This window comes from Euphorbia lathyris, chromosome 3 (genome assembly GCF_963576675.1).
Source record: "Euphorbia lathyris chromosome 3, ddEupLath1.1, whole genome shotgun sequence".
NCBI classification, from domain to species: Eukaryota; Viridiplantae; Streptophyta; class Magnoliopsida; order Malpighiales; family Euphorbiaceae; genus Euphorbia; species Euphorbia lathyris.
The window spans coordinates 34,076,957-34,149,045 of record NC_088912.1 but is presented as its reverse complement, the minus strand read 5'-3'; the positions used below and the strand labels follow the sequence as shown (position 1 = coordinate 34,149,045).

Sequence of the window (72,089 nt, the reverse complement as noted above, 5' to 3'; positions counted from 1 at the left end):
ATGGAAGTCTAAGAAGTGCATATCAACAAATTGGCGGTCGGCTTGTGAAAAATGTTTGAAACGAGCGGCTTCCTCCTCCGAATAGATGTCAAAATAAGCTTCGCATTGAACCCGAAGGCGATTAGCTTCCGTAACAGCGGGCTTGTTACCAACACGCTTAGTCCGAACCATGGTGATGGTGTTTTGAGTGTTTAGGGTGTGAGAAGAAGAAGAAATTGAGAGAGAAAGCAAAGCTTGAAGATGAGTTTGGGGGTTTGGAATATGGGATTGATTGAATAGAAAAGAGGATAGAAATTGGAGTGAATAAATTGGGAAGAGTAAAAGTAGATTTTTGGGGAAGAGTTTAGAGTAAGGGATTGGGTAAAAATAGAGGTGATGTGAGGTTTGTGTAAGAGGTAGGTTTATATAGTGTTGTATAGGTAGGTGAATAGGTAGAATAGGAATAGGAATAGGCAAAATTTAGAGTTAAAATTGGATTGAAAAGGGCAAAAGATACGCGTGTCGCGACCGCGAATGGCAAAGCCGCGGCCGCGGCACGCGAATTTCAGGCAATATTCGCCCTGAAATCTTGCCAAAGTTGCTGCTCATACCGAGAATTAATAAATTCTCGGTAGAGAATTGGTAAAAATGGCCTATTTTGGTGCCTTTTGACATGGTTTGTGCAATTTTGTTGAGGAAATGGTTCCTGAACTTAATATGAAGGGTTCCTGCACTTAAAACTTAAATAAATGTCATTAATTCCAAGGAAAACCAAAGGTTTTACCTTAATAAATTGAATTAAAGTATAATAAATTGATTTATGAGTAATTAATGAAACTTAAATGTTCATTTATGCATATAAGTTAAGAGAACCATATTAAATGCATAACAAGTGCATAGTAATACATATTTAATACATGAATTGAAATGATTAAATGATAACTTAATTTATTAAAAATAAATTGAGTTACAAATTGAATTAAATGTGGATATACGTGTGGAAAAATAGAAAACCATATTTGTTCAAGTGAATCCTTTTTATCTTAATTTGATTATGAAAAATTAGAAAGTACCCATATGAAATATGCTAAGTATAGATAATGGATCAAATGGATAAAAATTAAGAATTGAACTAAATAAGATTTTTATTATTGTAACATATGTACAAATAATGAAAACAAATCAATAATTAAAACAAAATAAAAAAATATATACAAAAACAAAAATGAAAAACAGAAACTATTCTACATATTCATCCCTATCTAACGGGATATTTCTGGCCTTAATACGATCAATTTGAAACTGCACGAAAGTTTCACGTTCCGGTGCAGACAGAAATTGAGGCCCTGCTCGCAAGACACGTTTCACAAGTCCTTCGTGCTCGAGAAATTCATAGTCAATTGTCGGGAAGAATTCATCATCACTCTAGGGAACATCAATAGTACCCTTTGAACCGAGAATTATTCCACAGATTATATTGCCGAACCCAATCTTCTTATCTTTGGGAGGCGGCGACAAGACCCTCCATCAGAATTTTGGAAGAATCCACTGCATTGCCTTAGAATATATCTCCAAGAACATACAAATCTGTGTCACGGACCACACTACTGAATGTGCGCTCGAACAAACTATGACACAGAAATTTGTGTAAATACAGCATGGAGTTGGAGCGAAAAGAGTGATTATAGGCGAGTTTTGAATTGAATCGCCAGAATCTAGTGAGCATTCTCCAAATGTCCGAGGATGTCATGTCTCGTCCAGGATGACGTTTGATTGTATCCCTCTGGGGAAAACCAAACCAAGCATGCAACTCAGGATAGCCGAAAGTGAAGATTTCGCCTTCTCGACGAAAACTGAGACGTACTCGTCGTTTATTAGTAAAATGCACGGTACAGAAGAATTCGAGTATCCAATCGCCTATTATCGGAAATCGCATTTGGGCGAATTTTGTCCACCCTAGGCGCTCCATATAGCGGCTCATGTCATCACTAATTCCAAGTTGGTTGTTAAGGAATTCATCCATATACAACATTCCGATGAAGAATTTGTAACGGTGATTCCAATAATGCCTACCTTCATCGTGGTTGAAGATAGGAAAAGGCGCCCCATATCGCTTGGATAAGTCTGGGCGTTTGTTGATTGAGGCAGCATTGTGTTAAGGTGATTTGCATTTGGTAGGCATGGTGCAAAGTTAGTGTTACTTTAACAAAGAACGGTGTTTGCGAAGAAAATCAGAGTTCTGACAAAGATGAAAAGAATTGGAACAGAACCTGAATCCTCTAAGATTAATTTATAAGAGTTTAAGACGAAAAGAGGTATCGTTTTAATTATGAAAAGGTATAAATTGCACCTTTCGAGAATGAAAAAACTTAATGTTTCAATTGCCAAGAGGTTTGTCGAAAAGGTTAGAGTGTTTCAGACCTGATAGTGCAGGAAACACGCGTGTCGCGACCGCGAATGGCAAAGCTGCGGTCGCGACACGCTGATTTCCTTACAGAAATCAGGCGTCTAAGCTATCTCCCGATTCACGGTAGAGAATTTAAAATTCTCAATATGAACAGAGAAATCCGAACCTGTTTGTGACATTCTTAAATAAAGGGATTCTCGGCAGGGAATTCTAAATTCTCGGCAGAGAATTGCCTGAAACTTCAAATTCATCTTAATTTCCTAAAAATTAAATCTAAAATCATGAAATATAAATATTTTATGCATTTAAATCATAACATAAAGTCATCTAATCATAAAAATGGGATTTTGAAAAAAAATAAAATAAATGAACAAAAATATAAAAATAATAAAACAAAATAAACTGTGTAAAATAAACTGAGTAATTCATATGTCAGATAATCTTATTACGAACTCAATTCCTAGTTGGGAAATATTTTCGTAATAGATCTTACATCGATTACCATTAACTTTGAATCGAACTCCGGTAGGACCTTCCAGTTCTAAAGAACCGTAATCGAATGTTTTTACGACTAAATATGGTCCTAACCATCTGGACTTAAGTTTTCTTGGAAATAAACGAAGTCGTGAATTAAATAACAACACTTTATCCCCAACATTAAAGTGTTTGACTTTAATTTTGGCATCATGCCATTTTTTCACTTTTTCTTTACAAATCTTTGCATTTTCGTAAGATAGATGACGTAACTCATCTAACTCATTCAAATTGAGCAAACGTTTATTACCTGCTTGTCGCAAATCAAAGTTTAGTTCTCTAATAGCCCAATAGGCTTTATGTTCTAATTCGACTGGCAAATGACATGCCTTACCATACACTAAACGGTACGGAGTCATTCCTATTGGCGTTTTAAATGCAGTACGGTATGCCCATAGCGCATTATTGAGTTTAGAAGACCAATCTTTTCTAGAAGATGAAACTGTTTTCTCGAGAATCCATTTGAGTTCTCTATTTGATATCTCCACCTGACCATTTGACTGAGGATGGTACGGCGTTGATACGCGGTGGCGTACTCCATATTTTTTCATAAGCGTTTCAAAACTCTTGTTTATAAAATGAGTACCGCCATCACTAACGATAATTCTTGGACAACCAAATCTACAGAATATATCGTCAAGAAAATTAACGACAACTTTAGAATCGTTCGTCGGGGTTGCAATTGCTTCAACCCACTTTGAAACATAATCAACGGTGACTAATATGTAAGTTTTACCATTGGAAGGGGGAAAAGGTCCCATGAAATCTATTCCCCACATATCGAAGACTTCAACTTCTAATATGGTTGTTAGGGGCATCTCATCTTTCCTTCCTAAATTTCCTGTTCTCTGGCACTTATCACAACGAGTGATAAATGAACGGACGTCCTTAAACATCGTAGGCCAAAAGAAACCGCTTTCAAATATTCTAGCAGCTGTCTTGTTAACTCCATTATGTCCTCCATAAGAACTAGAATGGCATTCCGACATTATGGATTCATATTCATTTTCACCATCGCATCTCCTAATTATCCCGTCACCACAAGTCTTGAACAAAAAGGGATCTTCCCAAAAATATTGTTTAATATCGAAGAAAAATTTCTTCTTTTGTTGGAAATCTAATCCTTCCGGAACAATATTGGCTGCAAGATAATTAGCAATATCTGCATACCAAGGTGACATGGCACTTTTTATTTGATAGAGGTGTTCATCAGGGAAATCATCTCGTATACCGGTAGTTTCACCTATAGGACCGTTTTCATCTTCAAGTCTCGATAGATGATCGGCGACAAGGTTTTCAACTCCCTTTTTGTCTTTAATTTCTATATCAAATTCTTGCAACAATAAAACCCATCTAATTAGACGTAGTTTTGCATCCTTTTTAGCAAATAAATATCTTAATGCTGCATGATCAGTATAAATAATAACTTTTGAACCTAATAAATATGACCTAAACTTATCACATGCAAAAACTACGGCTAACATTTCTTTTTCTGTTGTGGTGTAGTTTAATTGTGCATCAGACAGTGTGTGACTTGCATAATAAATGACATGAAGTTTCTTATCCTTTCTTTGTCCTAAAAAACATCCGACAGCTAAGTCACTTGCATCACACATAATTTCAAATGGTAGATCCCAATCGGGTTTAGCAATAACAGGTGCACTGACTAAAGCTGTTTTCAATATTTCGAATGCTTTAACGCATTCTTCATTAAAATCAAAGGTTGAATCTTTCATGAGTAAATTAGTAAGTGGTTTGGAAATTACAAAAAAAATTTTAATAAATCTTCTGTATAAAGCAGCATGTCCTAAGAATGATCTTACTCCCTTAACAGAAGTTGGAGGGGGTAATTTCTCTATTACTGAGGTTTTTGCTCTATCTACTTCTAATCATTTTTCAGATATTTTGTGACCTAAAACAATTCCTTCGTCAACCATGAAATGACATTTTTCCCAGTTTAATACCAAATTTGTTTCTTCACACCTAAACAGAACTTTATCCAAGTTTTCTAGGCACGAATCAAAAGAATCTCCATAAACTGAAAAATCGTCCATAAAAACTTCCATGATATCTTCAATGAAATCATTAAAAATCGCAGTCATATAACGTTGAAATGTTGCAGGTGCGTTACATAGACCAAAGGGCATTCTTCTATATGCAAATGTTCCGTAAGGACATGTGAAGGTTGTTTTATCTTGGTCATCCGGGTAAATGTATATTTGAAAGAATCCGGAGTAACCATCAAGAAAACAGTAGAAAGCATGACCAGCTATCCTTTCGATCATTTGATCAATGAAAGGAAGAGGAAAATGATCTTTCCCAGTTGCTTTATTTAAATTTCTATAATCTATACAAACCCTCCAACCAGTGGTGGTTCGCGTAGGTATTAATTCACCTTCTTCATTCCTTACAACTGTTATGCCTCCCTTTTTAGGTACACAATGGATTGGACTAACCCATTCACTATCCGAGATAGGGTAGATAATTCCATTGTCCGGAAGTTTAGTAATCTCATTTTTTACTACTTCTTTCATGTTCGGATTTAGGCGTCTTTGCCTATCCGCTTTAGGTGGCTTATCTTCTTCTAAGTGAATTCTGTGCATTACAATGCTCGGATTAATACCTTTTAAATCTGAAATTTGCCAACCCATACTTCCTATCCTATTTCTAACAACTTCTTTCAATTTCTCTTTTTGGACTTGTGTTAATTTGTTAGAGATAATAATAGGTAGAGAATCGCCTTCGCCTAAGAAAGAGTACCTCAAATGACTTGGTAATTCTTTAAGTTCTAATTTAGGTGGAACTACAATTGAAGGCGGAACTGGTCCATCTTCTCGAATCAAAGGTTCTGGGTCCTTATCTTCTAGTTCCTCACTCATTATAGGTTCTATTATTTCTTCTTTTTGAACAATGTCATTTACACATTCTTCAATTAAATCAAGTTTCATACAAGCGAAATCCTCCATAGGATATTTCATCGCTTGATTCATATCAAACTCAATCTTATCATCACCTATTCGTAAAACTACTTTCCCTTCCGACACATCAACTAGAGCACGTCCCGTGTTCATGAACGGTCTACCAAAGATTAGCGGACAATTTACATCATAAGCAAAATCTAAAATAACGAAATCGGTAGGAAAAATAAATTTGTCAACTTTAACTAAAACATCCTCAATTATACCGTATGGTCTTTTAGTGGTTTGATCCGCTAATTGTAAAACCATATTGGTACGTTTGATGTCTTCTTCTAAGCCTAACTTATTAAAAATAGATAATGGCATCAAGTTAATGCTTGCTCCTAAATCACAAAGACAACTTGGGAATTCTATATCTCCCAATTTATACGGAATGGTAAAACATCCGGGATCTTTGAGTTTAGTAGGCAAATTGCTTGACACAATCGAACTGCAATCTTCAGTTAGCGAAATGGATGAAATTCCTTCCCAACTGATTTTCTTTGAAATTAAATCTTTGAGGAATTTTCCATAATTGGGAATTTGCGTAATTGCATCCATAAATGTCAAATTAATATGCAAATTTTTAAGTTTATCTAAAAATGTTAAAAGTTGTTTGTCATAGTCCTTGTTGCGGACTTTGTGTGGAAAAGGTGGTTTGGGTATAAAAGTTTTTGTACTAGAGTCAATTGGTGCATCTTTTTGTTTTAATATATCTTCTTTGGGCTTCGGTAAATCAGTTCCAGGTACAGTCGAATTTCCGGGCATTTTCGGGCCTAAGTAGTTTTTCCCTGAACGAAGAGTGATAGCCTTAACATGCTCTTTCGGATTTTCTTCCGTATGGCTTGGAAGACTTCCCTCTTTGCGGGATGGAATTGATTTGGTGAGTTGTCCAATTTGAATCTCCAAATTATGGATGCTAGATAATTGGTTTTTAATAAGCTGATCGAATTTATTCTCGATCCGTTTAAAACCATCGTCGTGATTACTTATTTTTCCGCTCATCGCATCAATGAATTTGTCGATTTTAGAAGATAAAGCGCTAATCGTATCTCTTGATTTATTTTGATAATTATTAGTACGATTTTGATTAGCATTAACATTATTGTTATTATTATCTCTCCAGTTAAAGTTAGGATGATTTCTCCATCCAGGATTATATGTATTGGAATAAGGGTTATTAGTTTGGTTTTGTCCTTGGACAAAGTTTACCTGTTCAATTTCACTCATACCTTCGTAATCCACATCCGTTTGGATTGGCTTACCATTTGGATCACACGGTGCCATAAACCTATCAATTTTGTGCGTCAAGGCAGAAAATTGGGCTTGCAACATCGCTACTGGATCAAGATTCACTATACCTTTAACTGATGATGTAGTTGAGGATGATGGTTTCGCTGATGGTAGGTGTCCACGTTCCGCGGGCCACATACTGCTGTTGATTGCCATTTCCTCCAAAAGTTCTCTTGCTTGGGCAGATGTTTTCTTCATGAATAACCCTCCAGACATAGCGTCCAATGAATCTCTAGTTATAGGATTTAGTCCATTATAAAATGTTTGCATTAAAAGTTCAGCGGGCAATTGGTGGTGTGGGCATAAACGTTGAAGTTCTTTAAAACGTTCTCAAGACTCATAAAGAGTTTCACTATCATTTTGAGAAAAAGACGTTAACTCTTTAATGACTCTTGCGGTTTTTGCTAAAGGGAAAATTTTTGATAAAAATGCTTGGGCTAATTGCTCCCAAGTCTCAATTGATGCGGCTGGCATAGAAGTTAACCATTCTTTGGCTCGATCCTTCAAAGTAAAAGGAAAAAGGCGAAGATTGATTGCTTCTGCAGTCACATTTGGTATTTTAAAAGTGTCACAAATTTCTAAGAAATTTGTCAAATGGGTATTAGGATTTTCGTTAGGTAACCCGTAAAACGTTACATTATTTTGCAACATATTAAGCAACGCAGGCTTAATTTCAAATTGGTTTGCATTAATTTGGGGTCTAACTATACTGTTTGTTACACCGGCCACTCCTGGCCTAGCGTAATCCATAAGTGTGGCCATAACTTCAGGCTCGGTAATTTTAGTTTTTATTGGGGTTTTGTTTTTCTTTTTCTTTTCTTTCTTGTTCTTTTTAAGGGTTCTTTCAATTTATGGGTCAATAGGATCTGGTGACGTGCCCGAACTTCGAGAACTGCGCATGAACTTGAAAATTCGCACGAACCGAAACTACCTATAAAACAGAATTTGAAAAATAAATATGTTAGTAATTGAAAATAAATAAAATATAAAAGTTTGAATAAGTATGAATAAACCTAGATTCGTAATAAAACACGAAAAATTTCAAATTTTGTCAAAAATTTTGGCATTCTCCGGCAACGGTGCCAAAAACTTGTTGAGCGATTTCCGCAAGTGCACGGTATACGCTTGTAGTAATAAAAGATATCGATCCCACAGGGAACGTTTTTTAACAAAACTTATTTACAATCGGTTAAATTTACTTTTAAGGTTTATAATATGGAAAATCGTTTAATCGGTTTTGGTTTTGAAATTGCTAGAATGAGAATTAGATTAGAATGTGAAGATGTTAGAAAGTATCTGATTAAAAATGAATTTGCAAAACAGGAACGTTTTAGTACTTTAGAAAAGTAAACAAATATTTTTGTTTGCATTAAGCAAAGAAAACAACTTTAAACTTTGTACGAATTATAAAGATGAAATAAATGACGGAACCTCTAATTAATTGGCTTTGAACGCGACAAAACCCTTATCCGGGATAATTGCCCTTAACCAAATTAAAACTCTACCGAGATAATAATATGCCTAAGTGTTCAACAAAGTTTCCTTGTAAAGATTTTGGATTAAATACGTTTTAATGAAAACACCAGCAGTCACTTTAGTGGATTGGTTACCATAAGTGCTGCATAAAAATCTATCGAATAGAACAAACTTTATTAGATGAAATATAAATTGATACAAGTTTACAGAGAACATGGAGCATTGAATTCTTCGACGGCGTGCAAGTGAATGGGTTGATCAATCCTTTCCTTGGGTTTCGTTAGAGTTTGTCAGGCTCAGGGGCGAATCCTCTACTCAATCTTCTCACTGAATCTTCATAATAGAGACTGGGTCGGTCCACTACCAAAATGTAAACTAAACTGGAACAATGTCTAAACACTACTGCTTTTGTTATTATTTTGTAAACAATGTGTGTACATCATATTGCTTTTTACAGAATCAAAATCTAACTTCTGAATCACTTGATTCGGAATTTCTGCATAAATTCTACACTAATCTCTGTCTTCTACACATATATCACACTATATCATTATTATCTTCAACTCTCCATCAACTCTTTATTTATAGATGTTGAAGAGTCTTGATTGAAGTGTCGTGTCCGTTGTGAAGGATCGTGTCCGCTACGAAAGGACGTCTTTATCCACCCGAACGATCGCGTTTCGTCGAAACCGAAAGTGTGTAACTAGGCTTCTAAAATCTCCTGCTCGTACCGAGAATATTAAATTCTCTACCGAGAATGGGGGAGCATCAATTGTACTTCAGACGAAGGGAAAAAAGGCTGAAGGACGTGTGTCGCGACCGTGATTGGGGGGGCCGCGGTCGCGGCACAGAGCTTTTTCGGTTTTTCAGCTCTGTTGGTCCCTTATAAGGTTGCAAATATAGTTCCAAGGGGGGGGGGTTAGGAACTATTTGACCTTTTTAAAGAATTAGGGCAAACTTCTTTTTCTTAAGAAAAGAGTATATGACAGCGGCGCTGAGTAATCAGCAAGACACTGGCTTAGTCAATTGGTGACTAGGTCAGTTACGTTGCTTAAGTCAGGAAATATCACTTAGAGTCTATTCCTGAACTAAGTCGTTTGCAGCGCACAACTCAGCTTGACCTCTTTACTTGGTCAGTTTTTAGTTTATATTAAGCAAGCAATATATTAAGGAGTTAAGGGTTAGAAATACTTCACTCAGTGGAGTTATCCAGGTTCGGCTTCTTTTAAGCCTACGTCTTGTCCCCGGAACACGTTCCGAGCTTTCAAATTCACTACTGAGCTCTTTAAAGGTGGAGACTCAAAAACCCTTTACAAATCAGAAGCTGAGTATAACAAGAGTACCTTCCTCTATACCTCTACTCACTTCTATTCTAATTCACTAAGTACTAAAACCGAGTACTCAGCTTCTCCTTTCTAATTCTAGAAATGATTAAGATTTGTCCTAAACAACAATTGCTAGAACACCTTAGATGATTGAAGATCAATCACTCTAGACTTTTACACAGATATGAAATTGTAGTGTAAGATTTGCTTTGCTTTTGGATGCAGAACTTTTGTATGCTTTTGGTCAGCGTAACGGCTTTTGCTCAAAGTTCTGTATATAATGAGGATTCTGAAAGCTTTATTTATAGAGAGCTGTGAGGGCATCTGGTTATTTCGAATTTCGAAATAACCGTTGGAGGGAAATGGCTTCATGTCGTTTTCACTCAGTCTGTTCAGCAGTTCTCTTAGCCAATCAGATTCCAGCATCTTCTGTTCTTCGGTCAGTGTGGCAGTATGTTCCTCCAATTCAGGTAATGTCAAACAGACAGCTTTCTGTGTCTTCTGTTCTTTACTGAAAGAGGAAATACTTTGTCTGAAAGTTACCTTGTGCTCAGCGGCTGTCTTGTACATTTTGTCGAGACAGCTCAGCAGCTTCTTACCGAAGTTGTCTACGTGGATCTTCTGGATCTTTCTTTGCTCAGCTGCGTTTCAACACTCAACGGCAGCGTTTTGTAATACGCGGGCTGAGTGGTCTTGGCCTTGTTTGACTTGGGCTTTGACTTTTATATAGGGCTTGGGCCTTATAATCTTTATGTCTTATAACAATTATAAACTCAACATTGAACAAACACATTAGTAACAATAAATCAAAGCATTTAGACTTAGTGTGTTACACAATATTTAATTGTACTTAAATAATTTTGTCAAATCAAAATCCTGTGGAAAGGTGTTTCAACAAACTCCCCCATTTTAATGTTGGCAAAACTATTCAGCAAGGAACTCAGCATTGAGCTCCCCCATGACAGTTGACCTATTTGACTAAGTAAACTCCCCCGTCAGGGCTGAGCTACTGACTTAGTTTTATTCTAAACATTTTAAGGTTTAATTGAATAAGTCTAAGGTCAGTTTTCAAGTATAGGTCAGCTTATGGGATATATTCTATTTTACTCAGTCTTTAGCGGAAGATTTGTATAGTAAAAGAGCACTGAGTAATTAATTTGTTCAATTGTTCATTTTAGACAAGTTCAAACATTGTTTTTACGCAGCATACATTTAACAGGTATTCTACTCATTTACTGAGTTTAATTTGTACTTAGAAGATGCATTCATAATACTTAGCATGGAAGGATAAATAACACAAGTTGAGTTAATAATGCAAGTATTGTATTAATAGCATAGAACAGTCAGCATACATAATACATATTACACGAAGAGAGAAATAAGCTAAGTGTAGACTAAGTTTTAATGGCTATCTATTTCTTTTTCTTTTGCTGATTGTTGCCATCAGCTTGAGTTCTTCGCTGATCTTTCTTCTCCCCCGTTTTGCCAACACCGGGTGGAGGCAGCTTGAAGGAGTCCAAAAGAACAGCTCTGGTGAGCTCAGCAGAGAAGGTCTTCAATCGATCAGCACTTTCGTCTAACCCATCGAAAATAGGAGCACCGTTGCTGAGGACATGAGGATGAATACCAATGTCAGCAGCGCTAAGCATACTGAGCACATAGGCTTGGCCTTTTCCCAGCCATGTGATTGTGTCTGTTAGCGCAGCAAAGGAGTTGTGGAAGGTTTTGAGAAGTGAAGTATCATAGTGCTCGCGCTGAAGATTAGTGTGTCTAACATGGTCAAATATCTTCTGGGAATTGGTCAGTATTTGATCCTGTTTGAGCTGGTCGGTGTCCATTTCTTCTTTATGCAGATTGAGTAGACGAACTGCCTCACTGAGTTGCTCCATCGAGCATTGAGATGTGTTTGCGAGCTGTGCATTGGTCTTGTTCTGTTCAGTATGAAGCTGAGCAAACAGCATCTTTAACTCAGAGGAAGTGGCGAGATTTGGGTTCACAGCTGACAGATTCTGGATTTGGGAAGATAGAGAAGTGAGGCACTGTACCGTTGTCAGTTGGATCTCAGCCAGCTTAGCAATTGAATCCTGCCTAGCTTGCTGTGCTTATGAAGATAGTAAAGTACTCAGCAGATCCTTGAGTTCCTTAACTTCATTGAGAAGTTGAGTTACTTGAGAAGGCTGAGTAGTTTCGACGTGTGAGATGGCAGCAGCAGGAGGAGTGGAGTGCTGAATATCTCTAATCAGAGCCTGTATTGAGTCAATGATTCGTTGACTGGACTCAGTGATATTTACAGTGGCCTGAGAGATTGGATGGATAGTAGTTTGACCAGATAGAGAAGAAGTTGCTGGGTCAGTGACTGGAGTTATTATTGTGTTCTACACATGTGTTGATTGTGTGGTTGTTGGGTCAGCAGGTACAGTCTCAGTTGTGCAGTCAGGTTGGATAGGGTCAGATCTGACTAGTACTGAGTTGTCTTCGAGATTTTGCTCGGTTTGGATTGGTGGGTTTGCAGAGATAGTTTTTTCGGCTTGTTCCTGAGTAGAAACAGAGGCTTGTTTTTCTGCTACTGGTGAAGGCTGAGTAGATGGTGCAGAAGGATTTGGCTTTCGGAAGAATGTCATTTTGATCTTTGAAGTATCATTCACTGAGGCGCTGACCGGTTGGTCTAGGATGCTTGCCTTTACCAGTCTTCTTCTTGGCTTCTGTACAAGAGGAGGCTCAGCTTGATTTACATTAGCTTGAGATGGAGAACCTTCTACATTCTGATCAGCAGTGTGCTGGTCAGTTTGCTCTTGTTGTTGTTCAACTCCATCAGCTGACTCAGTGTGAGCTTGGTCAGCTTGATTATCTGCACTAGCTGTCTCTTCAGAGTCAGCTTCTTCCTCTTGCTCTTGTGCATTCCCTTCATCCTCAGTATCGTCGTTCTCAAGCTCTTCCTCGAGCTGAGAGACGAAATGTTCGTCTAGGTCCACTTCATCTTCCCGTTGCTCAGTTTCTTCAGCATGATGCTGAGCATAATGCGAGTCCGTGGTGACAACGAAGTCAAGTGGAAGGACATTGATGGGTGAAAGGGTAGAAGTCTTCTGCTTCTTTTGAGGAGGATCAGTTGTATCCTCAGTTGCAGGCTCATCTTGCCTGCTGCGTTTTTCGGCTGACTGCGTATGGTCTTGATTTGACTCAGCAGCCGATTTGGACTTCTTGGACTTAGGCTCAGCTTCCTTGGATGGGGTACCAGTAGGCTTCCTTTTTCGGATAGCTGGAGCTTTTGTCCTTTTTCCTTTGGCTGGAACAATTACCTCAGCAGGTAGCTCTTCTTCAGCTTGCTCTTCTGACTGCTCAATGAATTTTCCCTTCTTTAAAGGCTGATTGAACTTGAGAGCATGCAGTGATGCTGCTGTGATCTCAGATCCCTTTACACAAGTTTCTCCTTGTAGGTCAACCTTATGGTCAACTAAGATCTTAGTGATCAGTGAGCCTAGCCTAAGATTATTTGTGCTGCACAGGAATCCAGCTACTAGAAACACTGGCATGTTGATCGGCTTGTAGGTCAGCATGTGCCATATGAAGCACATCTCGAAGTGGGACGCTGAGCTGGTGCAGTTGACCTTCTGGTAGATCAGTTGGACCAGCAGGAAGTGGGCCATATTTTGATGCTGACCCATAGACGAGCTGGATACTTCTCCAATGTACCCAGCAGGCTTACAGAAGGTTTCATCATAATAGATGTCCTCCTGGTCACCATTCCTTCTTAACTCAGCACCTTCAGTCTTGAGGCTGAGTAGGGATCCCAAATAAGTTGGGTTGATGAAGATGGTCTTTCCCCTAACTTCAGTGACTAGATAGTCATGGTCTTTTGCATCAGCTTTGAGGTTATGGTAGAATTCCATAACCAAGTCAGGGTAGGTTAGGAACCGTAGGGAGAATAACTTAGTCCAGCCGTTGTTCTTGATCCAATCACAGAATGGTTGTTCTGAGTCGATGAAGGTCTGGGATACCCAGCGAGAAGGTTCCACTTTCCATTCTCGTACATTCTCGAATACTCGAATGTATTGTCTAGGTTTAGCTGGTTTCCCCTGAGCTTGAATGGCTTTTTCTTTGCCATGACCAGTAGCTTTGGAGGGTGAAAGCTGAGTTGAGGGATTGTTGGTTGTTTGTTCATCGGTGGTGGTCTTGGAACGACCGGCACCGGAGATGTTGAAGGAGGCTTTAGTCATTTTGGGAGAGAAGTGTTGTGAATTTAGGACTTACGTTCTTAAGGAATTCTGAAGCTTTTGAGAGTTCAGTACGCGTAAAGAGAAAGTAGTGGGGAAATACCCACTATTTATAGACTTTACAATTAGGGTTTCCGTTTGAATTTAGGTCGGTTTTACCCTTGGGTTGTCCAATCGGTAGAATTCCTGACATTTATGACACTTTATGACATATACGGCGCATGCATTGTACAGGTGTCATTACGCGTGTGTTTGTATTGAATGCTAATGATTACTTTTACTCAGCATTTGTTGTTACAAACGTTCCATATTCTGAGTAGTCAGTTTTGTGCAACGAATAGTGAGAGTAATTAGTTACTCGGTCTGAGATAACTTACTCAGTGTGCATTAGTTACTTGGCATGTGATAATATTTAAACACTCAGCATGTTAACATTCAGCATGCATTATATCACATTTGTACTTAGGAATTTAAGACAGTGGATTAAACATACCAATGGCTTCTCTCAGTATGCTGAATTGCTCTCGTGCTAGAGGCTTTGTAAAGATATCAGCAAGCTGCTCATCTGTTGGCACATAGGTCAGCTTGATTTCTTCCTTGAGTACATGATCTCTGATGAAGTGATGTCTTATGCTGACATGCTTCATCCTGCTGTGCTGGATTGGGTTCTTTGAGAGGTCAATTGCACTTTTGTTGTCGCATTTAACTTCAATTGTCTTTGTTTGAACACCATAATCTTCAAGTAGTTGCTTAATCCATAGGACTTGAGCAACACAGCTTCCAGCAGCAATGTACTCAGCTTCAGTGGTAGACAGGGCTACTGACGCCTGCTTCTTGCTGAACCAAGATACAAGACAGCTTCCTAAGAAATGGCATCCTCCAGAGGTGCTTTTTCTTTCCAGCTTGTCCCGTCCATAGTCAGCGTCAGTGTATCCGATGAGTGTAAAGTCATGAGTATTTGGATACCACAAGCCTGCATTCACTGAGCTTTGCAAATATCTAAGGATCCTTTTTACAGCTATCTAATGGGATTCCTTAGGGTTAGCCTGATATCTAGCACAATAACATACTGAGAACTGAATGTCCGGCCTACTTGCTGTTAAGTAAAGTAAAGAGCCAATCATACCTCGGTACAACTTGCTGTCTATTGACTTACCATTTTCGTCAGCGCAGAGGACAGTGTCAGTGCCCATAGGAGTGGATATTGGCTTGCAGTGTTCTAGTTCATATTTCTTCAATATCTCCTTGGCATATTTGGTTTGACTGATGAAGATGCCATTCTTTCCTTGTTTGATTTGAAGTCCAAGGAAGAAGTTGAGTTCTCCCATCATTGACATTTCGAACTCAGTCTGCATTTGCTTACTAAATTCCTTGCACATAGATTCATTAGTAGCACCAAATATAATGTCATCTACATATATTTGAGCCAGCAGGGTATCTTTACCCTTTCTCTTAATGAATAAGGTTGTATCAGCTTGACCCCTGACATAGTTTCTAGTTAGTAAGAAGTTGGTCAGCCTCTCATACCAAGCACGTGGTGCTTGCTTGAGGCCATACAGAGCCTTTTTGAGTTTATAAACGTGGTTTGGGAACTTAGGATCCTAAAACCCTGGAGGCTGATTGACATAGACTTCCTCGTTTATCACTCCATTAAGAAATGCACTCTTAACATCCATTTGAAACAGTTTAAAATTCATATAAGATGCATATGCACATAAAATCCTAATTGCTTCTAGCCTTGCCACTGGGGCAAAGGTATCACCGTAGTCAATACCTTCTTGCTGACTGTAGCCCTGAGCTACAAGTCTTGCTTTGTTTCTGACCACGTTTCCCTGTTCATCCAGCTTGTTCCTGAAGACCCATCTTGTTCCAATGGTCTTTTGGCTCCTTGGATGTGGCACTAGCTCCCATACATTATTCCTCCTGAATTGGTCGAGTTCCTCTTGCATGGCATTCATCCAGAATTCATCATGCTCAGCTTTAGCAAAGTTCTTCGGCTCCTGAACTAAGACGAAGGCTACATTACCGAGATACTTCCTGAGTTGATTCCTTGTCATCAGGGTATTTCCAGCTGAGTCAAGAATTGCATTTTCTGAATGCCCTCTTGGGACTCTTATCTCCTTGGGTAGATTCGTGTCTTGTTCTATTCGTGTTTCAACATTCTCTGCAGAAGTAGATTGGTCAGTGAAAACAATTTTAGGTTCACTCTTACTATTGGTCAGCCGTTTTGTGAAGGACTCAGTAGCTGGTTCTTGATCAGCAGGTGCTGAGTTTGGTTCATCTTCTATCAGCGGCTGGTATCTTCCTGCAGGGTCAGTTTCATCGAATTACACATGTATAGACTCTTCTAATACTTGGGTTCTCTTATTAAAAACTCTGTATGCTTTGCTGTTTGTTGAGTAGCCTAGAAAGATAGCCTCATCAGCTTTTGAATCAAATTTGGCTAAGCTATCTTTGGTATTTAAAATGAAACATCTACAGCCAAAGGCACGAAAGTATCCAATATTGGGTTTCGTCCTTTCCAAAGTTCATAAGGGGTTTTCTTAAGTATAGGTCTAACTAGAGCCCTATTGAGAATATAGCATGCTGTGTTAATAGCTTCTCCCCAAAAATACTTTGGAAGCCTATGCTCATCCAGCATTGTCCTGGCTATTTCAACCAGAGTTCTGTTCTTCCTTTCTATAACCCCATTTTGCTGAGGTGTTCTAGGAGCAGAAAAATTGTGGTCAATGCCGCTGGCTTCACAGAATTCAACAAACTTTTGGTTTTTGAATTCTCCATCGTTATCACTACGGATATGAGCTAATTTTAGGTCTTTTTCATTTTCAATTTTTCTAACCAAATTTGAAAATGTCTCAAAGGTCTCATCCTTGCTGGTCAGCAAGATAACCCACGTATACCGAGAGAAGTCATCTACAATGACCAGGGAAAATCTTCTTCCACCCAGACTCAGCGGCTGGACTGGACCAAAGAGATCCAAGTGTAGTAACTCTAACGGACGTTTAGTTGAGACAATGTTTTTACTATGAAAAGATTGTTTGGTTTGTTTTCCAGCTTGGCAAGCGTGGCATAGTTGATCTTTTTGAAATTTAAGTTCAGGCAGTCCCTTAACCAATTGCTTTCTTGCTAATTTGGCCAGGAGGTCCATGCTTACATGACCAAGTCTCCTGTGCCATAGCCAGGAATTTTCTTCCTTTGTGACTAAGCATACAGTTTTTGAAAATTTCTTTTCTAGGTTCAGCATAAAGACGTTATCTATCCGAGGGGCAGTTAAAATCAACTCATTTGTTTTTCCCTCATATATTTTACATCCAGTATCATCAAATATAACTTTTCTCCCATTGTCACATAGCTGAGCTACGCTGAGTAAGTTATATTTGAGTCCGCTGACTATGGAGACAGATTCAATAGTGGGATTACCTCCAACGGTGCCTGATCCTACTATCTTACCCTTTTTGTTGTCTCCAAAACTTACGCTTCCTCCTCGTTTACGTTCAAATGTGATGAACTGAGTTTCATCACCCGTCATATGCCTTGAGCATGCGCTGTCAATATACCACATTTTTTACTTCTCGGCACATCTCAGGCTTACCTGCATTGTGATCAGTTTCCTTTAGGTACCCAATTCTTTTTGGGTCCTGGCTTGTTAGGTTCAATAGGTAAAGCATCATATTTTATTTTGTGGCGACATATATTGACAGTATGGCCACTTTTTCCACAGAAGTCACAACTGACCTTCTGTTTAGGATTCTTTACTGACTTGTCAGCACCCCAGTGCTGAGCGTGCCAGCACACCTTAGTGGTGTGTCCTAACTTCCCACAAAAGTCACACTGGACTCTACGCTGGGGATTTCATCTCTGCTGAGTACCTTGGTACTGAGTACCTTGATACTGAGTTCTCAGAGGAGAATTGTTTTTGTTTGGAACCTTTAATTGGTTCTGGATGGTTGTGACGTCCTTCCTCAGTTTCTTTGAAACTGACTGGACTTCAGAGACAGACTCATGAATGACTTTCATATTTTCATGCAGAACTGAGTTGTCCTGAAGAAGGTATCTGAGGTCACTTAGTTTGACCTCTTCTACTTCATCACAGCGCCGGCTGAGTGCTTTAATCTTCTTGTTACACTTTTTGACAAGTGTATAGAGATCACTCAGGGCATTACCCATTTCATTTCTGAGTTGAGAGAGTGAGATTACCTCATTAGATTGCTCTTCATTATCTGACTCATCAGATTGGTCAGCATGCTCAGAAATGCATGGCTCAGCAAGTTCGTCAGCCATGAAGCATATCTTCGCTGACTTTGTGGCCTCAGCTTCAGTTGATGAAGAATCATCACTGTCACTCCAGGTTGCCACCATTGCCTTCTTGCCATTCTTTTTGTCTTTCCTCAGCGTTGGGCAGCTTGACTTGATGTGGCCAGTTTGATGGCACTCAAAGCATGTAATGGGCTTTGAGCTGTCCTTTTTGTATTTGCTGTCGCTTGAGTCAGCCTTATACTTATCAAACTTTCTATAAGGCTTTTTGGAGTATTTGTCATTTCTTTTGAACAGCCTCTTCATTTTTCTTGTGAACATAGCCATCTCCTCATCGTCAGTTGAGCCATCATCAGTTGAGTCAGCTTTCATGACAAGTGACTTTTGCTTCTTGTCTTCGGATTTTTCCTTCACCTCGAAATTCTTTATAGATATCTCATGGGTCAGCAGTGAACCAATGAGTTCATCATATTTGTAGGTGGTTAAATCCTGAGCTTCTTCAACGGCTGTCTTCTTGGCTTGCCAGTCTTTAGGAAGACTCCTGAGTATCTTTTTGACTTGTTCTTCCTCAGTGAAGATTTTTTCAAGTCTTTTGAGCTCATTTATGATGTTGGTGAATCTTGCATTCATTTCAGAAATCCCCTCATCATTGTTCATTTCGAACAACTCGTACAGTCTCATATGCTGGTTAACCTTGGACTCCTTCACCTTGTTAGTTCCTTCGTAGGTGACCTCTAGCTTCTTCCAGATCTCCTGTGCTGACTCACAACCTGATATTTTGTTGTATTCTGCAGCATCCAGCGCACAGTGAAGCATATTTATAGTCGAAGCATGATTTTGTAGCTTCTTGAGATCATCCTCTGTCCATTCAACCTCAGCTTTTAAAACTGACTGGTCAGCAACAACTTTCACAGGTACAAACGGGCCTTGGACTATAGATAGCTAGGCACTCATGTTTGTAGCTTGAATGAAGTTCTTCATCCTATTCTTCCAAAAGGTATAGTTTGACCCGAAGAATAGGGGAGGCCTAGTAATGGACAGCCCCTCAGGCAATATCTGAGTTGTCTGGTTTCCAGGGAGAAACCGAGTGCTGTTTTTGCCCATGGTATGGATCAACTCAAGGTTGTTAGACCTTTAGCAATGAGCTTTTTGGCTCTGATACCACTTGTTGGTCCCTTGTAAGGTTGCAAATATAGTTCCAATGGGGGGCGGGGGTTAGGAACTATTTGACCTTTTTAAAGAATTAGGGCAAACTTCTTTTTCTTAAGAAAAGAGTATATGACAGCGGCGCTGAGTAATCAGCAAGACACTGGCTTAGTCAATTGGTGACTAGGTCAGTTACGTTGCTTAAGTCAGGAAATAACACTTAGAGTCTATTCCTGAACTAAGTCGTTTGCAGCGCACAACTCAGCTTGACCTCTTTACTTGGTCAGTTTTTAGTTTATATTAAGCAAGCAATATATTAAGGAGTTAAGGGTTAGAAATACTTCACTCAGTGGAGTTATCCAGGTTCGGCTTCTTCTAAGCCTACGTCCTGTCCCCGGAACACGTTCTGAGCTTTCAAATTCACTACTGAGCTCTTTAAAGGTGGAGACTCAAAAACCCTTTACAAATCAGAAGCTGAGTATAACAAGAGTACCTTCCTCTATACCTCTACTCACTTCTATTCTAATTCACTAAGTACTAAAACCGAGTACTCAGCTTCTCCTTTCTAATTCTAGAAATGATTAAGATTTGTCCTAAACAACAATTGCTAGAACACCTTAGATGATTGAAGATCAATCACTCTAGACTTTTACACAGATATGAAATTGTAGTGTAAGATTTGCTTTGCTTTTGGATGCAGAACTTTTGTATGCTTTTGGTCAGCGTAACGGCTTTTGCTCAAAGTTCTGTATATAATGAGGATTCTGAAAGCTTTATTTATAGAGAGCTGTGAGGGCATCTGGTTATTTCGAATTTCGAAATAACCGTTGGAGGGAAACGGCTTCATGTCGTTTTCACTCAGTCTGTTCAGCAGTTCTCTTAGCCAATCAGATTCCAGCATCTTCTGTTCTTCGGTCAGTGTGGCAGTATGTTCCTCCAATTCAGGTAATGTCAAACAGACAGCTTTCTGCGTCTTCTGTTCTTTACTGAAAGAGGAAATACTTTGTCTGGAAGTTGCCTTATGCTCAGCGGCTGTCTTGTACATTTTATCGAGACAGCTCAGCAGCTTCTTACCGAAGTTGTCTACGTGGATCTTCTGGATCCTTCTTTGCTCAGCTGTGTTTCAACACTCAACGGCAGCGTTTTGTAATACGCGGGCTGAGTGGTCTTGGCCTTGTTTGACTTGGGCTTTGACTTTTATATAGGGCTTGGGCCTTATAATCTTTATGTCTTATAACAATTATAAACTCAACATTGAACAAACACATTAGTAACAATAAATCAAAGCATTTAGACTTAGTGTGTTACACAATATTTAATTGTACTTAAATAATTTTGTCAAATCAAAATCCTGTGGAAAGGTGTTTCAACACTCTCATTTTTCATCTTGTCCTGTTTACTTTGATAATTTACCGAGTTATATTTCATCTGTAATGTGTTCAACTTGCCCAATTGAGGTTTATTATGTAGGAAAATGGACAAGCCTAGGCGCAGCGGAATAATAAAATTTTATCTATTTTATCAATTTCCTTTTTCCAAGATCCGTTAATTGTTATTTCATATAAAGAGGGATAGAAAGTAATACCTTCGGTGAAGAACTATCTATGGTTGCAAATGAAGTGCCCACAACTCTTAATCCGTGTATCACGAACAACAAAAGAAATAACATAGAAAAAGATAACTAATCAGTAATCAACCTTAATAATAGCAATCACAATGATTGCCTCTAACAGAAATCGATACGAGATCAAAGAGGGAGTAAGAAAGATTGTAATTAGTCGAGACGGTTGCAGAACGATTCCTCTAGCCCTTCTGTTTAGTGTTGGCCGGATTATGGGGTGAGGGAGTCTATTTATAGACTTCTCAAAACCCTAATCCCAGTTGTGTTAGGTAATTAAATAATTGGAATCTTATTCGGAATATGATTCCTAATTAGATAATTAAATAAACACTTTACTATTATCTAAATAATAACTAATTATATCTAGATAATTATTATTAATCAAATTAATAATTAATTAATGTTAGGAATAATTAATTAGAGTTTCAATCACATAAAACTTCTAATTAATATTATCAGATAATCCTTTAATTTAATTCATAACCATAATCAAATTATAATTATTAATCAAATTAATTTATCCCTAATTAATCTACAAATTTCGGCCCATATATATAGTGTCTCACTAATTATATTTTCGTCCTCTGATTCCAAGTCCCAAATGCGACCCATTAGGTTCTTTATTGCCACTAGCCGTATATATCCTTTGAAATTATTCATCACGATTAATTCCAACATATATATAACGGAATACCGTCGCGAGCTGTTACTAGCAGAACCTATGATATTTCCTCAGAGCAATTAAGAAGTCAGGTTGATAACTGACGTTAACCTTTATGTATTAGGTACAGTATAATACGAACCTTGATCAACTATATCCTGTCGGTCAATTCCTTATAACCATGGAACGTGTCAAGGTTACATATAACGAAGAGTCTGGTTTTACTTGTACAGTTTGAATTCACTCTGAAAGATAAGTTAAGTGAAATGTTCATTTCTACTCTTAACTCTATCACCTTGCAAGGATTTCAGTCAATTCACCACAAGCGGCCATTTGGATATATCTCCCACTTATCGGGAGTGACGAATGCTCAATCTGACATTAACTATTCTGCAATTACTTTGTGTGATACCCAACCCTGCTCTCACACACCCCAGGCTCTCACCTGTTGGATCGTGCTCGCACAGAATCAAAGTATCAGACTCCATAATCCAGAATCACTAATTAACGAATGTTTGAGTCTGAGGATTAGTTATACCTACTAATACCAATAAGATGAACAGTTGACACTTTTAGATAAATTAATCCATGATGTTATCTCAAGTCGGGTCCCAATCCTAATGAACTCCTTCACCGGATCCATGTAACTGTCTAGATATCTAAATATCTAAAGCTTGTGAGATCAGCTTTCTGTCTCGATAGAAAACACTGTTACATGCAAGTCTCAACAGTAATATGCCAACCCCTATAACATATTACTTGACTTGGGTTGATTTTAAGTCTATCGGTCTATTATAAAGTATAGTCTCACTTCATGCTTGTATGAATACTTTATAACTACTTAAATAAACTTAGGATTACTTTCTTTATGAAAGATTTGTGCCTTTATATATAGTTACATTTTAATGTTATATATCTGATTAAACAAATGACTAAATAAACAATTTATTCATTAATATTTATATCCTAAAATAATTATCTTTAGGACACTAAACTCCAACATTCTCCCACTTGGACTAAAGCCAATTGTTTCTGAAAACATTCCCATAAGCATTCGTATGATGATCATGAACCTTTTGGGGGTAAGACATTCTTTTAAATGGATCTATAAGATTGTGCCTTGGTGGGCACTCTTTTAATTCTCACATCTACTCTTGTTGTTATCTCTCAGAAGAGATAGTAACGACTGAGGTAGTGTTTGGACGTATTATGAGACTACGGGCCCTTAGCAAGAGCAACAGCCATATTTTTAATCTCATTAACAATGTCAGGTACCATGCCTAGTTCATTAATGAACTTGCATTCCAAACTTCCTTTTAGCTGCTTCCGAAGCTGCTACATATACATATATATATATATATATATATATATATACTCTGATTTAATCTACTGGCTCGGTCATGATTTCTTGTTCGGAACTATTCCAGTTAATCGTACCTCTTTCAGAATAAACTTGTATTCTGTAAGATCATCTTTATCTATTTGATGACTTGCATCTGAAAGTCCCCAACTTTCAAATTTCATCTCCATATATCCAGAACATATCTTCAGTCATTTTAAGTACTTAAGAATGTTCTTGACAACAATCCAGTGATCATCACTCGGATTGACCTATAATCGACTTTGTCATGCTTAAAGCAAAAGTGATGTTAGGTCTAGTGCAAAACGCTTTGAGCACTTTGTCAATGTATTTAGACTGGGAGGGGTCAAGCAGTCTTTTCAATCTATCTCCATAGATTTTAATCCTTAAGATGTAAGCTGCTTCTCCTAAGTCTATTATGGAGAATTTTATCCGATAACCCAAATTTTCACCGATTGCAGTATAGCTACGTCGTTCCCATTAGTAGAATATCATCGACATATAATACTAAGTAAACGACCAATCTCCCACTAGTTTACATGTAAAGGCTCATACGAGCTCCCACTAGTTTACATGTATAGGTTTACAAGAGCCTTCCATAAGTCGTAGGTTCATCGTCTAACACGTGAACCTCTTTGTCGTCTCCCACTAGAAATCCAAATATCTTTGGGATTTCATCGGCTCCCACTAGAAATCCAAATCTCTTTGGGATTTGATGAACTCGACCAGACCTATGAGTTAGTAATGTCACCAGTGTCTCATCTTGTGAGACAGATTCGGGTTCCACCATCGCTTCCGTTATGTCAGCTAATCCTTCTTCTTGAACTTCTTCAAGTTCAATCACGCTTTCTACTTGTGTTTCTAGAAGAAACTCTTTCTCTAGAAATATAGTGTTTGGATACTATTACTTTCGATCATCCGAATGATAGAAGTAATATCCTACTGTTTCTTTTCGGAATTCCAATGAAGAAATATTTATCAGATTTAGGGTCTAACTTAATCTGATGCTATGAATTTAACATGTGCTGAACACCCCTAAATTCTCATGAAAGAGAAACTGGGTTTCCTTTCCAATGAACAATTCAAATGGAATAGAACTTGGCGGTTTTGTGGATACTCGGTTCAAGGTAAATAAGGCGGTTTCTAGGGCGTAGCCTTAGAACATCTTTGGAAGAGATGTTGTGCTCATCATGGATCGTACTATATCCAATAGAGTACAATTTCTCATTTTCAGATACATCGGGGTGTATACGGAGGAGTCCATTATGAGCGAATCCTATATTCAATTTAAACAATTCAGAAAAATCATTAGAAAGATATTCTCCACGACGATCTAATCGAAGCACTATAATATTCTTTCTTGTTTGTTTTTCTTACTTCATTCTTGAAGCATTTGATCTTTCTCAAAAGCTTCTAACTCATGCTTCATCAAGTAGATGAATCAATATCTGGTATGATCGTCTTATGAAGCTAATGAAGTGATTGAACCTTTCTCTTGCTTGTGTTTAACGTATGACTACATACATCTGAATGTACTAGTCTTAGAGTGTCTGATACACATTGACCTTTATTGCTAAAGGGTGTCTTTGTCATTTTTCCTTTTAAACATGACTCACATGTTCCTATTGATTCACAATCAATTGAGTCTTTAAGCCCATCTTGATGTAGCTTAAGCATGCGTCTCTGGTTTATATGGCCTAAACGACAATGCCACAAGTAAGTTGAATTATCTAGTCTAAGTTCTAAAAGTAAAAGCACCATCATGACCCTTCTTCTAGAGAGAGTCTAAGTACTTCTTACAGTTCCTCTTCCAATTCCCTTCTTTACCATATTGGTGGCATTCCCTTCTTACTTTTATTGACTTGGGTTTAATGCATTTGTTCTTCTTGGAATCTTTAGAATTGGGAAACTTCCCTTTCTCTCGTGAGATCCCTCAATAACAAGTGCTGACATCACTTTCTTAAGATTTGGGATCAACTGACTTGAGCATATTCAAGAGCTCTCCTAGAGAGGTCTCTGAGTTTATTCATCTGATAGTTCGAGATGAACTTATGAATAAATCTCTAGGAGGAATTGTAGAACTAAGTTGACACTTAATTCATTATCCATCACAAATCTAATACTAGAAAGCTTTGGTGATGTAGTCAATCATCTTGACACAAAGTGCCACAACAGAAGAACCTTCTTGCATCTTGGAGCGAAACATTCATCGCTATCTCATAGCGTCTGCATTTGAGTATGTTTCTCAAAACACCTCTTCCAAGTGTATAACCATGGAATACGTATCCATGTTCTCATGTTGCTTTTGTAGCTCTAGTGCCATAACTGCAAGTATGATACATCTTGTACGTTCGTCATCTGATTGGTGCTTCCGGTAAACATCAATCCTCTTAACAGGAGCATCATTAACAAGGACATTGGGTATTGACGTATCTTAATACATACCCAATCTTTTCGAACTTCAAAACAATTTTGATGATGGGTATCAGTGTATCTTAATACATACCCAATCATTTCGAATTCTCAAAACAATTTTTAGTTTGCCAAAATAATTGGTGAATTTTGAACTATTCAATTTGTTATCGGTTACAATATTACATAGATCCATTTTAGATATGATGATTCAGAGTATTTACTTGAGAGTGAGATAGAGTGACAGATGTTATTCATTTGCTTAATTCATTTACAATTTAAATACGTTGGACTTTTATGTTTTTAAATTGCTCCCACTATTTTACCAAATTAATAACCCTCTATATTAATTCGAAGGATATTCACAAATCCCTTGGTGAGCTAGAATCCTAACTCCTGAAGTTTCACCTTGAGTTTGCTCAATAAGCTAGTTTCATTTATTAGGTAGATTCATGTAATCAATCACATCAAGCATGTGACTTCTAGGTTGTTGGGTTACTAACCACTATAGTAACTGATATGTGTCGTCTATCAATCCCAACCATATTGCCCATTAGGTTAGAACAACATGAGTTTGCTCATCCAATTATTCTAGCCTAATTTAAGCATTACCCCATATTCGTGAAAACGATTTTTCGATAATTCAGGTGTTACCATAAGACCCCGAGCTTGAGTTTGCTCAACAACCCAAAGGCCCCCAGTACTGCCGGCTGAATTATAATATTAGGGAGGGGCATCCGATTTTAATAACTTGCTTATTTACTTAACTTTTAATTAGTGAGGGATTTTATTTTAAGTCTCATAATCTAACCTAGTCTTGATTTGCTTTAGCATACATCAGACACATACAATTTACATTGGCGGTTATGGACATATTATCTAAATTATTCCGTCGAGCCATAAACGGAATAAAAGGTCAACCCTAGGGAAATACTAACTATTACACATTTGTCCTTCAGGTTCTCCGTCTTTTCCTTGGCGCCTTGATTTACAACAATATTTAATTTCTATACTACTTTAGAATACTTCAACTAATTTGAAGGGATTTAGGTGAGAAGAGAAATACAATGGAGAGTAGATAAGACAGGACTCGCAGGTCCTATTTTCAAAAATAGCAAAAGACTAAATAACAATTATAGAGGGTCCAAATATGTCCATAACTCCAAACATGCAAAGACTCAATTAAATAAACTTAATTGGTTGATTACATAAACTGTTTATGTAATATTTTAGTTAATCAAATTAACCCTTAAATTAATTTTATTATCAATTTAGTCATCTACTTAACTTTTCTATCAAATTAATCTTTAATTAAATTTTGTATCATTTATATTTTATTCTAATTGAAATATATCAAACATAGACTTAATTACACTTTTCAAAATATAACTATACAAAATATCAATTATTTGTGTTCAATTATTTTACCAAAATTATTTACCGTGTTTAATTCAACCGTATCCCATACAAATAATTAAACATCAAATAACTTTGCAAAATCAATTCCAAAACACAAAACTTTTAAGACGAGAGATTATTAAATTATTGTATTTAACTATTTTACCGAAACTGTTTAATGTGTTTAACTAGTATATCAAGTATAATTATTAAGCACAAAACAGTTTGCAAAATCAAATTAAAACACATATAATTACCATATACTTTTATTAATTATAACAATTATATATCAATAAACTTATATGGGCTGATTCGTTGTTCCCAAAATTTTAATTTTGTATCAATGAAATAGTTCGTCTAATTAATCGTATCAAAATATCTTTAATTAGACAACTCAATTTTAATCTATACAATTTTAAAATAGACAACGATCAAATATATGGATTAATTAATTCTATATATAAATTTTAGTTTTCTGAAAAAATCAAAATATTTTGAAAAACTCAGAAAATCAAAATAAACGTAACGGGGACGAAAACCGGATTCGTCCCCTATCGCGGATCACATCCGCGACGCTGGGCGGCATTGCTGCCAAAAAGCAGCATTACCGCCCAGCACCAACTCTTTTGTTAAAAGAGTTGCACACGATGGACACAGTAGCTTTTGCTACTGTGTCCAAACTGCTTTATATTTTTTTTTATAAAATTACGATATATATATATATATATATATATATAACTATTTTATAAATAATCTTTTCAAATACATATCAATAATTAATCGATTCTAACCGTTTCGATTTAAATCGTTTAACAAAATCAAATTTTTAAAGATTAATCTAATTAATTCTTTTAACGATTCAAACGGTTAAACCCTTAATCCACAAAATACGTATATCACATATACAAACATCGTTTTAATCAACCATTTAATTCTACAAACACCTTTGTTGATTAACTGAATCATAAAACATATTAATCTCATCTTAACCATTTATCTTTAGATTAATTAACTAAATCAAATTTATCATTTAACCTAACAATAAATCTATTCAATCTGATTGAAAAACCCTTTTATTTACATATATGAAATAACAGATTAACATAGGCTCTGATACTAATGTAGTAAAATAGACAAGCATAAGCGCAGCGGAATAATAAAATTTTATCTATTTTATCTATTTCCCTTTTCCAAGATCTGTTAATTGTTATTTCATATAAAGAGGGATAAAAAATAATACCTTCGGTGAAGAACTATCTACGGTTGCAAACGAAGTGCCCACAACTCTTAATCCGTGTATCACGAACAACAAAAGAAACAACACAGAAAAAGATAACTAATCAGTAATCAACCTTAATAATAGTAATCGCAATTATTGCCTCTAACAGAAATCGATACGAGATCAAAGAGGGAGTAAGAAAGATTGTAATTAGCCGAGTCGGTTGCGGAACGATTCCTCTAGCCCTTCTGTTTAGTGTTGGCCGAATTATGGGGTTAGGGAGTCTATTTATAGACTTCTCAAAACCCTAATCCCAGTTGTGTTAGGTAATTAAATAATTGGAATCTTATTCGGAATAGGATTCCTAATTAGATAATTAAATAAACACTTTACTATTATCTAAATAATAACTAATTATATCTAGATAATTATTATTAATCAAATTAATAATTAATTAATGTTAGGGATAATTAATTAGAGTTTCAATCACATAAAACTTCTAATTAATATTATCAGATAATCCTTTAATTTAATTCATAACCATAATCAAATTATAATTATTAATCAAATTAATTTATCCCTAATTAATCTACAAATTTCGGCCCATATATATAGTGTCTCACTAATTACATTTTCGTCCTCCGATTCCAAGTCCCATATGCGACCCATTAGGTTCTTTATTGCCACTAGCCGTATATATCCTTTGAAATTATTCATCACGATTAATTCCAACATATATATAACGGAATACAATCGCGAGCTGTTACTAGCAGAACCTATGATATTCCCCAGAGCAATTAAGAAGTCAGGTTGATAACTGACGTTAACCTTTATGTATTAGGTATAGTATAATACGATCCTTCATCAACTATATCCTGTCGGTCAATTCCTTATAACCATGGAACGTGTCAAGGTTACATATAACGAAGAGTCTGGTTTTACTTGTACAGGTTGAATTTACTCTGAAAGATAAGTTAAGTGAAATGTTCATTTCTACTCTTAACTCTATCACCTTGCAAGGATTTCAGTCAATTCACCACAAGCGGCCATTTGGATATATCTCCCACTTATCGGGAGTGACGAATGCTCAATCTGACATTAATCATTCTGCAATTACTTTGTGTGATACCCAACCCTGCTCTCACACACCCCAGGCTCTCACCTGTTGGATCGTGCTCGCACAGAATCAAAGTATTAGTCTCCATAATCCAGAATCACTAATTAACGAATGTTTGAGTCTGATGATTAGTTATACCTACTAATACCAATGAGATGAACAGTTGACACTTTTATATAAATTAATCCATGCTGTTATCTCAAGTCGAGTCCCAAACCTAATGAACTCCTTCACCGGATCCATGTAACTGTCTAGATATCTAAATATCTAAAGCTTGTGAGATCAGCTTTCTGTCTCGACAGAAAACACTGTTACATGCAAGTCTCAACAGTAATATGCCAACCCCTATAACATATTACTTGACTTGGGTTGATTTTAAGTCTATGGATCTATTATAAAGCATAGTCTCACTTCATGCTTGTATGAACACTTTATAACTATTTAAATAAACTTATGATTATTTTCTTTATGAAAGATTGTGCATTTATATATAGTTATATTTTAATGCTATATATCTGATTAAACAAATGACTAAATAAACAATTTATTCATTAATATTTATATCCTAAAACAATTGTCTTTAACACACTAAACTCCAACATATTAATGATATTTGAGTTAAAAAAAAACCCAATAATATTGAACAAACAATTTCTGAAATGAAGCAAAATGACAGAAATCTAGTCCAGGGATAAAAAATATATACATTCACGTGCCTTGGCGGGTGAGTTGGCTCCAAAAGCATTAGCTAATAATCATTCTTTAATCCAAAAGATTAAGGAAACCCAGATATTACGTATCATATAGTAATATATAATTAAGTAGCAAATGAAATATAATTGTTAATTTTTGAATAATTAATTATACAATCATACAAACAAAGAGTCAAATCATAATTAGTATATAATGAGAAGGAGGATATATTCCATTCCACACAAATTAAGTAAACACAACACAAAGTTGTCAAAAAAAGAAAGTAAACACAACACAATGGGAATCTGCTCCAAACTTTTCATTTCGTTGCTTATTCTTCAAGCAGTTATATCCTTAAGCCAAGGAGCAGAAGCTGCTCCAGAAAATTCAAACTTGTTTCGAGAATACATAGGAGCTGAATTCAATAACGTCAAATTCACTGATGTTCCAATTAACCCAAATGTCGATTTCCATTTCATCCTCTCCTTCGCCATAGATTACGACACTTCATCTTCTCCATCTCCCACCAATGGAAAATTCAACGTCTTCTGGGATTCTAACAATCTGAGTCCATCTCAGGTCTCTGCAATTAAATCCCAATATCCCAATGTCAAAGTAGCTCTTAGTCTCGGAGGAGACAGCGTCCAAGGAGGCTCGGCTAACTTCCAACCCTCGTCAGTTAGTTCCTGGGTTTCCAATGCTGTTTCTTCTCTCACAGATATCATCAAACAATATAACTTGGACGGAATTGACATCGATTACGAGCATTTTCAGGCCGATCCTAACACTTTCGCAGAGTGTATTGGACAGCTTGTAAGCACTCTGAAGAAGAATGGTGTGTTCTCTTTCGCCTCCATTGCTCCGTTCGATGATGATGAGGTTCAATCGCATTATCAGGCTTTGTGGAAAAAGTATGGGAATTTGATTGACTATGTTTGTAACCTCCATCCCTGGTCACATTGAAAACACATAGAAAACTAAGCAATTATCATAATTAAGCACAAATACCAACATAACTATAAAAATGCTCCTCATTTATTGTCGTCTATCAAAATCTTATAACCAAAGAATTAAATAACCAATCAAACAATTTAATCTGTCAATAATGTTTACTTAAATTTAAACAAATAATCCAATCCAATAATATAATAAATCCTAATAAATGTCTATGAACTTGCTAATGAGAATGAGTCGTTTGTGTTGGTCAGCCTGAATGTAGAGTAAACCTGAAAATCTAGCAAATGGAACAACCTCTGAACCTAGCCTGAAAATTTCAACGTGGCAAGGGGTGAGCTGCCTACTCAATAAACATAATTACCTATATTTATATACATGAATATACACACACATATATACAATTAATTTCATGCATTTTACATTTAATTAATCCAATAATCAAACAATCAATCAATCGGGAATAAAAATATAAATATATCATCTCGTATATGACTCAATTTACTTCAAACTACAAAATTATAATTTATTATCTTTATTTTTAAGGGCCCAACTAGACCTAAGTGAAATATACTCAATGGTCTCATGGTTAACAATATTTCAACGTACGTGTACGCTATCGCCTCTAGTTTCGGGATAGGTACCCTTTTCATAATGATTTCTTTTTCCTTTTTTTTCAATAATACGGTACTGCTATCGCCCCCAGTTTCAGGACACAGTACAAACTCAATTAGAGTAAAATAACACCCACAGTATCATCAAACCTCCAGACCATTGAATATACTCACTCAAGCTAGCTATTTATGTTTTCTAACTCAAGCATAATCCAATACAATTTCATACTTGATAATTCATGATCTTTTGAACTCATATGCATTCTCATCCTATCATGGTATAATTTCACAGCTAATACCTTAATAGGTAAACAGGATTTTAAAAGGAACAAACCTTATATCAATAAATTCAACCATACAAAGAATATTTGAAACTCCAAGTCTCAAATCACCATGTATATAAATCAAGTACCAATTAAATGATAACCAAATACTCAACATTCATTCAACGCACGTTTAATTATTCAATGACAAAATATCAATAGACACTCATACAAATATATATATATATATATATATATATATATATATATATATATATATATATATATAGACATATATATAAACATAAGTAATTAAGTTTACCTCTCGTCCCAAAAAGCTAATCAAATTATTCGGGTTCTAATTGACCTGTTACCGACTTTCAGAGTTTCTCCGGAGCGCGGTGGTCTGCCATCGGAGGTTCGCTGGAGCTGCCGGAATCGCAAACCGAGACTATCACGAGATAGCCAACGATCAGGGGAGTCCAAAAGTACACTCCTTCCACTATTAAAACCGTCTAAAAGACAAGATCACTTTGCCGGTGGAAAATACCCGCTCGAATTATCATACTTTTTGTTCAGAAAAATATCAATAGTGGTCTTAAAATCTTCCTCATAAAACAAGAAATTTAATGGTATAATTTTCATTTGAAGAAGTGGCCGGAATAAGGAGTTATGAATTAAAAACAAATGGAAAAAAATAAAAATCCAATATGTGCAGTGCAGGCAAACGCAGCTGCCGCAAAAAGAAAAGTAGTGCTCTCCCCTCTCCCCAAAAACATAATCCTAAAAACCTAAAACTAAAACTAATATTATAATAATAATAATAATAATAATAATAATAATAATAATAATAGTAATAATAATATAAAACGTAATACTCAACTAATTTATTACTAACAGGTTATTTATAATGTGTTTATATAGTATAATAAAATTACGAAATACTCCTTATAAATTACGGATGTTACAATGAAAATTTTCAATTCTATGCGTATGATGAAAGGACAACTGTGTCTCAATTTCTCAATTATTTCGAGATACAGACTTCAAATTATAAAGGAGGTAAGATTTTGGCGAGCTTTATTAGCGATGGAAGTGGTGGATTAGCACCGGATAATGGATTCTTTACAGCCTGCAGTAGACTTAAGAGTAAGGAGGAGTTGTATGGTATCTTTATTTGGTCTGCCGATGATTCTAAGGCTAATGGTTTTCGCTATGAAAAGCAATCTCAGGCTTTATTAGCAATTCCTCATTAATATTTCACTTATCATATGTTATCACTTTGTATATGATTATGTATTTATGTATTATGAATTATGAAATATAAAAAGTTCTGAAATTCGGTTTCTTATTTTGTAAATACGTTTGTTTTGGTAGGGATTTTGTAAATACGTTTAAACGTAAACTAGAAAGTGTGGCCTAACCGAGGTTTGTGTTAGAAAAGTGCTTAGCGTGATCTAACCCAAGACTTGTGTTAGAAAAGTGCTTTTCTTTTTTAAAAGCCCAAAAGTCTATCTGTACAAACGATAACCACCTGTATTCGGAGTTTTTCTAGAGTGATTAAGTTGTATCTCCATTTTATTTCGTCGATGCGAACGATGCGAACCATACATAGATGGAAAGCACCCTTTTTGGGAAAGCAATGGAAATACATACCACCCTGATGTTCTAAATACAATTGACAAAAGAAATAGTTTTACTCAGTTCACAAATTTGGTCTCTTACTCTGTTTTTAGCTTTTAGTGAAAAGTTATTCATGTTTTGTTTGATTTTGGTAAAGTTATATTTCTCAATGCAAAATACATTTTTTAATATTGTTTTGATATTTTAAATACAATTGACAACAAATTAAAGTTTTACTCAGTTTAATAAGTTAATATTTTAAATTATTTAATTATTTACGCTATTTTTATTAGCTTTATATTTATATTTTTACTTATATAATTTATTTATTGATTAATTTAAAACATATCCGTATTATATATTTTACATACTAAGGAAGCGTTTGACATTGCTTTCTCAGGTCCTAAAGCAAAGTTTGGCAAATGTAAACTATTTTTCTTAAAAATTTAGAGTATCTCTAAAAGACTCTTGATCAACTCTCTAAAAATAATATAAACAATTGACTCTCTAAAAGTGAATATGAGAAATATTATTGGAGATGATATGTATTAGTCACTCCTTAAAAATTTAGACTTTTTTTTTTTACAAACGAAATGTTAGATGGAACTTTAAAGATAGAAATTAGGATTCCATGATTTGGATGTAATAAGAATTCAAATAATTTTTTTTATTTAATGGAGGAATATTAATATCTATTTTTTTAGTGACCAAATTTATAATAACTTAATGTTTTAATTTGAATAAATATTGGACATATCTTTTTATATAATATTTATTTTATGTCCTAATGAATTTAGGTTATTAATTAACAATCAATTAAATGAAATATAACTATATAATTATTAATTTTTTAAACCTAATCAGTAAAACTAAAATTATAATTGATAAATAATTGGTAGTGTATTATAATACATGTTATTTTAGCAAAAAATAGTTCAATATTATATTATTTAATTTTATGTAACATTAACAAACTACATTTTTTTATAAATTAATGTATTGAATATTATGAAATATTGAAGTTACAGTAAATATTTTTAAATATTTTTTTTATGTAACATAAAACAAATTTAATTTGTTTTTTATAATTTAATTTATTGAATATTACCAATTATGATAGAAAGCTAAAGGGTCAAATACATGAATATTATAATTAAGTACAAAATTACAATTAAGTCATATCATCAAACTTAATTTTTAATATGTCATTATTCTCTATATATTATGATTTTACACCATAGTTTAAAAATTCTAGACTCCAATTCATAACTCATAAACCCTAGAAAATATATTATAGACTTCTAATTTATAAATTTTAATCCTTAAAATATATTAAAAGTACTGATTTTACTAGTTTGACTTAAGAAAAAATTATGATTTGACATAGTTGTAAAAAGATGATAATAGGAGTAAATATGAGACCCCAACATGGGACAAAATGAGAATAAGAAGCGATCGGACGCATGTAATAACGCAAAAATGGAAGAAAAACTCATAAAAAAATAATGCAACAATGGAAGCCTTCTCATATCAGAGCCAGGTTTCAATCCTGGGACCTGTGGGTTATGGGCCCACCACGCTTCCGCTGCGCCACTCTGATTTTGTGTTAACAAATTAGCGTAAATTTTAATTGAACAAATAGAAAGCCTAAAGTTAGCACTGTTCTGTTTATGAGCGGAGGCTCTTGCAGATTTCAATAAACAGGTATGATATTTACTACTATTTCCCTGGTTGAAGCTTCTATTTACTTGTACGATTCTGAAAATTTTAGTTTTGGTTCTGTGCCTTTTCAATTGATGCAAACGTTAAAAGCTTGGTTGATGATTTTTACTTTTTTTTTTTTCCTGGATAACTTTCTGTCCTTAAAGATTGAATTAGTACATGATTTGGGGACTTTCCTAAATCTGATGCTCTGGAGCTTCCAATGTTTATTTTGGCTTGTTTAAAAGAAAATATATTGAGTTGACTGTATAAATCTGCAGGCACGGGATATATGGGAGCAATATGACGAATGAACTGGTACATCCTCTTAAATCAAACATTGCTAGTGTAGCTTATGCTAATGTTAAATCAAAGTGCACATAAAATAGCCTTACTTTTCTGATTGATTAGTGGGTTATTTATAGATAGCTTAATATGAGTTTTAGTCATTTAAGTCTTATGAGTTTCACTTTTTATGTTGGTGTTGTGTGTGTTTCCAATTTTAGTGTCAGTTTTTATACAATATAGAGAAATTCAATCATGAGAAACAGAATTCTCAGGAGTAATAGATGATGAGCTTAAGGTGCAGGTGAATTCATTAGTTAGTTCAATTGGTTCCATTAATTTGTGGAATTAAAAACACATGGTTGGACGAGCCTGTGTTGTACGCTGCAAGTCCAACGGGTTTTGTTTTAGTACCTGTAGTGGTTTCCCTGTCTATATCAACCAATATATATGGATACTCCACCATGTGTTCGATCTATTTCCTTTTACGACTTCCTATGTCAGCGACTGAATTTAAATATGTGATTTTCAAAGATATGAGACTTCTGTTGGTTCTTGAGTCATGCTGTCATGATTTGGAAGCCAGTACTTCAATGTGATAGAGAATGTTATAGTTATGTTGTATGATAATTGAAGGGAATGATGGAATAGAAAGTGACTCGTCGTGGATAGGGCTAGCTGGATTTTGTTGTCTCAGGGGGTTTAGTGTGATATTAGGGGAGAGTTTCTGTCCTTACAGTAGCGCAGGGTAGATTATATTCTTCTGTATTTCCTCTTTTGTTTCTGTGTTGTTAGTGGAGAATACACTTGAGTTGAGATCCATTAATATGAGTTCTATTTCTTCACATGAGTGCTTATTGATCTTAGTTTGTGTGAGTTTGGAGATTCTTATCACAATATCTTCAATGAAACATGCTGATCATCACGTTTCTTTCTGTAGCTAGTCCAAATTTGCTATGATTTCATAATTAAATGTTGTTTTTTTAGAACAATTAACTTTCTATTTTCACTTAGGTAATTATAGTGTTGAATTAGTGGCAATCTGCATTGAAGGCATATAAGGAGGCTTTCACTTTCACTTTCACTTGATGCTGATGAGCTTGTGATCACGGAGATTGAAGAGCAATGGAGGCTTTATGATGGCTTTGACGTCAAGCTAGAGAAAGTTCTGTGCGCCTGTGCTAGACGATGTTTCAATTTTAATGCCATGGATGGTGGTAAGACAGCATTCTATTTTTCTTGATTTTAGTACCTTCTTTTCTGGTCCTTGGAACAACATAAATAGGCATGAAAAAGAGTGTAAAAGTAATTGGAAAAATGCATGCTAATATCTCTTCTGGTTCTGGTGCTTCCTTTAATAGACATGCATTGTATTTGAGGTTTCCTTTCATACATTCCCAACTTCTTTTTAAATTGTAGAATTGTAAAGGTTTATTTGAAAATACTTTTACTTCCTAGCAAAAAAACAAAAATGAGACAATTTCTTTACAGGTTATTCCAGCAGTGTTGTAGTTCAATAAGATACCCTAGAAAATGATGAACAAATTGCATTGCTTATTGGTGGTAATAGGGATCCAAGATTTACGGATAGGAAGTGCTTCAATGTCTATGTGTGTTCGATTGAAATTTTATGAGTGTTTATACTTTAAAAAAAAACAAAGCTCCATACAAAGGTTTAACGGAGTTTTCGGTGACTAGTGGGTGCTCCATAGGTCAGAGTGAATGTACTCAAGAATGTCCTGGGTTCTATGTATTGCTGACTTAGGAAACTTGACTTTACTAGACTTCCCTAAGACACAGTTCTCACAGAAATCTATCTTTCCTATGTGATCTTTACCAAGACAACCCTACTTCCTAAGTTCATGTAAACCAACTTCACTCACGTGACCTAGTCTAAGGTGCCAAAGATTGGTTCTATCAGTTTTAGACTCGGTGAGATTTGCGGTAGAGACTAACACAGTACTACCTAGGAGTGTGTATAGGCCATTACTCATGGTACCTTTCATAACAACTAAAGGTCCTCTAGATATCCTTATGATACCCCCTTCGGCTCTATAATTGTATCCTTGTTTATCAAGCGTACCCAAAGAAATTAAATTTCTTTTCAGTTCTGGCACATACCTCACACCGGTCATAATCCTTTCTTGACCATCGAACATCTTCAGCCTAATGGAGCCTTGACCCAGTACCTTGCACAACTTGTTGTTGCCTAGAAGAACCCTCCCACCTTCCTCTTGAAAGTCTTCGAACCACGTCCTGTTGGGAGTCATATGGAACGTATATCCGCTGTCCAAGATCCAGTCAGTGTTTGGATCTTTATCAGTGACAGCAAGGACCTCAGCGCTCTCATAACCTTCTTCTACCACAGCGGCTTCGCCTTGATCTTTAGGCTGACCTAGACTCTTGTTCCTCTCAGGACAGTTTTTCCTGAAATGTCCTTCCTTATGGCAGTGAAAACACTTGTAGACCTTGCCTTCTTTATTGCTTGAGGATGTAGTTTTGGACTTTTTCCCGTTCTTGTTCTTTGGCTTGTGAGAGTCCTTTTTCTCAGACCTTCCACGAACAAACAATCCTTCTGCAGCTTCAGTGTTGGTGTTGGCCTCAATCTGTTTTGACTTTAGCGCCATCAGAACTTCTTCCAGACTTAGTGTTTCTCTAGCGTACTTCATGGTTTCAACAAAATGACTGAAAGACTGGGGTAAAGAATTCAAGATCATTATGGCCTGATCTTCATCTTCAATCTTTACCTCTATGTTCTCTAGGTCAATTATGATCTTTGAGAAATCATCAAGATAGTCTTCAACTGGCTTGTCCTCGTTCATCTTGAAGCCGAAAAGCTTTCCCTTAAGATAAACCCGATTGGTGAGTGTCTTCGTCATGTACAACTGTTCAAGCTTGAGCCAAACCCCAACAGCTGAGGTTTCCTTCGAAACTTCTCTTAGCACTTTATCGCCAAGATACAGGACGATCGTACTGTAAGCCAATTCAAGAAGATCTTCTTTCTCCTCCTTCGTCATTGTCGCCGGAAATTCCTTCTCGCCCTTCAGAGCCTTCGCAACCTTCATTTGAACCAAGATTGCCTTCATCCTCTGTCTCCATAGAGCAAAATCTCCCTTACCATTGAAACGCTCGATCTCGATCTTTGTAAAACCCATTGCTCTGTTCTTGATTAGCTCTGATACCAATTGTTGAACTACGCTTCGAACGATCAATCAACCACACAGAGAAACAAAGTACACAAAGATCACAGATTGGATCTTGAAACAACAATCAAAAAGAATACACACAGAATTTACCCTGGTTCAGCTTAACTGCCTACATCCAGCAACTTCACTAATCAATGGAGATTACAACAAGATTGAAACAGTTTCTCCTTTTCCAGAAACTCTCGTGTTTTCCCAATCCCCAATTCAGATTATCACAGTGTACACTTATGACTTAGTCTAAGAATCTCTCGTATGAAACTACTTCCCAACCCAGACCTTTTATAGCCTTTACAAAGTTGTGAAAATACCCAAAATATCCTTACTCAAAAATGTACAAACTCAGCAAGACCTACTGACCAGTGGTAACACAGCAAGACCATGTTGACCTGTATTATCACCTCAGTACCATACTGACCACAGCCACGCTGACTTGATAACTCAGCATTCCGACTTCTTGATTTTACTCTTGCTGACGGGTTGACTTACAATTACGCTGACTTGTTGACTCAGCATCATCATCAGCAAGTGATAGAAAACAACGACTTACAAAATTCAATCATGAGAAACAGAATTCTCAGGAGTAATAGATGATGAGCTTAAGGTGCAGGTGAATTCATTAGTTAGTTAATAGATGATGAGCTTAAGGTGCAGGTGAATTCATTAGTTAGTTCAATTGGTTCCATTAATTTGTGGAATTAAAAACACATGGTTGGACGAGCCTGTGTTGTACGCTGCAAGTCCAACGGGTTTTGTTTTAGTACCTGTAGTGGTTTCCCTGTCTATATCAACCAATATATATGGATACTCCACCATGTGTTCGATCTATTTCCTTTTACGACTTCCTATGTCAGCGACTGAATTTAAATATGTGATTTTCAAAGATATGAGACTTCTGTTGGTTCTTGAGTCATGCTGTCATGATTTGGAAGCCAGTACTTCAATGTGATAGAGAATGTTATAGTTATGTTGTATGATAATTGAGGGGAATGATGGAATAGAAAGTGACTCGTCGTGGATAGGGCTAGAGAAAGTTGTGTGCGCCTGTGCTAGACGAGGTTTCAATTTTAATGCCAAGGATGGTGGTAAGACAGCATTCTATTTTTCTTGATTTTAGTACCTTCTTTTCTGGTGCCTGGAACAACATAAATAGGCATGAAAAAGAGTAAAAGTAATTGGAAAAATGCATGCTAATATATGTTCTGGTGCTTCCTTTAATAGACATGCATTGTATTTGAGGTTTCCTTTCATACATTGCCAACTTCTTTGTTAAATTGTAGAATTGTAAAGGTTTATTTGAAAATACTTATACTTTCTAGCAAAAAACAAAAATGAGACAATTTCTTTACAGGTTATTCCAGCAGTGTTGTAGTTCAATAAGATACCCTAGAAAATGATGAACAAATTGCATTGCTTATTGGTGGTAATAGGGATCCAAGATTTACGGATAGGAAGTGCTTCAATGTCTATGTGTGTTCAATTGAAATTTTATGAGTGTTTTTACTTTAAAAAAAACAAAGCTCCATACAAAGGTTTAACGGAGTTTTCGGTGACTAGTGGGTGCTCGAGCTCCCCGTCCAACCCTGCGTGGATCCATTCTTGGGTGGTGCGGATTGGAATTCTCTCAAGTTGGATTTCAACTGAGAAGTAAAGTTGTAAGCTCTGAAACATTAATTATAAAGTGTTATCTCAGTTTTCGAAGCTCCTTGTAAGTCATTTTGGAATGTCTACAAGACAGAACGGACATTCAGAGAGGGGCCGGAGTCCGACAAACCCGCTCCGATACTTAAATAAGCAAAGGTTGGAAGGTTGAAGTTTATGAATTACTTGTGAAATACTTATGTATCTATAGGTTTTGTGATACCTACTTATTTATAGTGTTTCGCTGAAATTTTTTCTTCTTCTAGTAATCCTCTTTTTATTAGAAATCTTTCTTTTATTAGAAGTTTTCCTTTAGAAGGAGTTCAGATTGATAAAACCAAGTAACCGCAAGAGAAAAGAATGGATAATTGATTTGAACAAATTGATTAAGTTGATTATAGTTAGAATAAGTTTTGAATTGATAAGTAGTTGGAACTTATTTTTGTTTAATTGTGGTGATAAACCGATTATTTGACAAATTGACATATATTGTTTGTCCCACCCACCCCACCCCACCCCACCCCACGGTTGAAAATCATGTATCGAACCTGATTGTGTGGCAACGAGGAAAGTAAGTGATTGTTAAAAAGCATTTGTAGCAAATGTGAATCCAACAGCGCAAAGGAAACGTGGAAAAGAAAAGAAACTAAAGAATCTAATTCTGTTTTTCAAAAAAGTAAGTAGAATCGTGGAAAGGAATTCCTTTTTATAAAAACATAAGAATGAAAGGAAGAAAAGAGTGCGACGTGGTGTTAGTATAGACTTTTCATTTGTTTTTTTCAAGTTATGGTCGGTCAATTTTGTATCTAAGCACACTTGACAACAATTTAAACATAATTTGAGCATTAATTAGTCATTACTTTACTTGGTAAATGCCGAACCCCAATCCCAACCCAACCGTCTTTTAACTCTTGTTCCCTATTCTTTCTAATAAATTACAAAATCTTCCATTTTTGTTTCTGTATCTTCTCTCTCTAGAAAAACAAAAATGAAACCTTGGATAGTTACATTTTGCAGCCTTTCAATTACGCTGATGATGCTGCTGATAAATGAAACAACTAGTTTGCCAATGCGAGAACAGAAGGTGAAAGAATTTGGTACAAGGTTTAAAGCAATGTCTGCACCATCATCCAATACCCAGACCATCAAACCATCAAAACAGGTATGTATGTTTGAACAGATTCTCTTAAGTAATTTGAATAATTGTTTGAATTGTGAATTTGTAGGAAGGGAGAGTGATTTATCCAATTGGGTATGGAGCTGACCCGAGCGGGAATGGAGAGAGCAGCGATGCTTTAATCAGAGCATTGGAAGATGGAATCAGATTGGGAAACGGGAGTCATCATTTGGTGGGTGCTATCAAAGATTTAGGAGGTGTTGTTATTGATTTACAAGGCGGAGTTTATAAAATAAGCAAGCCTCTTACGTTTCCTGCTAATGTTGGCAATCTCCTGGTTTGTCCTCTTTTCTCCTTTCTTTCCTTTATTTAATTCTAGTTGCAGTCCACTCCATACACGTGTCAAATTTCATTTAATGGGCCTAGCTCATCTCATAGACTGGCCCAACATTTCCTATAACTTCAAACTATATTCATATTGAACTGGAATTGCCTATTGCTAAAGGAACTATTCCCTCCATTGTTGTCACTTTTCACAGGAATTTAAAAATATTAATTAGACTTAAATATAGTATAAAATGATTAAATTGCCCTTATTTTGCTCATAACATTAATAATTATAGGACAAATAGATTAAAGGTAAAACAGAAAAAATATCATTGAAAATCTAAAGTAACAAGTAATTAGGAATGGAGAGAATAATTCTTAAATATCCAACTAATATATTTACATAATAAAATAAAAAATGAAATTGAACTGTGAATAATAAAATTGTTAAAAATAATAAAAATGTAACAAATTAACAATTTAGTTAATTAGTTCAATGAAACGAAACAAAAAATTTTTAATAAAAATAATAGAGTATTGTATATAGTTAAAAAAATGGATAAGTGTCAAATTTACTCTATCATTTTTTTTAGGAAGTCTAAATTTATCCCTAATGTACTAATTAGTAAGAACTTAACATTTGAAGGTATTGATTTGACATTTATTAGATTGTCATACCAGACGTTACAAACAAATTTATCAAACTGAAACAGTTTGATACATTTTGACAAGTTTTTTACTTTGTCAATAATATAGTAATTATTTTAGATAATTTTTTTGGGGTTAACTTGTATGTAGCATAGATTTGTCAACGAGTTCGGGTATCCGTCCTAACCTATGTCCCTTAGTTCAGGTTTGGACAAGAAAAATTGACCTTAGACCCAGCCCAATCCAAGCCCGCTAAAGTCCATTTATTTTTTAGACGGGTATGGAATTGATAAAATAGTATGGTTCGGCCTAGTTCTCCCTATTATTTTTTTAGTAGGAACAGGAAAGAAAACAAACAGAAAAAAAACCTAACCCGGGATTAGCCTAGGGAAGCTAACCCCCACCACATCTTCCAAAAGAAGAGAAGAAAGATAATCAGGAGGATAAGAGAAGGTTGTGACGCCCAGCATCCTCTCGTGTCCAGCAATCGCCAAACGATCCGCCACCCGGTTCTGTTCTCTAAAAACATGGCTGAAGTTGATGAACTCAAAGGAAGAACAAAACCTTCTAATACCTTTTATTAAGTTTTGGCTATTTAAACAAATAGCTTTGTTATCAGAGATCATATTGATAGCTTCGAGGTTGTCAGATTCAACAAGAAATTTCTTCAAACCCAGACTTTTGGCAAGTCTAAGGCCAGAAAAAAAACCCCCAAAGCTTCGCTGAAAAGGACGAATCCAGACCCAGATTCTGAGTAAACCCAGACACCCAGGCACCACCATCATCCCTCAGAACACCACCTGTAGCAATTTTACCATCCTTAAGGCAAGAACCATCCGTATTTAATTTCACCATCCCTACCCTAAGCCTACACCAGCCCAAGAGGTGGACAGTCTTCTTCAAGGTAGACTTAGCAAGGGAATCTCCTTTAAAGCTATCAGTAATATTATATAATTTTTTTTGATAAAAACTCAACCAAATTAGGAATAAAAACGGTTTTCCTTCCAAAAATCTTCTCATTCCTCCAACACCAAATCTGATGACAGATAATAGCAAAGAAGATATCACCATGCTCCAGGTCAGCCAACAACTTCCCACTTACACCATCAACAAACCAGTCAAGATCAGAGTGGTCCATGAAAGTAGAAAGCAGGTGGTGAGGGAGAACTTTCTTCCACACCTCTTTACTCCTAGTACAATCCCTAAGAGCATGGCAAATAGATTCAATATGCCCTCTGCATCTGCTACAAGCCCCTGAATCCACCAAATGCCGTCTATTCCTCTCAGAATTAGTAAGCAATCTACCCTTAACACCAAGCCACATAAAGCTCCTAATGCGGTAAGGAACTTTTAAAGCCCAAATCAGCTTCCAAACTTCAGAATGAGGGCCCGCCAAATTTTGATTGAAGGCCTCAAAGGCGGATTTACAGGTATAAGCCCCATTATTCGTCAATGCCCAATAATGACTATCCCTATCTTCCTCCCTGTTACTTATCTTCACCCCTCTAATCCTCATGAGTGTATCCAGACTGAAAAAAGAGTCAAATTTGGACCAGATCCAAACCCCATCAGAATCCACCACATCAGCAATCCTCCAATTACGGATATCAACAGGTGGTGGGGAAGTACACAACTCTATCAAAGATTTATCACCAATCCAGGTGTCATTCCAGAAGCTGATAGACTTCCCATTGCCCACAGCCCAACCTATCCCAGAGCAGAACTCTGAAAACACAGAATTAAGGCCTTTCCAAAGAAAGGGGCAATTGACCACTCTCTCCTTGGGGCCTCCAAAAATCTTATCTTTCCTATACTTTCCACAAAGAAAACGAACCCAAAGAGGCGAAGGAAGCTGCCACATTCTCCACAGAAGCTTCATTAATAACACTTTGTTATTGTCCTTGGCTTGTCTTATCCCCAAGCCTCCCATCTTTTTAGGTTGACAAACCTCTTTCCAAGGAACAAGGTGGATCTTTTTCCCCTCCGTAGAGTCCCCCCCAAAGGAACCGCCAATTGATTTTATCAAGATCATTAAGAACCGACTCCGGCAATCTACAAGCTTGTATAATATGGTTAGGAACCGTGCAATTGACAGATTGAATCAAAGTAAGACGGCCAGCTAGAGAAAGAGTTTTAGCTTTCCAAATGGCACATTTACCATTAGTTTTGTCGAGAGTCTCTTTAAAGGAAGCTTTGGAGACTCTGTCACTATGGAGGGGAACCCCTAGATACTTACCCAAGGATTTGGTCAAAGGAATACCATAAATTTCACTTAGCCTTTTGCAAACTCCCTGACTCATGTTTTTCGAACACAACATCCGGGATTTTTGGATATTAATCTTTTGCCCAGAAGCAGCGCAGAAACAGTTAAGGATATCCATAATCACACCTATTTGCTCCTCATTTCCTTCCACAAAGATCATAACATCATCTGCGAAAAACAAATGAGTAATCGAAGGACAGAATTTATTGATGGAAACCGGATGGAATTTCCCATTGCCAACAGCCTCTTGGATAAGGTGAGACAACCTTTCCATCGCAATCACAAATAAGAAAGGGCTCATAGGGTCCCCTTGACGGATTCCCCGGGAGGGAGTAAACTCCTCAGACATATCTCCATTAATCAAAACCTGAAAAACTGGAGAAGAAATGCAAACCTCAATTAACTTCTTGCAATTATCCGGGATACCAGCTCTCTCCAGACTATCCAGAAGAAAACTCCAGTTGAGGCGGTCATAAGCTTTCTCCAGATCCAGCTTAAGAGCCACAATACCCCTCCTACCCTTTTTAATTTTCATAGAGTGAACCATCTCTTGAGCTATAACCACATTATCCATCATCTGTCTTCCAGGAACAAAACTGTCTTGATTCTGACTAATAATATCAGGAAGAATAATCCGGAGTCTATTAGCCACAATTTTGGTAATAGCTTTATACAGCACATTACAAAGACTAATAAGCCTCATTTGTAAAAAGGAAGACGGTTTCTCCACTTTCGGAATCAAGACCAGAAGAGTTTTGTTCACAAGCCTAATATCCTCGGATCCACTGAAAACTCCTTTAACAAAACTATAAATACCTTCCTTCACAGTATCCCAATGTTTATGGTACAAACCGGCAGGAATACCATCAACCCCATGAGCTTTGGTAGCACCAATACTCGAGAAAGCTTTATCAATCTCTTTTTGGTCAATAGGATGGAAAGCTTCCAGAATCATATCCTCTTCCAACCTAGGAAACGTAGTCTTATAAAGAGCTTTATCCAGATCCACAGCTTCCTCTTTGAATAAGTCTTTATAAAACTTAAGGGCCAAGAGCCGAATATCCTCATCCTCATCCTCATAAAACCAATCCCCATTCGAATCTTTAATAGCATCAATTCGGTTCCTCTGCCTTCTAATAATAATAGAAAGGTGGAAAAATCTGGTATTGTGATCTCCATCTTTAATCCAAGCCTTCCTAGATTTCTGAAACCAAAGTAGCTCTTCCTGCCTCAGCACAGCTTCGAATTCTTTCTGGAGAGATCTAAGAAGACCACTCAAACTATGATCAAAACTAATCTCCAAATTACGCTGAATGCCTTCGATTCTGCTTAAAAGTTTATTCTTTCTTCTGATAATATGGCCAAAGATGTTTTTATTCCATCCAACCACATTTCTTCTAAACCCCTCAGCAGCAAGCAAAACATTGGAGTGAGGTTGCCAATTATCCTGAACAAAGTTTTTAAACTCAGGATGAGATTCCCAGGCCACCTGGTATCTAAAAGGTTTGTTCCCTTTAGGGCGATGATTTTTAACCAACCTGACTAAAATAGGACAGTGATCAGAGTGACGGAAAGGGAGATTAAGCACATTCACTTCCGGAAATCTACAGATAGCAGCAATATTAGCATAAACTTTGTCCCAGCGAACAAAAGTACTATTACGTTTCCAAGTAAATCTATGACCAGCTGCACCCAGATCCGAAAGCCCACACAAATCCATACTCTGCTTATGATTGAGACACCGGTTCACATAGTGGTTCCCACCTCCTCTTTGATCACTGATAAGGCTAATATCATTAAAATCCCCCGCCACAAACCAAGCCTCCACTATACTCGTACTCATAGTATGTAGAACCTCCCACAACCTTTTACGATTGGCAATGATAGGATCAGCATAAACAAAGGTGATAAAACAAAAAGGTTTATTACCAGGATAAACAACCTTACTGTGAATAAATTGTTTATCCATACTGACAATGTCAATCTGAACGCGATCTGGCTTCCAGAAAAGCCAAATCCCACCAGCCCGGCCAGTAGCCTCCGATCTGACACAATTCCAATTTCTAAACTTTCTAACCACCTCATCAGCTTTACTTCCACTAATCTTAGTTTCCATCAAAGCAAAACAAGAAGGGTTAAACTGTTTAACTAAGTCTTTAACATGGATACGGGTAGTCTTGCTAGCCGCTCCTCTAACATTCCACACAAACAAATCCATCAAAAAGGCAGAATACTGACCACAGGCCCACACCCTAAACCAGATACTTATTCGGGGCTCCTGAGAGCCTTGAAGAGGTCCTAGCAGGCCCCCTTTTATCCCAAGAATTCGAGGAACTTTGGTTGTTTTTCTGAATACCCTTAGGTTTTTTCATACTCATTTTATTGACCCCCATAGCCTTCCCATTTAAGTTTTCCACAAAGATTTTCGGGATACTAACCTCATTATGCTTCTTTTTCCCAATTGGTGCATGATTCTGGGAGCTCCCCAGGGCATCAACTTTGGGCTCAAACAAAGGGTTAACAGTCTCCACTTTATCAGCCGCCGGCTCAGCGGACTCTAACCCTGGCATGCTTAGCTCCAAATGCTTGTTTGCAAGGTCAGCCTCATGAGCATCCTCAATAGACAGAACCCCAAATCTAGAACCTGAAACGAGGACCGTTTCATCTCCAGAACCAACTTTCTTATTTGGGGATCTCTCCTTGATTTCAGGGACTATCTGAGGAAGATTCTTCTCCTTACTAATGTCAGGAGGACGATGCTGACTAACAGTTGCACGAGTCCTTCGTCTACCCGATCTTTTAGCTACCATCCAGGGGCTAAAGTTCCTCCCTTCCCTTTGAATCCCTTCATCCTTTCCTTTATTGGCCACAATAACCTCTTCTACCAGCTTCTCCCTCTTAGGACAACCCTCATAGGTATGTCCAAACATACCACGCTCATAGCAAATATTATGAATACATTCATACTCAATAAAGTAAACCATATTCTAGAGACAGAATTTAGACAAAAGGGGCTTAGCTAGATCGATATCAATATAAACTCTGGCAAACTTACCTCTAACTGCCCCAATGGTGGTTTTATCCACATGGTGAACTTTACCAACTAGTCCACCAATTTTATTAAGAAAGCTTTCATTATAATATTCAACAGGTAAGCCCGGGAATCTCACCCAAGTTAGAATCATATTAACTGAACAGTCATGAGGATTAAAGTTGGGAACCCATGGCCTTAATGCCAGAACATGATTAGAAATAATATATGGGCCACCATTAATAACAGCATTAAAGTCCTCCACCCTAGTAAAGTTAATAACATAATAATCATTCTCTAAGTCAGTAATGGTGACTTTCCTTTTTTTGGCCCACTGCGCCTGGATTCTCTGAGCGAAATAATTAAAACTAATCATTTTACCAAGCACAGTAACTATTAAAGATAACTTCCATTTAGACCTGAGGGTACGTTTTTCAGCCGAGGAAAGCCGGATCACAGGACATAACAGATCATCCTATTCACCATCCTCTTCATCAGAATCAGAATAGACTTCTTCTGAATCATCCTCCATAATTTCCTCATCTAATATAGGATCCTCCTCGACCATTCCCATCACCGTATCCCTCCATGAGTTTTTCCCCAAACCTTGCACGTTAGATTTTTTGGTCAATGCATCATCAACTGTCCTAGAAATTAGATTTAAATTAGACTTGGTCTCGGCGTTCACCGCATCCCCGTCGGCCAAGGCCGGGCTAGGGATACCGCAAGCCGTGGCCGCTGCCGCAGAGCCCCCTTGGGCAGCAATCACACCCTCCTGGCCTGGAACTGCATCCCCTGCCCCAACCTTCCTCCCTCCGCCATCGACATCAACCCCAGCTGCAAGGGCAGCCTCCCCGACAACCGCCTTTTCGCCAACAGGCAGATCTGCGCCCCCCACCCCACCCCCCCACGAACCACCCTCTCCCTTACCTCTCCCGATCCGCCAAACTCGCCCCAACTGGAACCCGCCGCTCTCCTCCCTCTATATCGCCCTCCGGCCCTCCAAACCCATCGCTCCCCTGCCCTGCCGTACGCTCCTCCCTATCCGCCCAAAATCGACCCCCCAGCCCACCCTGCGCCGCCCTCTCTACCGATCTATCCCTCACCCTAACCCGCCGATCTCGCTCACGATCCCTTTCTATCGCCATCGCCCTTTCTTTCGCCTTTTCTGCCTAGTTCTCCCTATTGGTATTAATTAATGAATTTATATATTAAATATTTACTTTTAAGTATAAATTTTATTTTTTATAATAAAACTTATGTATATTTTTTTAAGTGAACTTATATGAGCTGGTTTTGGGATTTGATTTTTAAGTCCGATCCCAATCCGGTCCAAGTCTACCTAAATTAACAAGAGTTTGGATTATTATTTTTAGATAGAAGTCTGTTAGATCCAATTCATGGACATATTTAATAGGGAAAATTACATAGAAATTCAACTTTTAAAAACTATTTCCAACTATGTCAAGTCATAATTTTGAATTATGTCAAACTAGTAAAATCAGTACTTTTAATATATTTTAAGGATTAGAATTTATAAATTAGAAGTCTAGAATATATTTTCTAAGGTTTATAATTTATGAATTGGAGTCTAAATTTTTTAAATTATGATGTAAAATTATAATATATATATAGAATAATGACATATTAAGAATTAAATTTGATGATATAATTTTCATTAAAAAAAAGTTTGATGATATGATTTAGTTGTAATTTTTGTATATAATTATGATTTTGATGTATTTGGCCCTATTTAATATGTCAGTCTTGGTACGCTTTTGGTTTTGCGACCTAAAAACAGCTTTTCCAACTTTCAAGCAAACACCATCAATTTGTAGTTTTTTTTTTCCAAAGCAACTTTCACGTCTTATAAAAAAAAAACTAATATTAAATTATTTGCGGAAAAAATAGTCATAATTTTTAATTTAATTTCAAAAATATCTCTAACTTTTAATATTTATCATGTATTTACTAAATACTTATTAGCTTTTTCCCACGATACTATTAGCCCTTAGTTAAAGGCGTTTTGGCAGGTTGTTTTTTTAAATTTATACCACAGTAAATATTTTAGGCACAATTGATATTTAAAAGGTCTAATGTAACAGTCAAATAATCGTAAATCAGTTTGTTCAAATTTTCTGTGAAGTATAGATAAAATTGATATTGCTTTTACCATTTCATACCTTAAAGAAGTAAATTTTTTTAGGATAAATTTAGACCTTATACCTAAAAAATATATATATAATGTAAGGATGGCCGTAAACTTGAGCTTTTGATACAAATATCAATTAGCGCCTGCAAAATATGCAATCTGTGACCAAATAAAAATAAATATATTCAAAATTAGGGAAATTTACATATAACTTTATTTTTAAAAAATATTTACAATCATGTTAATTAATAATTTTAATTATATTAAATTAAATAAATTATTATTTTTAATATATTTTAAGGGCTATGGTTTATAAATTAGGAGTTTAGGATTTATTTTTTAGGATTTATGAATTGGAGTTTAAATTTTTTAAATTAGAGTATAAAATTATACTTTATTTGTGATATATAGAAAATAGTGATATAATGAGAATTAATCTTAATAATATGAATTAGTTGTATGTATATGGGTCAAATACATGAATATCATAACTAAGTATAAAATTACAACTAAGTCATATCATCAAATTTAATTCTTAATATATCATTATTCTCTATATATATTATGATTTTATACCATAATTTAAAAAATTTAGACTCCAATTCATAAATCATAAACCCTAGAAAATATGTTCTAGACTTCTAATTTATAAATTATAATTTTTAAAATATATTAAAAATACAAATTTACTAGTTTGACATGTTTCAAAAAAAACATAGTTGTAAATAGTTTTAAAATATGAATTTATGTGTAATTTTCCCTATATATTAGCTATATGATTTTCATATAAAAGCCCAAATTAACCTCATTAAAAACAGGTTTGGGTGGAATTGACGAGGCAGCAGACCCATAAATGGGCTCGCCAAGAAACCCAGCCCAACCAACAGACACAAACGAGCCCTAAATAACCATTGAGGATTTATGAGAAAAATACTCCTTTTTAGGGAAAAAAAAGGCTAAAAATTAATTCATACATCAACTTAAATTTAATTTGTTCAAAATAATGGATGAAATAAGTTTTCTAAATCCGAAAACACACTTTTGTTCTTTGAATAAATAAGGAGATAGTCATAAAATTAGAAAAAAAAATAAAAAAAAAAATAATTCATTAGAAATCTAAAAATGTTAAACAAATGGAATTTGAGTTTAGATTAGTAGAAATATATATGATGACTTATATATCCAAAATTAAAAGTAATATACAAATTAATGATCATGGTAAAATTGGTTTAGGTAAGAGGAGGAACTCTACGAGCATCAAACACATTTCCTGGTGATAGGCATCTCATCGAATTATGCTCACCAAATTCCCAGCCTCGTAAGGAAACAAAAGATCATACCCACATTAACGAAATCAAACAACAACAAAACGTCGGCAATATCTACTACGAAGACATCACTTTCCGCGACATCCTCTTCGATTCAAGTTTCCGAGGAGGCGGAATTCTTATTATTGAATCCGCAAGAATTCGAATTCACGATTGCTTCTTTCTCCATTTCACAACACAAGGAATCCTAGTCGAAAAAGGACACGAAACATTCATATCAAGTTGTTTCTTAGGACAAAATTCCACAATCGGAGGCGACAAAGACGAAAAGCACTATTCGGGAACCGGAATCGACATTAGAGGTAACGATAATGGAATTACCGACGTTGTAATATTTTCCGCAGCCATTGGGATTCAATTAAGAGGCCAGGCAAATTTGGTCACAGGGGTACATTGTTACAATAAGGCAACATCTTTTGGTGGCATAGGAATTTTAATCCAAATGGGTGCTTCATTAAATAGAATAGACAATTGTTACTTAGATTTTACAGCTATAATTCTAGAAGATCCAATTCAAGTTCATGTTACTAATGGATTATTTTTCGGAGATGCTAATGTTGTATTAAAATCTATTAAGGGTAAAATTTCAGGGGTAAATATTGTGGACAATATGTTTAATGGGGATTCAAGTAAAATGGTTCCTATAGTTAAATTAGAAGGAAGTTTTAGGGACATTGATCAAGTCGTAATAGACCGGAACAATGTTAACGGAATGAGCATGAAATCGACCGTCGGGAAGCTGACGGTGGCCGGAAATGGGACGAAATGGGTGGCGGATTTTTCGCGGGTGTTGGTGTTTCCTGACCGGATAAATCATTTTCAGTACTCATTTTATGTAAAAGAAGCAGGATTTGTGATGCATGCCGTGACTAATGTATCACATAATGTAGTAACTGTGAAAAGTAATAGAGGTGTAAATGGGATTGTGTCTGTAATTGTTGATCAGTATAATATGATTGGGGAGACTACTTGATTTTATTATTATTATTATTATTGCTGGAGTTTTTTTTTTCTCCAACTATGTAAAAAGATATGGTGTTTTTTTTTAAATAATAATAATATCATATTCGTCTACTTGTAAACTAATGAAACGAAGTGTTTTTTTTTCCTATTTTTCTATTTATATCTTCATGATGTTATATTTATATTCCATTTACATCATATTGTAAGAAATAATCCGTAGATCATTCTGTGTAACCACAACACTTAATATTGATACCACATCTATGAATAATCCTTAAATCATTCTATATATAACCAGAAGAGCGAATTACTAATGTTAACTTTGAGATTATAAACGTGAATGCGTATTTTGAATCCATTAGTGCAACATAATTAATAGTGGTTTGGGCTTATTGACATTTTAGGGCAAGGCTAACTTAGACAATTTATTATTAATGGAAGGTCAAATTCAAAAGATGCAATTTTCTTAGGACCATAAATGTATTGATAGAGTGCTGTAATTACTAATTTATCCATAATAGAAATTGCAACATGGTATTTACACATAATAAAACTCATGCCTTATTAATATCCGTCAACATCATAACTCAAATCTTATTAACAACGTCTGATACGTTAGTGAGACTTTTAGTTATATCATTTGATAAACATTGAAGACTGAACATATTATTTTATATGCAAAAACTAAATTAGTTGCTTCCAAACAAATTTAAAGCTATTTTAATACATTGTCTCTACAGTAATAACAATAATAACTTTTATTATTATTATTATTCCTACAAAACACAACCAATTATTTATGTAAAAATTGTTGAAGTCCTTTATCTAAAAAGGGAAATCGGGTAATTTTCCATCACTGTAGAAATGATGGGAGGATTGGTATGGATGGTCCAATATAATATAAGCACTTTGGGTGAAATGTTGATAATAAAACTGGTCCTCCATCCATGATTAGAAATATACCCAATCATATACTACATTTTACAAATTAAACACTTAAGTCCATCAAGTTGACCTTTACATAAATGTACATTAATTAATTAATTGGAGAAGTCATGAGCCTGACCTGATTGACACGTGAAATAGACCACGAAACATATATATGCATATTAACTTATCTTCACAGGATACACAAAAATTGCCACACTACTTGTCAACTTCAAAACATCCATCAATATATACTATACCAATACCAATCCATAATGTAAAATTTTAAAATATGGAGTAAAGAAAAAATTTGTGTTAGAAAATCAAATATTTTTCGGTATTTGACTACAACATCGAAAGATAAGAAAAATTGGTGGATAACTACTATTTTCAAATTGGTAAAAATGAATGTAGTAGGGCTCCAAAAAAATTAGCAAAATGTTTTATTCTTCTCAAAAGGGTAAAACATTTTTTCATTTTCTTTATAAATTTTCCATTGACTTGTTATCCTAAGTAAATAAATACCGAAAAATTAAGAAATTTTTTCGGTAAACAAAAGGACCTATCTACCAATCTAATCTGTTGTTTCCATTTAGAAAGTGACCTTTGATTTAAGCATTCAGCAAGTTGCTAAAAAAAATGAGGGATATATGATATGTCCCTCAGAAACATATGCATATATATAATAGAGGCCCATAATCATAATATTCTTGACTGAAACTATATATATGCATGTCAACTTAATTTGTCAGTAAAGTCAAACTAAAGTATAATTATTATTTTTTATGGTCTCAGACATTATATTTTTATCCTTTTTTCCGGAATCGAATAAAATGAGAGGAAAAACATTTAGTAAAGTGTTGGTATTGCGAAACAGCCAGACTGTTTTCCTTGAAGTCTTACTATTAATTGTTTGGGTTGATGGCTCGATATAAGCAAGAATAATTTCTATCCTACTCTCTAATAATACATTCTATTAATAAATGAATGAACAAAAACAACTCCTTCTCATTAATTAAAACTGATTACAACTCTTTCAGTACAATTTTTTTCAGTGATAAATAACATAGCCTTAAAGAAATTCGGTGAAACTGGATCACTATTGTAAAGGCTAAGTTTGGAGACCAAATAAAGAAATTTGGGAGAGTGTTAAGCTTTTATGAAAATATAATCTTTAAGGCTATAGGGATAGGTATGAAGCAAATCAAGCAAGAAGTAACTCTCTCTCTCTCTCGTATGAAATGACAATCTATGTCAATGTGTTTTGTACGCTCATGGAAGACAATATTTTGAGCTACATGAACAACAAATGTGTTGTCACAAAAAGGAGTACTGAGGCTGGATGTGGAGTGTGTAAGTCTTTCAACAAGTTAATGATCCACTGTAATTCACACAAAACTGATGATGATATTACCACGAAATTGTCTGAAAAAGTGTCAATATATCCTTGAGAATGATGCTTGAAGCCAAAGACATCTTTGTATAGTTTCCAAGTCATTCCGATCAACCAATTTGGATCCATTACTATGGTCATGTTATGACCATAAGTATGAAAACCAACGAATATCCTTAAAATATAAAGATATTTCGCGGACATTTCCATTCTCAAGCTCTCTATATAAGGTTATGAAAATTAAAATGTGACGGGAAATATTATTATGTTTTAAATAAAACTTGGAGTGTCGTCCTGAAATTAAATGTGACGTGTAAATCTAGATAATAATTCGTTCAAAATATAAATTCGAACAAGATAATCCACGCAGTCGTGAGACCCCTTTAGTTCCTTGGATAAGGTTATGCTATGACTATTAATTTAAATCTAAAATAATCTCACCAGCCATCAAAGAGAACAGTTCGCAATTTGTGGACACGAGCACGACATTATGCACACATCTTATAAGGAGTGGTCAATGTAAATTAATTATTGGGGAGCAATGCCTCGGGGTTTGAAGTACACTTCTCTATAAAATATAATGGGATGGAAAGCCCAACAACCAATGTGAATGATTTCAAAAAGAGCGGTAGAATCTAACTAGGAACGGCTCTAGGCGGAGGCTGCATATGTGGCTGCCTAGGGTCTCCCGTTTGGGAAGGCCTCTGGTCCAAACAAGTTTTATTTTTTTATATAAAATTCAAAACTAATTTCAATTGTAATACAATAATTATTATTCAATTATTGAAAAATTATCTCCGTCTATAATTATTATATCATGTCTGAATTTAATAGTAATCATATATAAAAAATACAAGAATACTCCACTAAATGGAATAAAAAAATCGACAACAATAACACAAATTGTCTCCTTTTTGTCAGTCATCGCCGCTTAACAACAACAACAACAACGCAACAAGTGGCTTCAAAATTTATTTCACAAATTTTCTCTTCACAATAATATGAATGAGTTACAAATTTAGCCATATGATTATTGGGAGAAAACAAATTTAGAAATTACGTGCAAAATAATATACTTTTGAGCCTCAGATTCACCAAACGATACTATTTCAATGTCATTAATCGAGAATGAGTTTTTTTAGTAACCGAACATCTTTATTGGGTGGTCAGAATACTAGAAGTTGAAAATAGCCAGTTGCACATGAATCAAAAACTGATCTTTCATTAATGAGACTTGAAATTTGATTGTTTTGTACTTAAAAAGTTAAATCAATTTCCACCCTGCCAAAAAGTTTTACCTTGAATTGTTTCTTCTTATTGAGTCAATAATTAATTATATTATATATATATTAAATTTGAATTTATGAAAAAATGGAATATGGGAGTTGCCTAGGGCCTCAAAACTATCGGAGCTACCTCTCAAAACTAATACGGCAACGGACGCAGTTATGTGCTGTATTTTCTCACAACCTTAAAAGAGGTAGCACCCTATTGGTACGAGTAACTGCATACCGGATCAATGCAAAATTTAAATTAGATGGCAAACAAATCCACCCAACATTTTATAACTTCAATACCTAAAAGCAAAACAATCCAGGACTTCAACTATTTGGTTCAAGAACTTGGCTTAAGACCTTTAAGATTAGGTAGATCACTTCTAGAAAATCGCAATCCAGATCCGACACTCAACATTTCATCACTTCAATACTTCTAACGTTAATAGGTAGGAGCAATTTTATTCTCTAACGTCTAAAATGTTGCAATTTTACTTCTAATGTTGGCATCAAATAAGAGCAAATTTACTCATAACGTTGACAAGTTTGGTTAATTTAAGAAATAATTCATCAACATGTCTTCTCAGTCATGAATCATGTCATCTATACTTTACATTTGCGTCATTTTATCACTATAATTAGTCACAAATCACAACCAAATATTGACATGAGTTTATTTATTTATTTATTAAAATTTTAAAAATCATATTATATTTCGTATAAATTGAATAGAGAAATCCAAATATTTTGTGGAATTCAAAAAATATTAATATCAAATTCTATTATAAAATATATCCAATTCTATCATAAAATCATAAAAAAAATATGAATTTTTTTAGAAACATCCGATTACACAACTAATACAGAAAAATAAACTTAGAATCATTTAGTATAATAATTTTAGATGCAAAATTGAGAATAATCCTTTCTTGAAAATGGAATAAGCACCAAGGATTAGGAGAAGAAATGGATAAGTTGAAGGGAAATTTACAAATAAATTCACATTTGAAAAACTATGTACAATAAGTTCTAATTTTGACAAAACACACTGTTTAGAATTATTACTTTTAATCTATTTTAAGAATTGGAATTTATAAATTATAGATCTAGGATATATTGTTTAGAATTTATGAATCGGAGTTTAGTATTTTTAAATGGCTTAATAGACATCCAGTCCCCTAAACTTGTAACTTTTTTTCACCTGACCCCCTCAATTTAGGGGACAACCTCTTAACCTCATCAACTCTCCAAAAACATCACATACAACCCCTTACATCCCTATGTTCGGTCAAAATATTGACCCGTATAGAAAACGCGCTTGACTGTTGACCACACCAATGCCACATGTCATTTTTTTATTAAATTTTTCCATTGAGACCCCTGCTCTTCGAGCAAGCCCATTTGTGCTCGGCGAGTAACTACCAGAGATGGATTTCGATCAGAATTCTTATGCCAGAATAGAAAATTTTAATAAAAAAAATGACACGTGACATTAGTGTGGTCAACAGTCAAGCGCGTTTTCTACACGGGTCAATATTTTGACCGAACATAGGGGTGTAAGGGGCTGTATGTGATGTTTTTGGAGAGTTGAGGGGGTTGAGAGGTTGTCCCCTAAGTTGAAGGGGCCAGGGGAAAAAAAGTTCCATGTTTAGGGGGCTGAGTGCCTATTAAGCCTTTTTAAATTATGGTGTAAAAGCATATTTTATTTGCTATATATGGAAAATAATGATATATTCAGAATTAAGTTTACTAATTTGATTTAGTTGTAAATTTAGAATTAATTATGATAGAATTAAATTTACTAATTTGATTTAGTTATAATTTTGTAATTAATTATGATATTGATGTAGGCCCTGTTTGGGAATTAGCTGTTAGCTGATTACATTAGCTGTTAGCTGATTACATTAGCTGATTTGACTAGCTGTTTGTGTAGACCTGTTTGGTAAAAATTAGCTGATTGATAATAGCGGTTTGTGCAAAAAGACGAATAATGGCATTAATTTTGGCGCAGGAGAAGATGGAGTCTATTTATTAGGGTTAAAGAAGTCCATTAATTTTAATATTGCAAAACGCTAATTGAAAAAGCTCTTAAAAGCTTTTTTTAAATTAGCGTTTTCATCCCAAAACTCTCTCCCAAAACTCTCTCCACCAAACACTCCAATTAGCGGTTTCAGTGATCAAATCTCTAAAGTTGATCAAAACCGCTATTTTTATCCCAAAACGCTCTTTACCAAACAGAGCCGTAACCTAACCCATTGAATATCCAAAATAAGGGGAATATTTGGGGTTTGGGGATCCAAATTCACATTCCAAATTCGGGAAAGCCGTTTGGAATTTTTCTACCATTGGTGTTTTGCCGTAGTACATATTGATTTGAAACATAGTATTATTAGTCTTTTGACTTTTCAACGTCAACAAATTGTACATTACTTTTCAATCAGCTAAAATCTGATTAATGTAGATCATATTTTATTTGTGCTTAATTACTATTAAATTGATTTAATAGCAATGGAAAGTATGCTGATTGCTTGTTTTAATCCATGGAGTCCCATTTTGTTGGAGCTGGTGAATGGCATATGCAAGGTTATTAAGCGGTAGTCGGATCAACACGATTTAAGTAACAAATTATTATATAAATTCAATTAAAATATATATTATAATATCTAAAAATAATAATAGAAAATTATTTAAAATAGAAAAACATGTATATATATATATTTAAAAATGTGTAAACATCAACATTTCAACTACAATATCATTGAAACAATTCAAATAAATAAAATATAATGTTCACAAATAATATAATTCACCAAAAGCTATGAAACAATATCATGTTACGTCGTAATTAGCGTTATAATGGAATGTCCATTATAATGTAGGCACATTACCAAGTTTGGATTAGTCATATTGGTTTGGACATAATGGAATCACAAATACATCATTCAACTTTTCATTACAAATTTATGTAATGACCATTACAAAAAAATAAAAATAAAAGACATGAATCCCCATTACGACTAGCTCTTGTATTTTTTTATTATTAATACTTATTATCCACAATTCTTATTAAATGGTAAAACAAAAAAACTAGAAAAATATGAAAACGCGAAAAACGGTGAAAATCGCGAAAACACAAAAACATGAAAACTGAAAAACGAAAAAACGTGATTCTTTACATCCACAAACAAATATTACGTAGAGAAATTTACATATAATTCATTTTTAAAAAACCATCTACAATTATATCAAGTAATGATTTTCAATTATGTCAAACTAGTAAAATCAGTACCTTTAATGTATTTTAAGGATTATAATTTATAAATTAGAAATCTAAAATATATTTTTTAGAGTTTATGATTTATGAATTGGGGTTTAATTTTTTTAAATTATAGTGTAAAATCATAATATATAGAAAATAATGATATATTAAGAATTAATTATGATATGACTTCTTTTAAAAAAAAAACTATGATATGACTTAGTTGTAATTAATTATTTTATTAATGTATTTCACCCTATTATGTATGCATATGCACTCTAACAATCAAATGAATGGTTACCCAGCCCACATAAATATGAAATAATTCTTACACAAACATAAATGAACATTTTTATAGAAATTGCAAAAGTAAACAAATCAAATTAATTACCGCATTCTTTCTATTTAACTATTTAACTAAGAAAATATAAGTATTATAATGGTGGATTGAATTGTAAATACTATTTTAAAGTTTATGTAAAATGATGAATGTTTGCATCCAAAATTCCAAAAACTCACACGATAATGATGAAATTGATGTACAAAAAATATTTACATCTATAATAAGTAGAACTACTTATCGGCAAGGTAAAACGTATTTTGTACGGTTGAAAAAAATTGGTAATTTTTATTCTCATCTTTCAATCTAACATTTTTCACGATTTTTCTTTTTTTTTCGTGTTTTTTCCATTTTTCACTTTTTTCTCATGTTTCACGTTTTCACATGTTTCATTGATTTTAATTGTCTAAATAGAATTTTATGATTACATTTAACTAATCAAACCTAAGTATTGTAATAATAATTCATTTCATCTTTTTTTTTTATAAATTTTTTTTGAATAAAGGTTGGGACGCAAAGGCAGGCCGGACATCCCAACTAGGTTGGCACCTCCAGCACAGCCAACAACCCGAATATTATTAATAAAGGAAAAAAAGTACAGAAGAAGGAGAAAGAAAGAGAAATTTACAGAAACCTAATATGAGCTACATTACACAAATCATCAAAAACAAAAAACTGACAAAAATGAGGCGCAGAGTGCCACCAAAGAGAAGAGTCAGCCGACTGCCCGAATTCAGCAAGCCTATTAGCTGCCTGGTTACCTTCTCTGAAAATGTGCGTGGCTGTCCAATTCATGTCAGAAAGTCTTGCTAAGCAGGAATGCCAATCTTTCCTGATTTTCCAAGGAACAACACTAGAATTATTATTAAGGAGATGCACTGCATATGATGAGTTTGATTCAATCCACAGGCTCCTCTAGTTTCTCTCTCAGGCAGCGTTAACCGCATAGATAATTGCTTTCAACTCCACAATGTGCGCAGGCAAGTCGTGAATCGGAAACGCAAAGCGTCCCACCACAATACCACGATGATTCCGAAAAATTCCTCCCGCTCCGGCGCTTCCGTTAGTACTCGAAGCCCCGTCAGTGTTTACCTTAAACCAGTTAATTGGCGGTGGAATCCATCGGACTATTGCATAATCCGGCTCAAGCGGTGGATGAATACGGGTTACAGCGGCATCATCGCCCTCCCTGATAAGGTGCAGCAAAGAGTGCCTTAAGTTTTGGATTGAAGGTAGCTCGTTATCGAAGACGGCTCTATTGCGGATGAACCAAATGAACCAGATGCAGGTAATAACCAAGAAGATCCAGCCTTTCCTCAAGCTTTTTCTCACGCGCACGGCTCTGATCCCATTAAAAAAATCAACGAAACTAGAACCAGAACAGCAGCTAACGTTGTGGATGCTGCAGACCATATTCCACAAATTAGAGGCCACTCTACAGTTAACAAAAAGGTTACAAAGCTCACATCGTTGTGCTAACGAGAACCCGTGGTTCTGAAGTTGATCTTGCACCGCCAGCTTCCCGTGTAAAACCATCCAGCAGGTCGCTGCTCTCCTAGGGGGCACAAACGAATTCCACAAAAATTTGCACCAGTCCACAGGGGTCCTTGGCTGAAGCTCGAGATAGAAACTTTTAACGGAAAGCCAGCCCGTGTCAGACGGCTGCCATATGCAACTATCAGCTTCCCCAAAAACCTCAATATCCCTAATGCAATTCTGAATCTGATCAGGTAGCTCCTGCAAATTAACCCAATTGCCATTCAATCTGTACTCATGGATAGGTCTGTAGAGTTTAGCCTGCAATTTTTCTGGAATTCCCAATTGATCTGCAACAGGTGGCACAATCCATCGATGAGTCCAGAAGTTTAAATTAGAATCTTCCCCAAACCACCAGATAGATTCATTCCTGACAGTATCAAAAATCGATCTTGACGAGGTCCAAATTGAGGAATTTGCAATGTATCTTTTCGCCAAACCTGAGTTTTCTAGGAAGCGATGCCTGAGCATAGAGGTAATGAAGCTCTGACCCTACAAAAGATCCCAACATAATTTTGCAATCAGGGAAGAATTGAAAAGCTTAAAATCTTTAATGCCTAAACCACCAGAGCTTGCTTGCTAACAGCAAATACTCCAAGGAACTGTGATGAGTTTCCTTTTATCCCTATCCCCGGTCCATAGAAAATTACGATAATGAGAGCCTTGTTGAATCGAGTAATGAGAGCACATGGCCACTTGTAAATTAGGAACGAGTGCACTAAAGCTCCAGTCAAAGAAGATTTAATAAGCGTGAGCCGACCATCAAAAGATAAGGATTGTCCCCGCCATAGACTGAATTTGCTGAGGAATCTGTCAATAAGAGGTTGCAGGTATCTGGACCTAGGGGCCCCTTTAAAAAAAGGAACTCCGAGGTAGTTGAATGGAAGAGAAGCAATCTTAATTCCCAGAATGCCAGATAGACGATTTCTGCAAGTGGATGAGATATAATTTCCAAAGATAGCCTATGATTTATCCCAATTGATAGCTTGGCCAGAAATTGCTTCATAAAGGTTAAAGATCTCTCTAACGCATCTCATATTTTTCATTGTGGCTCGACAGAAAATCATCATGCCATCTGCATATAGTAAATGAGAGGGAAAATCAACATCTTTTAATATAGATCATAGGGTCAAATTTACCTTCTGTGATCAATTTGCTAATCCATCTGCCAAGAAAGTCTTCAGCTAGCCCAAAAAGCATAGAGGAGAGTGGGTCCCCCTGCTTGATGCCATAAGAACAGCTGAAAAAGCCTTTAATTTCCCCACCTAAGGCAATTGAAATTTTAGCCGATCTAAGAATTTCCAGAATCCAATTTCTGAACCTCAGAGAAAAACCAAACGAATCAAGAACAGCTAGCAGGAAGTTCCAGTCTAAGGTGTCGAAGGCTTTTCTGATATCAATTATTAAAGCCATGTTGCCTCCAAAGCACTTCTTCTTAATCATATTGATTCCCTCAGAAGCCGCAGCTATGCAGTGATAAATACTTCTGCCTGTGATGAAGCCGAACTGGTTGTCAGAGATAATTTTAGAAGCAATAAGAGCCAGCCTGTCAAAGAGAATCCTGGAAATGATTTTGTAATTGAAGTTGACCATAGCAACAGGTCTGAATTGATGAATTACATTCGCTCCTTCAACCTTGGGAATGAGAGCAATGATGCTAGAGTTCATACCAGGAAGCATGTAACCAGAATCAAAGAAGCTGAGCACCATCCTACATACATCATGCCCCGACGAACTGTCCTTATTCATGGTGAATACTGCATTTCGGATCTCAATATCAGAAGGTCTCTTCAGAAGAAACTCATTGTCCAAATCTGTCACACTACGGGGAATAACTGAGTTAATAGCATCATAGTCAACAAATCTTAAATTGCCAGTGAAAAGCGACTCATGGTAATTAACCATATGCTGGGATATCTCACTCTCATCATAGACCATAGTGTTATTGATTAGGAGACTTTCCAGAGAGGATTGAACCTTCCTAATTTTAGACGACCGGTGAAAGAAGGATGAATTTCTATCTCCAGCCTTTAGCCATTTTTCACGACTTTTGTCCCTGAGAAGCATCTCTTGCCTAAGTAACTGCAAATCGAGGTCCCGATGCGCTTCCAATTCTTGAGCAAAGCGAGAGTCATTTAATCCATCCCTAGCGATACCAGATTGAACATCACTCAGTTTGTCAAGAGCAGCAATAATATTTCTATCAACACGGCCAAAAACTTCATCATTCCATGCCCTCAGCTTAGGACGAAGAGTCTTTAGCTTGTGACAGAGTAGTTGAGTAGGGGGAAGAGAGATAGCACAAGAGCTCGAATGATCCTGGACAAGTTTGTGCAGAGAGCTATGAGTTGTCCACATAGAGAGAAATCTAAATCTTCCTTTCCGAGCCATGCCAGAAGCACAAGAAAGCAGGATCAGACAGTGATCAGATTTGCTGTGTAGGAGAACCGAACAGTGAATTCTGTCCCAGCAATCAATAAAGTTGTCATTGACAAGAGCCCTATCCAACCTGCATTCAACATGAGCATCACCCATTCTACCATTTGACCAAGTAAATTGCATACCTGTGTTTTCCACCTCAGTCAACTCTCCATTTCGGATGAAATCCCTAAAGTCTCTGCAGCTGCTCTAAGAAGGGCTTCTGCCAGTTTTCTCATGCGCACCCCTCACTACATTAAAATCCCCCATAACAACTCTTTTACTACTATCCTCAATGTCTAAAACCGAATTCCAAAGCAAACTGCGCCTGCCAGAATTGTTATTCCCATAAACAAAAGTAATCTGAAAAGCTTGAGTATGTAAACTATATCTAATTGTGATATGCTGCTCATGATTAAGCAGGGTGTAACAGCGATCACTGATGCCAAGCTTACAAAAAAGCCAAATAGAGTTGCTATCATTTTTAGAAATGAGTTGTAACCCAAGGTCATTCCAGAAGCGAGAGGAAATTGTATCAAACTCAACCATAGGCTCAGATAAACACACCAAATCTGGATAATTGGAATTGAAAAGTAGTTTTAAAGCTCTTTGGGTACCCTGATTCTGGATACCCCTACAGTTCCAATACAAAATGATCATGTATATTTGACGGGAGATTTAACTCGCCCTTTCAACCGAGATTCGGTGGATTTTGCCTTAGGCTTCTTTCTCTTAGTGATCCAATCACTGCTTTCAGCAGCAAAATCATTCACAATACAAATATCCCTGTTTTTTTATCTAATCAAATGTTGTGCCCATTCATGAGATTCAGTAAGGAAATTTACCTCTTTTGGCATAATCGTTGGCAGCTTAATCGCAAAACCCTCAGAATCCGAAGCAGAACGGCTGTGACCTTCACTAGAATTATCCCAAGACTTAGGCTTAGCCCTATATCCAGCCGCTTCATTCATTTGAATTTCAGAGGTGTGCAGAACCATTTGCATGGAGTTTACCGACATGTCTTCCTCCACATGCTGCGAAACATCATCCTTTTTCCGATTTTCCTCTAAATTCTTCGCATCGGGAACTTTCCGCCAAGCCTTAGTATGATCATTCCTCTATTTCTTTATAATAGGAGCCTGCTATTTAAAAGCATCAGCATTGCGGTGACATTGAGCTGACAAATGCCCAATAGAGGAGCAAGTACCACAGAGCGCTGGCAGATTCTCATATTCCACATAGACCCACTGCTTATGATTATCCGTATCGATTCTGAGTTTAGATTGAACCTTCCGAGACAGCTCAACATCAATAAGAACCCTGGCATAATGCCCAAATTCACCACTTATAGTGTTCTGATCAAACCTGATAGGAACCCCTACAGCTCTAACAATACTAGCAATGATTCTGGTATCCCAAAATTCTCAAGGTAAATTGTAAAAACGAACCCATACCTGCGCAGAAGTGGTCTTGTGCAATTCTGGATTGAATCCCAGGGTCCAAGGCAAAAATCTGATAATGCCGGGCTTTAGCGAAATGGCTCCATGTCCCCAGATAGATTGAAGGGCCCCTTCATTAGGCATAACAATCTGATAGAATCCTTTCCCAAGGGATATCATCTTCCAGTCTAGATCACGATTCCAAACCTGGTTCAGTTTCTGCTTAAGCTCAGCGTGTCTCCAGGGACGATCCCCTTTGTTCATTGTAACACGACCAATGCCGAAGTGCTGGACAAACTTCATTCGTTCCTCGTAAATGGCCTGAGGAATTCGGACCGCCATAACTCCCCCCTCCCCAGTGACTATCGGCTTCGACGGAGTAGGGATCGTCGTCTTAAGGAGGGAGCTCTTCACAGCCTCCACAAAAGATGGCGGAGAGGGCGGCTTCGATTGCGGATGAGAGGCGGAGGCGTGAGATGAGAACCGGGAGAAAGAATTTCGATTAAATAGATACGCGATGGCGAACAGCGCAGTGCCGGCCGCCGGAGACGAAAACGATTCCATGGTGGAGGGTTAGGTCATCGCCCAATACCTTACCTATCTAAATTCAAATAAAATGTTTTTATGGACTTTTTTATATATATAAATTTGTTAACCAAACATAGTAATGGAATCACTATTCCATTCCATTACAAATTTAATTGCATAACAATTTGGTTATATTACATCGCATTACAGTATAACAAACGGACCTTTAAAGTCTTAATTCATATCATGAAAACAAGTCGATAACACAATTAAACAAAAAAAAAAATCAAAAATAATAACATAGTTAAAAAAATAACCATGCAACAATATTCAAAAGTGAAAAAATAATAATAATAAAAATTGGTTTTGTTTATTATCGATTAGGCGGCGCTTGGGCGGAGCCAAAATTGTTAAAAATCGTCTAGGTGCCAAAAAACGCTCAGAGAAACTAATAAAAGAAAATCGATAGGGATTCTAAATTTCGAATACCTTTCTAGGTCGCTTGGTTTTGAACAATGGACATGTGGAAGGGGAAAAATCTGAAGAAAATTGGAGCTAAAGGGAGCAAGGGCAAGGTTGGAATCTTGGACATTTGTAGCAGACTAGTGGAATGTTTAAGGACATTTTTATGGATAAATATATATTTATTAGAAATTTGATTTATTGCTAAGGATGCTTATTTCTTTTGTGCCAACTTTTAGGGCACTTTTTTAGGAAAAGAAATATTCTACTAAGATTGAAATGAAGGTACAATTTCTCAATTATTTTTGAGGTGTAAGCTCTTCTAATTCATTTTGCTTACTCTTACTCTTACTTTTTTTTTCCGTTACAGGAGAAGGTTAAAAGCCCGGGAAAAAACAAACAGACAAAGAACGGATACTTCGCCTAAATGAGGTACCGCAATGGTCATCATTTTTTATCCAATCAAGGAGGTCTATAAGAGGCATATCAAGCTCATGGTGATCTAGAGGGTAAGAACCTGTGAAGTTTGCCATCCAATCAGCTGTATGGTTGCCTTCACGATAGGAATGAGTAAAGCGAACCTGCCAGTCTCGATCACGAAGTTGGGTACACCCTTTGATGAGCCATGCAGCCGGGTGAAAAATAGAAAGTGGACGTGTCATGAAGTCCAAGACAATCTGTGAATCTAGCTCAACAATCACTCTACGATACCCCTTATTCCAAGCTAGTTGAAGCCCATAGTATTACTCTTTGAATTTTCATGGATATTCATTTCACTTCATCTTTAATGTTTGATTTTGGTGAAATGAACAATGAGTCCCCATTAAATATGGGATAACCGAGGAAACATAAGTTTCAAGGGTATAATTTCTCAAGCTTTGAGTGTTTATTCCTTTGGGAAATTTAAGATATGGTGATTATTTCCTAAGTAATTAATATAGGTTTGATCCAATCAAGAATAATTTATTTCTTGTATAATTATTCTAGTTTTAATCTAGTCAAGAATCAAGAAATAAAGAAAGCGTTAAGTTCTAATAAAATAACTCGAGAGTGCAAGTTCTAAAACTAACCCAAAAAATTGCATTACATAGACACGTGTCTAAACTATGTTGCTCCATTAATTATTCAAGTGCCGATAAACCAAAATTACTAACTAAGACTAGCCAACTAGCAAATAAATCTCATAGTTAAATTCTCATAATTGGTACATATGAACTTGGCTTGAGGCTATAAGCTAATTACTAACTTGATTAGGTTTTTCATAAGCTAGTTCATTGTGGGTGTAAATTTAATAGAAAAATAGATAAAAGACGAGTAAGAAAACATGGTTAGAATAAAAGATAAGTAAGATAAAAAAAAATGAATCTAAAAGTACTTGAAAGTAACTGAAACTGAATGAAACCAATAATTAGAACAATGTTTACTCTACTCTAAAATTACTTCATTGAACAACTAAAGCTAAGGTTCTATTTATAGGAGTTTATGAGACTTGTTATCGTCGTAATTTATAACATTTTTAGTATTTAATTACTAGTTATTTTGTACCATTTTAATAAATTTTAATAATGATTTTTATATATTTTCTTCATTTTATGTATCTAAGCCACTTTGTGTGTTTTTTAGGCACTTTCGCAAGGTTTTTGGCACAAATAACCAAGTCGGGGCTTAAGGCGACAAATCGGGAGTAAAAGGGACCAGAAAAAGGAGTTTTAGTGACATCAGCATATACTTCATCGCGGATGGATGCTGTAAGATAAAAGTCCAATTGTTCACACTAAGACAGATTTGACACATTTTCATATTTTCAACGTATCTCCCTCATACAGACTCGGATTGAGGCGATTCAAAATGCATTGGAAAGCTAAGAGAAAGATGAACAAGTGACTAATAATAACTTCTCCAAATTAGAAGTGTATCAAGCCCAGAAAATTATCCAAAGTTGATGAACATGTTGAAGCCTATGATTCCTTTCCCACCTTTACACATTTCAACTCCTAAATTGTCAAAGTCTTCCACCATCCTCTCTTAAATGCAAAATTCAGAAGATTAGAGAATGAGAGGCCATATGGAGACTTGGTCTTTGGAATTATGTGTGCCATTTTACTATAAAAGGAGACATTGTGTGCCATTTGAAGACACATCAAGCTTAGGCTTAATTCCCCCCTCTATAATGTTATTTTTCTGATTTTTCTCCTTAAAAATCAGTTGTTTGTGTTGTTGTTATTATTGTTATTATTGTTAAAGTGTTGTTTGTGCAAAAGTTCATCTAATAAAAGTAAGTTTCAAGTTACCGAAAAAGTTCGTTCGGCAATCGTCATCACGGTTTCTTCTAAACTTTAATCTCTTTTATTAATATGAATTCTATTATCTATCTTTCTAAGGTGTGTTTTAATCTAATCATGGGTTAAAACCCCTTAACTAAGGCTAAAAGCGGATCTTAACCTTAATTATGTGATAATTATGTTTAACCTATTTAAGTTATCTTTATCCTTTTTAAGAACTAACTTATGATTCTTAATGCTCGTAGGAGATGGGCCAACTCTCTACTTGAATATAATTAATCGTTTATATTGACCGTAATTAAATTGATTAATCGAAATTTATAAGTTAGACCTAATGACCATTTAGTGTGGCTTATTGGTTTTCCAAGGTTTTTCATGAATCTTATTACAAATCTTAGATTTATTACTTGAACCGGACCAAGAGAAAGTAATAAATCGAAGGTTTGGAAATAAGAAAACTTAATGCTTCTTTGGATTAATTACTTGAGCCGGACCAAGGGAAAGTAATTAATCGAAAGTTTAACTAATTACTCAAGCGGTTTTTCTTGAATCTTAAGTAATCACTTTAGTCAGACCAAGATAAAGTAGGTTAAAAAAGGTTTAGATTAAATCTTATTACAAATCTTAGATTTATTACTTGAGTCGGACTGAGGGAAAGTAATAAATCGAAGGTTTGGAACTAAGAAAACTTAATGCTTCTCTTGATTAATTACTTGAGCCGGACCAAGGGAAAGTAATTAGTCGAGAGTTTAGAACCAATCTCGAGAACTATGCGTTAATAAGAAAAATCGCCATCTTAAAAAGGATAAAACAACTTAAAAGGGGTTAAGTGTTATTACCAAGTAAAGAGATTAAGTGAAGCTAGAAGCCTTAGTTTCTTTCATTATAAGTATTCTCTTATCTAATTTTGTACAATTTTCATCTCACTTTTTGTTTAAGTCTTAGCTTGGTTGTCCAACAAACTCTACATTTTGATTGTTTAAATAATAGATAGTAAGCAAATAGATTAGTACTTATAATCACCATCCTTGTGGGAACGATACTATACTTTCACTTTATTACTTGATACACGATTAAGGTACACTTGCCTTCACATGCACGTATACGCAAAACGCGCATCAAGACTCCTAATTACAAAAGAAGAGGAAAAAATATCCTAAATCTTCTAAACTAGTTGAATAAGTTTCCAATGATGGTTAAGATTCGAATCTTGGCCGTTTATCAAGCGAAAATCGGCTCAAAATAGGAATTCTGCACTTAAATCCTGAATTTCAGCAGATGTATCGACTTTCAACCCGATTTCAACATTGTAAGAATTCAAATCTCAACTTTTGCATACTTAAGAAGTTGAAGCTCTATGTCTTAGCTTTTTATAGCACTTTAAATTACCTTGATCCAAACTCGTATAAAGAAGTTATGCCCAAAATACCAAAGGATGTAAAATTTGGGAAAATAGAGCATTATTGAATTCGGGGTATGCTCGATGAGTAGAAATTCTGCTCAACGAGTAGACTTCATTTTTCATCATAAAATGATGTCGGCTTCCCATTTAGCATTCCGACACATTTGAACTTCAATATATACACCCAAGTCACCATAAAAACACATTTAATCAACATAAATCACACATAATTACAAAAAATAAAAAAATCAAAATGTAAATAAATTATAAAGAAAACATAAAAACTAAATAACTTAATCTAAGAATGACATGAAAATAAACCAAAAAATACTATGAAAATGGCCAATGTCAGAAAGTAATATAAGATCTATGATTTAGCTTTAACTATCAGCTCGAGCTTTTAGTTTAATTGGTTTCATGACATGATATCAGGTCCTCTAGGACCAAACGGTCGAATGTTCGAATCCTGGTAATTCTAATCAAGAGATTATCATCCAATAAGTAAATTACTTTCTCTTCTAAGCAAGAGTAACCCCATCACTTTGTTCTTTTACAACTATGAGAAGGATATAAGCAAGAGTAACCCCATCACAAATCCGATATGTAACAACTAATTAACTCAATCTAGTACCTAAAAAGAAGTTGCTAAATCGAATTTTGTAACCCAATTATTAGAAGGAGACATAGAAATGAATAAGTGTTGGTGGAAGGTGCAGGAACAGAATCAACACATGGTCACAGGATCACTCATCTAAGAATAGTGGGGATAACTATTTTGGCTGTTGACCCAAATTCACTTGAATTTTCCCACAAGCCGTAATGTAATGAATAAGAGAGGTATTGGGACACAGCCAGCCATTTTCATTATCTTAACTTTCCAAGAAACCCCACACCCACACCTACAAATAATATTTTTATCTTCTTTCTTGCTAGAAAGACTCCATCATTGCCTATATAGGATTTCATAATGTATAGGTTAATGGCTATATCTCCCTTTTTCTTTATAGCCTATGTACCAACTTGCCCTACGTGTTGAAACAACTCATGACCCAACATAAGATGCCTTTCTTTTCCATAGATTCTTTACCACTCAAAAATATATTGAGAGATCCTATTTCAATAAGTTTTCAAGCCTAACTTCAAACTAGAGGTGTTAATTAGCCGAACCAAGACCGAGCTTAGGTAGGATTGATATTCGCTATAATTAATATCTTGAGTCAAACCCTCTCAAGTCAAGTTTTGACTGAACTTGAATTTTGACCAAGCTATAGATTCATATACATGTACATGCATAGAATAAGTAGCATATGATACAAAAAAATATAAAAACTCCATAACATACTTCATATGAGTTCACAAGATTTATATATATAACAATCGCCATCATGGTCAATCTCTCGGAATAATCGTTGTTATGTACTGGTAGACGGAGAAGACAAACTCACATATGACCTTATTGTCGGTATGTGATTGTGTATGGACTGTATCTGCTAGTCTTATTGGTGTGGATGATAAAGTAGAGGGATAACTTGGAGAGGTAAAAACATATTAATATTGAGAGTTTGTATTTTGAACTTTAAATTTCTAATTTTCAAACTAGCGAAAACTATAAAGTAATTATTGTATTTTTCATGGGTCTTGTGAGTTATAGCTAGTTGAGAGTTTGAGTCAATTATTAAATACTATTCCCTCCATTCTCTTATATAGGTTATTCTAGCAAATTAGTTTTTTCAATATAAGTCATTCAGGATTCCAAAAACTTTTAATTTAGTTTTTTGGTGCAAATATTAAATTTTTTGTATTGCTACGTGTATTTTTCAATATTCCAATGTTTATTCCCCAATAGTGACATGTAAGAGAATTTTTTTTAGTTAACCAATACATTTCTTAATTTGTGTGAAATACCAGAATGACTTATATAAGGAAATAAATGGAGTATTTTTTTGGCATATGGTCATTAATTATTTTATTTTCAATTAATAATTAGAAAACAATCGAGTCTTTATGAGCTTTCAAGATAAGCCGAAGAAAGTTCAGACTCAACTCCTTTATATCTTTGAGCCTGTCATAAGCTCTAGTCGGGCTATTTTGAGACGAGTTTTGATCGAGTCGAGCTTAAATATTTTACGAGCTATCCTGACTCATTAAGACCCTACTTTGAAACAATTACTTGTGCAAAAATTAGAATATTCGTGAGTACAATGACTATTTAATTTAGGGTAATTAATTTATTAGTTCCTATATTTTGACAAAACACACTATTTAGTCCCTGTATTTTCAAAAACACATGATAAGGTCCCTAACCTTTTTCTCAGTGAACTGTTTAGTCATTCCGTCTGTTTGTTAGATTTTTTACCATTTATGACTTTAGAAATGACTAAATTACCCTTCACTATTTACCTTCAAACTTCAGAAGAGAAAATCCAATTTAGAAGAAGAATCTATTTGTATGGAAAACAAGAAAAAGAACAGACTCAATGCTTACGAATTTGAACGATTAAGAAGAAAATCAAGAAGAAGAACACTCAAAGTTGATTTCAGATGCATTAGAGTTTAAATGAAATGAAAATAAAGGAAAAGAATAACGCAAATCCAAATTGACTAACAGAATTTTCATGAGAGTCTAATGGCAGAGACTAAACAGTTCACCGAG

The 72,089-nt window shown here is 35.6% G+C and overlaps 2 protein-coding genes and 1 non-coding gene across 5 annotated transcripts; all 3 read left to right on the top strand.

Annotated features, from left to right (window-relative positions):
* The first annotated feature begins 7,456 nt into the window (after positions 1 to 7,456).
* On the top strand, positions 7,457 to 7,563 carry LOC136225215 (small nucleolar RNA R71). Its single transcript, XR_010686941.1, has one exon. It is a non-coding gene; the product is annotated as a small nucleolar RNA R71 (small nucleolar RNA).
* Positions 7,564 to 30,360: 22,797 nt separating this feature from the next.
* Positions 30,361 to 33,150, top strand: LOC136221558 (chitinase 2-like). The gene is made up of 2 exons (XM_066008932.1): positions 30,361 to 30,998; positions 32,868 to 33,150. The coding sequence occupies exons 1-2, from the start codon at positions 30,361 to 30,363 to the stop codon at positions 33,148 to 33,150; spliced, it is 921 nt and encodes a 306-aa protein (XP_065865004.1).
* Positions 33,151 to 35,084: 1,934 nt separating this feature from the next.
* On the top strand, positions 35,085 to 52,280 carry LOC136224771 (polygalacturonase QRT3). 3 transcript variants are annotated; one of them, XM_066013190.1, is made up of 7 exons: positions 35,085 to 35,221; positions 35,500 to 35,536; positions 36,518 to 36,720; positions 40,264 to 40,506; positions 41,365 to 41,509; positions 41,574 to 41,801; positions 51,119 to 52,279. In XM_066013190.1, the coding sequence occupies exons 4-7, from the start codon at positions 40,430 to 40,432 to the stop codon at positions 52,184 to 52,186; spliced, it is 1,518 nt and encodes a 505-aa protein (XP_065869262.1). In that variant the 5' UTR covers positions 35,085 to 35,221; positions 35,500 to 35,536; positions 36,518 to 36,720; positions 40,264 to 40,429; the 3' UTR covers positions 52,187 to 52,279. The 3 variants fall into 3 exon arrangements, with proteins under 3 accessions (XP_065869262.1, XP_065869261.1, XP_065869263.1); XM_066013189.1 differs by lacking the exon at positions 40,264 to 40,506 and having other exon boundaries at positions 36,557 to 36,720; positions 41,352 to 41,509; positions 51,119 to 52,280; XM_066013191.1 differs by lacking the exon at positions 40,264 to 40,506 and having other exon boundaries at positions 51,119 to 52,277.
* Positions 52,281 to 72,089: the final 19,809 nt, after the last annotated feature.

What these genes read in the sequence shown, in the direction of transcription:
- LOC136224771 (XM_066013189.1), top strand. An exon ending in CCATCAAACCATCAAAACAG is followed by an intron (nt 41,510 to 41,573) that starts GTATGTATGTTT and finishes GTGAATTTGTAG; the next exon opens with GAAGGGAGAGTGATTTATCC. An exon ending in CTAATGTTGGCAATCTCCTG is followed by an intron (nt 41,802 to 51,118) that starts GTTTGTCCTCTT and finishes AAATTGGTTTAG; the next exon opens with GTAAGAGGAGGAACTCTACG.
- LOC136221558 (XM_066008932.1), top strand. Translation starts at nt 30,361, where the DNA reads ATGGGAATCTGCTCCAAACTTTTCATTTCGTTGCTTATTCTTCAAGCA. An exon ending in GGGAATTTGATTGACTATGT is followed by an intron (nt 30,999 to 32,867) that starts TTGTAACCTCCA and finishes ATGTTACAATGA; the next exon opens with AAATTTTCAATTCTATGCGT.